This window comes from Salvelinus fontinalis, chromosome 19, assembly GCF_029448725.1.
Source record: "Salvelinus fontinalis isolate EN_2023a chromosome 19, ASM2944872v1, whole genome shotgun sequence".
NCBI lineage: Eukaryota > Metazoa > Chordata > Actinopteri > Salmoniformes > Salmonidae > Salvelinus > Salvelinus fontinalis.
This window is the reverse complement of record NC_074683.1, coordinates 36,630,017-36,690,964: the sequence shown is the minus strand read 5'-3', so window position 1 is coordinate 36,690,964 and position 60,948 is coordinate 36,630,017. Positions and strand designations below refer to the sequence as shown.

The 60,948-nt window shown below is 41.8% G+C and overlaps 1 protein-coding gene across 2 annotated transcripts; it reads right to left on the bottom strand.

The window, feature by feature from the left end:
• Nucleotides 1-932: 932 nt before the first annotated feature.
• Nucleotides 933-51,631, bottom strand: LOC129816673 (glycophorin-C-like). Of its 2 annotated transcripts, none has more exons than XM_055871436.1 (4): nucleotides 51,314-51,631; nucleotides 48,683-48,935; nucleotides 4,131-4,172; nucleotides 933-2,909 (listed from the first exon to the last, which is right to left on the bottom strand). In XM_055871436.1, exons 2-4 carry the CDS (start codon nucleotides 48,762-48,764, stop codon nucleotides 2,713-2,715), a joined length of 321 nt encoding a protein of 106 aa, XP_055727411.1. In that variant the 5' UTR covers nucleotides 48,765-48,935; nucleotides 51,314-51,631; the 3' UTR covers nucleotides 933-2,712. The 2 variants fall into 2 exon arrangements, with proteins under 2 accessions (XP_055727411.1, XP_055727412.1); XM_055871437.1 differs by having other exon boundaries at nucleotides 48,683-48,820.
• Between the last annotated feature and the right edge of the window lie 9,317 nt (nucleotides 51,632-60,948).

Below are 60,948 nucleotides of genomic sequence, written 5' to 3'. Positions count from 1 at the left end.
TTTAAAAAGGAATAATGGGCAAATGTTGCACCATCCAGGTGTGGAAAGCTCTTAGAGACTTACCCAGAAAGACTCACAGCTGTAATCGCTGCCAAAGGTGCTTCTACAAAGTATTGACTCAGGGGTGTGAATACTTATGTAAATTAGATATTTATGTATTTCATTTTCAATAATTGTGCAACATTTTCTAAAAACATGTCTTTACTTTGTCATTTTGGGGTGTGTAGATTGGTAAGAAAAAAACGATTTAATACATTTGAATTCAGCCTGTAACACAACAACATGTGAAATAAGTCAAGGGGCATAAATACGTTCTGATGGCACTGTAGCTGGTTTAGCGCTCTCGTTATCTCTTTGTGTATGTAACTAGTTGATAACCAATGGTAAATGCATTCCCTTGAAATTGGTAATTCACAAATTGACATTCACATTCCAAACAAAGTTATTCAAAAATAATTCAGGGAGCAACGAGTCATATTCAGTATTTTGGTAAGGGCACATTGGTGATTCAATTCGTACAGTCAGAGTTGCTTCCTTAGACAGCGTTTGTTCTATGTTTTCCTCTGTCAGTGCACTTGAGAGCAGAGGAAGAATTTGAGCTTGCTGACAAATTTGACAATTTGTTGAGAAGTTTCTTCATTCCAGAATATCTTTTGTTACAGTAAGTCAATACAGTTTGTTTTGTGAGCTTGCAGAGAACTTCTGTGTCAGTTCACTTCCTTGACTTTCTAAATAGACACTTTTGAGAAGATTCCATCGCTGTTTGTGAATTCCAAGTCTGTATTCCAGGAATACTTTTTCCACAGAAGGCATAGCTATGTTTCCTTAGATCCTCATGAGATGCTTTTTTTCTGACAGGTCCCCAAAGGAAGATGTTCCGCATGACAAATTAAGAGTTTCTTTCAAAAACGATATATATCCATTTTCAGAAATGTTGTAAAATTAGCGTTTATTGTTAAAATAAATGATGAAAGAGTTTTCACAACTCAATATTAGGAAGGTGTTGCTAATGTTTGGTATACTCAGTGTTCTGTTTCAAATGTATCACTTGATGGTTTCATTTCAGAGAAACAAATAATGTATATTTTGTACGTTTTACACAGTCAAATGTAACAAATAGGATTGATTTATAAAGAACTATACAAACGATACATTTGGAACAATATTTATAGTCTATTCACACACCTGTGCGTCAGTCTAATTAACATAAGAAAATCAAAATCAGTCAGCTAGAGATCGGCTGAGTCTCAATCTACTGCATCCACCTATGTCGGCCTTTCGCATCTGCGCTGGAAAGTGGCACAGCTACAGCGCTGTTTGTCAGACCAGGACACATCCCAAAAATCGGTCTTCTCATGAAAACGTTTGTAGTGTCCGAACGGTTTGGCCTACTAACTAATATAACCAAATAGAAAGATGTAAAGATGAGACTCTCACGAACACGATGATGTTCTCCTCTATGACCCACATGGGACTCGTCTGAAGTCGGTACCGCCGATGTGCCAACTTCTGTCTGTAGCGTCCAAACCATTTTGGCTACAAACTAATATGACCCCACTATGGACACACACACGTGCCATGAGACTCATCTGAAGGTCACCAGGTATTGGTTAAAAAATGAATGGAAGTATGGAGGTAGTTTTGTGCCAACAAACAAAAAAGGGGGTAAATATGTGTCCAAAAAACTTACATTTCCTGAGCTTTCTTATATCTCCTAGATTTAGGACAGACTCTTCAAAACCTTATTCCTTATTAAAAAATAAATTGACTGTCTTTTTTGCAATTGATGATGATGTTATTTAATGAGTTTCCATGGGCTGTAGTAGTAAAGATCAAATTCAATATTTTATCATATCTTTTTTAACATATTTTTTGGGGGATACCTACAGGGATCCTAAAAATGAAAATCCAATAGATAAATGATCCATGGTATGACATCTTAAAACAATTCCATATGTTTACATTTTACATTTAAGTAATTTAGCAGATTCTCTTATGCAGAGCAACTTACAGTAAGTGCATTAACCTTAAGATAGCTAGGTGACACAACCACATATCACAGTCAAATAAACAGGATATGAACATTCCATTCCAGCTAAACAATTGATATGTAGTGTTTAGCAAAAAGAAACACATTTTTATACACATCTAAAATCAATGAATAAAAAATCTGAGAACAGTAATATTTTACACACACATGTATAAGTAATCATTTCTGATGAAAAAACACAAATGTGAAAAATTGGTGGATATTACATTTTGGAAATCAACTCTTCAAATATAGCCTCCTAATAGCAAAGTCAATGTTTTGTATCTATGTGTTTGGTGATATGCCAAATATATTAAAGAGGAAAACTGGTAGGGGGGGGAAGAATACTGAATTAATATTATTGTTATTAAGATGCATCTTTGGTAAATTGTTGTCTATTCAGTCACGGATCAGAGTCTCATCAGGAAAAGAGACCTTTAGCCAGTCTCATCAGGAAAAGAGACCTTTAGCCAGTCTCATCAGGAAAAGAGACCTTTAGCCAGTCTCATCAGGAAAAGAGACCTTTAGCTATAGAAGCAGATCATCTTTAACTGATAGGACATTATTCACATAAGTACAGCAAGCTCATTTTCATCCAGTCTCCAGACTTTCTATTCTCCAACCCCAAAATACTTAGAGTCCACAGGCTAAAGTCCATTGGAAACAGCAGGGGACGCCACTGCTCAGATAAAGTACTCCTTCTTGCTCTCGTCCATGGCATCCTGCAGAGCCGGGTCGCCCCGGAGCGCCGCATCCGCTGTTTCGGCAAACTCAGTGCCCTTGGCCTCGTTGGTGTGGTATGTGCCCTTGTGCCGGTACATATAGCGAATTACCACCACCGCCAGGCACACCAACACCAGGACCACAGCAGCAATGACAGCTGCAAATTGAGATGAGAATGTTATAGCAAGGACTTTTGCCTCACAATGACAATGGCAAAATACAATGGGGATGGTTTTCACAATAGCCCATGATTCTGCACAGGTAGGACTTTGACCTTGAAGTGTCATTGATCTTTGACATGGCAAGGTCATTGGAATGTATGTGGATCAGAAGAAGACTGCTTCTTGATTAGTTGGTAAACACCAACCCAAAAGGGATATGCATCTCTAAAATACACATCAAGCTCCAACCTGCCAACAGAGTGCAGTGCAAAACCAGGGTGTACAGGCCTAAACAGGGTGTACAGGCCTAAACAGGGTGTACAGGCCTAACCAGGGTGTACAGGCCTAACCAGGGTGTACAGGCCTAACCAGGGTGTACAGGCCTAACCAGGGTGTACAGGCCTAACCAGGGTGTACAGGCCTAACCAGGGTGTACAGGCCTAACCAGGGTGTACAGGCCTAACCAGAGTGTACAGGCCTAACCAGGGTGTACAGGCCTAACCAGAGTGTACAGGCCTAACCAGGGTGTACAGGCCTAACCAGGGTGTACAGGCCTAACCAGAGTGTACAGGCCTAAACAGCTGTTTCTCTGTTATTTTCAAATAAGAATTGTTCAATCAATGTTTAACGTGATGGTTTGCCAACAGTGAATGGTAGCAGTACTGTGATAGGAGAGACAGTTTGTCCTACAGTGAACCGTTAAGTTTGAAGGAACTGCCTGAGGCAGAAAACCACAACTTGTGAAGATGTTTTGTGACTTAATTGTCTATTTTGTGGAATGCCAGTCTCTTGGTAATAAAAAGGCAGTTTCAGGCTAGATTCTGATTTGAACACATTACTGGCAGAAGAAGAACAATGTCTTTTTAAATGCATATTTCGTGGTCTGTTACAGCTGTTGGCAGACAACGGCAATATTTTGTGCCATAAAAATAACAGTAGCATTACATTTTAAATTTGGCCCGTTGGTTGACTGACTTCAAAAAATGGTTTTATATAGCTCTGTTCCGAAACATTTAGCAGACTCTGCTTGCTATCTGAAAGAAAGAGACAGAGATGTCTTTGTGTTGCGTGCATCACCATCATTAAATGTAGGGGGATGTCTGCCTCCAGCATCAAATCTATCAGCAACATCGATGTGGATGAGGTTTGCAGAGGGAGGCAAGGCATGGAAGGCCTTTGAATGTTCTGAGCATGAGACGGACTCTGTTATAACTCACCACCTAGTATGGCATCCAAGTATCCATCGTCCACGTCATAATCTAAGAAGGCAAAAATAAAGGGATTTCAGATCATGTGCTAATATACATTAGGTTACATACATAAGTTACATACAGTACAGTGTGTAGTTATCATTACCTTCAATTTATGCCATGTATCTTGAACCACATTCATATTTATTTTCCCCCAGACTTCTTTAACATGTGACTCTTTCAGGAGGGTTTTAATAGACAGCTGTTTCCCTGGTGTGTGTGCAGAGAGGTTTTTTGTATCTGTCACCAGGGGACAGACAAAACTCTCATTGGAGAAAGGGATTAAAGATAATCATGAATTATAGCGCATGCAACATCTGCCCGCCTTGACTTGACTTTCTCTGAAGGACAGTGAAAGAGTCAGTCAGCCAGAGACAAAACTATGTCATCTATAAAAACACAACGTGAGATCCAAAATGGAGATCGATCCTCGCAAGCTTGAGAAAGCGCTATAGCTAAAGAAATATATTTTTTCTTCATTACTTCCCCGAAGTGCGCAATTAAAAGTCAGCCTCATTAATGCCTAATCACCCAAAACATCTAGGTGTTCGCCCACTCATTAGATCCTTATCACGATGCAATGTTTACAATGTGGACATATTCTCAGCAAATAAAGGGGCATTACAGAACCTGTTCATTTGGGACGAAGGGAGAGAAACAACAGATCCCAGTGTGTACTGTAGTTACATCCTAAGTGAAGCAGCTATGGTGGGAAAGGGACAACTCTAAATATCCCCATGTGTGTGGCTCTTTCAGTAACTAAATCCCAATAATTTTCTTCAATTCAGTAAAAAACTAAGAGGTTTAGGACAATAGACTTTGACAAATGCTTGCCTGTTCCAGGTGACCTCGATATGCATGTATGAATACCAAAACCGTCATTAACTCTTGATTGGCCATTTTAGATGCAGACTAACAGACCATCTCTGCTCCCTGGAATGCATAACATCATTCAGAATGCGAAAACTCAAAACACATAATGGAAAAATGAACCCAGCAACAGTAGTAATGAAGGCTGCTACTACTGTACACTCAGACCTGTGTATGTACTGGAATAGCAGGCAAGACGTGGTTGTGGAATGCAGAGCAAGACTAAGGAGACAATATTATTTTCACTCAAGAAACGTATAATCATGATAGTCTCCTCACTGTCTTACTTTGTAGTAATAGTTGTCTGAAACAATATTTTTACATAATTACACAACAGGTACAACTGATATACTTCTTACAAAATGTAGGTAGGCAATGTTGCTCAATATTTTGTTACAAAACTGCACTCTTTCAACTTACCCAGAAAAACTGTAACCATTGTAATCGCTGCCAAAGGTGATTCTAACATGTATTGACTCAAGGGTGTGAATACTTACAGTACCAGTCAAAAGTTTGGTCACACCTACTCATTCAGGGTTTTTTCTTTATTTCTACTATTTTCTACATTGCAGAATAATAGTGAAAACATCAAAACTATGAAATAACACATATGGAATCATGTAGTAACCAAAAGTGTTGAACAAATCAAAATATATTTGAGATTCTTCAAAGTAGCCACCCTTTGCCTTGATGACAGCTTTGCACACTCTTGGCATTCTCTCAACCAGATTCATGAGGTAGTCACCTGGAATGCATTTCAATAAACACGTGTGCCTTGTTAAAAGTTAATTTGTGGAATTTCTTTCTTTCTTAATTTTTTTGAGCCAATCAGTTGTGCTGTACCAAGGTAAGGGTGCTATACAGAATTTAGCCCTATTTAGAACAAAGACCAAGTACATATTATGGCAAGAACAGCTCAAATAAGCAATGAGAAACGACAGTCCATCATTACTTTAAGACATGAAGGTCAGTCATTCCGGAAAATTTCAAGAACTTTGAAAGTTTCTTCAAGTGCAGATGCAAAAACCATCAAGTGCTATGATGAAACTGGATCTCACGAGGACCCCCACAGGAAAGGAAGACCCAGAGTTAGCTCTGCTCAAGAGGATAAGTTCATTAGAGTTAACTGCACTTCAGATTGCAGCCCAAATAAATGCTTCACATTGTTCAAGTAAGAGACACATGTCAACATCAACTGTTCAGAGGAGACTGCGTGAATCAGGCCTTCATGGTCGAATTGCTGCAAAGAAACCACTGCTAAAGGACACCAATTAGAAGAAGAGACTTGCCTGGGCCAAGAAACACGAGCAACGGACATTAGACCGGTGAAAATCTGTGCTTTGGTCTGATGAGTCCAAGTATGATATTTTTGGTTCCAACCACCGTGTCTTTATCAAAGTTGCCCAACACTGGTTTAAAGTAACTAGCCAGTGTTTTGAGATTTGTATGAAATCTTACTTATAATTAATTACAATATGAGTGAATGAGTTTTCCTTACGAATGTGTATTTACTAATTATGTTAAAAAGCTGTTTTTCTGTGTTGGAATGGTGTAGGCGTATCCCAACAACAGAATGGTGTGGATGTATACCGGTAATAAAAACATAAAAAATATTCATGCGAGTAGGCTGCTAATTCGCCAGGTCATCCTCCTTTACTGAGGAAATAGCAAGCATTTTTGAAATGGTCTGTTTGAGATACAAGTTTGAGGTGGGGTTTTTGAAGTGTTTTTTCTCAAACTTGTGCTTTGGCCACACATAGGATGAGGCAACAACATCTTCAGGGTATGAGTTAACAGAATATGAACTTTTTTTTTTTTTTTCAATTTAAAGTTTTATTAAGTTTTCAATCAACCAACCAAACACATTCCACATTCACAGATGTGACTTAAAAAAATAAAAATAAAAAAATAAATAATAATAATAATAATAATAATAATAAAAAATTGTTTTATATATGTATATATATATATATATACATACATACATATATATATATACATACACACATACATACATACATACATACACACACAAATAATAATTATAACAAAATTTAAATTATAAAACTTGCAGCAGCACTATCAAGGTTCTTATTAGCTATTTCCAGCCTTAGCTGAGATGACGAGCCAATAATTAGTTTTTAGATTTTACAGCACCTTACACAACACGCATCTGCTCATCTCCCTGATTCCCCTATTCACTCTGTCCAATTTGAAATATAGTTGAGTAGTGGAGACCAGAGTCTATCAAACTTGGGCTGTCTCTTGTGGAGGTCATAAGTGAGCTTTTCAAGAGGGAGAAAGTCAACAATCTGGTCAATCCACATTTTAAATGTAGGAGAAGTATTAGAGGCCCACAATAGAAGAATACATTTCTTAGCAAAGTATGTAATGGTCATGAGCAAATTTTCTCTGTCAGGATCAAGAACAAATTCCTGCTGGGCATTAAGAAGATAGAGACACGGGGTCATATCAAACTGTACATCTAGTATTTTCTGTGCAGCAGTATGTATAGATTGCCAAAATCTGGCAATCTCTCTACAGCTCCAAAATACATGCATATAGGTTCCACTTTCAGAGGTACATCTATTACAGTTAGGAGAAATGTCTGTTTTCATTTTATGGAGTCTCAGGGGAGTGTAATAAAATTTGTACAAAAATTTGTAATTAGATTCTTTCATTTTTACATTAGTAGAGGAGCAGTATACCCTGTCGCAAACCTCCGCCCATAACTCATCACTGATAGTCAGACCAAGGTCCTTTTCCCATATTATTTTCAAAGGAGTAAAGGAGGAGCCTCCTTTCTCAGAAAGGAGTCTATAGATATAGGATATTTTGCCTTTAATGGATTGTGCTGTGACAAGAAGGGTTTCAACTTCATTCAACTGAGTTCTAAACCTCCTCTTGGAAGTAAATGAGGAGATGACATGTCTAATTTGTAGATATTTAAAAAAATGGGATCTTGGCACATTGAATTCATTGCAGAGCTCTTGAAAGGATTTCAGTGTAGTGGTCTTCTGATGAAATAGGTCTGAAAAGGTCCTGATTCCTAGAGTATGCCAAAGATTAAAGTTGGCATCTCTCAGGGCTTTTGGCAAGTCTGGGTTGCCTACTATAGGCGACTGAGAACATATTTGGGAGGAGATGCCCAGGTATTTCTTACAGTCCCTCCACGCTCGTAGGGTACTGTAAATCACAAATGTTTTGGCTATGTTGCCCACTTCACTAAAGTTATCAATGAATATAGTTGAGCTTAGTGGCAATGAACCACAAGATTGGGCTTCTATCTGGATCCACGTTGACTCTTGTCTGTTTGTGATCCATGTTAGCATGTTGCGGATTTGGGCAGACCAGTAGTACAATTGAAGGGAGGGAAGGGCAAGACCACCCTTAGATTCAGGTTTCGATAGAGTGGAGAGCTTGATCCTAGGTTTTTTATTGCCCCATATAAATTTGGTGATGCTTTGGTTAATTGTTTTGAAAAAGGAAGCTGGGAGATAGCATGGGAGCATCTGAAATAAATAGTTCAGTCTAGGGAGGATGTTCATACGGATTACATTAATTCTTCCTACTAAGCTAATTGGGAGGGAGATCCAGGTTTGGAGGTTGTTCTTGATTCGATCCAGGAGTGGAAGATAATTCTCCTTGAAAAGCCTATTCAGATCTGGTGTTATGAATATCCCAAGGTATTGAAACCCCTGTGTCTTCCATTGGAATGGGCATAGTGTCTTCATAGAACTGGTGAGTGTAATATTGAGAGGGCAGACAGTGGATTTGTTAAAATTAATCTTATAACCTGAAAACGTGCCATACTGAGCAATTGTGTCTAAAATGGGAGGAAGGGATTTCTCAGGGTTGGATATGTAGAGCAAGACATCATCCGCGTAAAGCGAAATCTTGTGCTGCCGGTCGCCTGCAGGAACACCCATAATACTTGGATTGCTCCTTATCAACTCTGCCAGAGGCTCCGCCCCCAACAAGTAGAGCAGGGGGGACAGCGAGCACCCTTGTCTTGTGCCCCGTCCCAAAGGGAATCTGTCAGAGTTCAGTCCGTTAGTAGTCACCATGGCATTTGGATGAGAGTATAGTGATTTGATCCATTTAATAAAGTTTGGGCCCATGTTGAACTTCTCTAAGACTGAGAACAGAAAGCTCCACTCCATCCTGTCGAACGCCTTCTCAGCATCCAGTGAAGCCAGCAGGACAGGGGTCTTCTGTGCGTTTACTTGATCAATAATATCAAAAAGACGGCGAATGTTATCAGAAGAGTATCTGTCTCTAATAAATCCCGTCTGGTCCGCTTTTATTATTTTGGGAAGAAGAGTGTTTAGTCTTTTGGCGAGCAATTTGGTAATTATTTTGTAGTCGAAATCCAACAAGCTTATGGGCCGGAAGGAGGAGCAGGATAGGGGGTCCTTGTCTTTTTTGAGCAACACTGTAATGCGAGCTGTGTGCATTGAGTCTGGGAGAACTCCGTTTTTGCAAAAATCCTCCAGCATTGGCATGAAAATAGGGCTAAGCTGGGGCCAAAAAGCTTTGTAGAATTCTCTGGGGAATCCATCTGGGCCTGGGGACTTGTTAGGTGGCATGGAGGTAATTGCCTCCAGGATCTCCTCAGGGGTGAAGGGGGAGTTGAGATCTTCTTGGTCGGTCTCTGATAGTTTAGGTAGCGAGATTCCCTCTAGGAAGGAGTGGAGTTCTGCCTCCGTGTGTTTTCTCTCAGAGGTATATAGTTTGCAGTAAAACTCATGAAAAGTTAAATTGATCTTTTTTGGATCATATGTGACCTCATCCTCTGCTGTTCGGATAGCCATAATTGTACGCTCTGACTGCTCTTTTTTTAATTGATAAGCAAGCAATCTACTAGGCCTATTGCTATACTCATGGTATTTCTGTTTAGTAAAGAAAACTTTTTTTTTAATCTCCCGAGTATAGTCCAAATTCAGTTTGGCTTTGGCTGCTTTAAGTTGACTCCAGGAGGTGCTGTCTGGGGATTGTTTATGTACTTTTTCACAGCGTTCCAGCTCCCTCTCCAGATCTAGCCTGTGTGCTTCCATTGCTTTTTTCTTAGAGGAAGCATATGCAATTAGATGACCTCTTAGTGTGGCTTTAGCAGCGTCCCACATTGTGGCCGGAGAAACAGGAGAATCTTTGTTGTCTTGTGTGTAGTTGTCTATCCATGTAGTTACCAATGTATGGAATGCTTCGTTTGATAGCATGGAGGTGTTGAATTTCCAGCTCTTTGATCTCGGGATGTTTTTGCAGAGGTCAAAGCGGAGGTGGACAAAGGCGTGATCCGAAAGCGCTATGGGTCCGATTGTACACGTGGCTGAATTTATGAAACTCTTTGGGATAAAAATGTAATCTATACGGGAGTAGGTGTTATGGACATTAGAGTAGTATGTATAGTCCATAGCTGAGCTATTAGTCTCTCTCCAGATATCTATCAGTCCCGTCTCTTTAGTAAGAGAGTTCAACATCTTTGCAGATCTAGGATTTGTGGTGGGGACTTGAGATGATTTGTCTAGGGTTGGGTTCAGGGTACAATTAAAATCTCCGGCCAACACTCCAAAGGAAACACAATGCTCATTGAACAGAGTTATCATTTTCGACATAAAAGCAGGAGTATCTGTGTTAGGGGCGTATATGTTTAAGATAGTAATTGGTTGCCCATACAGTGACCCAGTTATCAAAATAAATCTCCCCTCCGGATCAGATATGTTTTTGTCAATTATGAATGGAACATTCTTATGGATAAGTATTGCTGTACCTCTACTGTTGGATTTGAAAGATGAGAAATACACCTGTCCCACCCAAGCTCTGCGGAGTTTGGCATGTTCAGCATCACAGAGGTGTGTCTCTTGCAATAGCGCGATGTCTGCTTTTTCCTTTTTTAGAGCACATAGTATCTTTTTCCGTTTTATTGCATGGCCTAGACCGTGGCAGTTCCATGTCAATAGATTTAAGGTACTAGTCATCGTCATCGAACAGTAATCGAACTTTAGTGCAAGTCATCTCTGGGTAAAGGTGGATAGTAGTTACAGCTGCGTTCACATAAAAGGAAAATAAATGGTTTACATAAAATAACAATCTCTGAACACCCCAGCCGAGTTCCCAAACAACTCGACATATCCCGTTGGATCTATTACCTCCCCGCTCAGTCACAATTCTGTGTTCCAACAACAACAAAAAAAAGACCGGGAACAGTTAGCAACGCACAACGTCTCCCCCTCCCCACCAAAGAAATGCCTCATCCTCTCCGCCCGCATTGAGTAAATGACAACGTAGCCCCCGTCCAGACCACATTAAAAAAGGGAGAAAATAAAATCAATAGCCCAGCCTACATACAGTAGGCCTAGGTTATAATATGGGGCCTATCCCTCTCAGCTAAAGGAACATAAATATAGATTGGACGGCTATAATGAAATTTAGCAGGGCGGTGGGTCTTTGGATATCGGCTATATGTTGTCTTACCTCCTTTAGTAATAACAGTAATCGCATTTAGTCAATGGTCCATTTCTCATTGACCGGGGTTGTCTTTCAAAAAACGTTTTGCCTCTTCGGGAGTTTTGAAGTGTCGCAGGGCTCCTTGGTGAAGAATCCTGAGCTCGTTTGGGTATTTGAATCCCCTAAAGATGCCTCGGTCAATGGAGCATTTCTTCACCTCGTCAAACTCTCGGCGCTTTCGGCGTATTCCAGCTGACAGGTCCTGGAGTAAGGTGAGTTTGGCGTTTCCCACTGTAATGGTGTTGGTTTTCGCCGCCTGTAGGACTCGTTCCTTGTCGGTGAATCTCAGGAAACGTATGGTGATTGGGCGCGGTGGTTGTCTGGCTGCTGGTGGGGGCCTCAGTGCTCGGTGAGCTCTCTCGAGTTCTATGGGCCTGTCGGTGGACAGGTGGAGCCACTCGGGAAGTTTGTCTTGCAGGTAGCGGATCAGTGGCATGTTTCCCTCTTCTTTTTTGCCCAGATTTAATAGAACACAATTATTCCTTCGCCCCCTGTTTTCCAGGTCCTCTGTTTTCTCTTCCAGCTGCTCTATTTTTTTTTTAGCATATGCTATTGTTTCCATGGCGTCTGTCAATAAGTTTTCCGTGGATAGGATTCGCCCCTCTGCCTCGTCCAGGCGCCCCGCGTTTATGGTTATCTTGTTGTTTATGTCAGGCAAAGCATTTTCCAGGATTGTCACCTTGCCCCCTATCGCACTGAGCTGAGCGTTAATGGCATCTAGTTTAGTGTTGAGTTCTGTACGTTGGGATCTCAGCTCAGAAAAGATGTCTTCGACAGAGTGCGAGGTTGGCATTCGTTGGGCCTCGGGGGGGAACGGGTCCTCTTTCTCCTGGCTAATGGCGCTAGCTTTTTCTGAAGCTAGCTGCTTCTTGGAGGCTTTTTCCGTCGCTAGTACTCGAGTCCGGGTAAAAATGTCACCTGTAGTGTTGCCTTTTGAAGCCGCCATGACTTTTTGACTAAAGCTAAATGAGTTTAAGTTTGAAGTGGAGGTAAGATTAGGAATTGGAAACTACTTGTGCGGAGCTCCTAGTTCATGCGGCCATCTCGTTCAAGGGTCACGTGATCCCCCCGAATATGAACTTTTAAAAGTAAGATTTTCACTGGACAGTTACTTCAAGTTGCTACTAAGATGCTTGGTGAAATTCAGAGGCAGGCAGGCAGGCAGCCTATCCTATTTTAAAAGCAAAAATATCTCCATCTATAATTCAGGGTAGGGGAACTGGTTATCGGGTTAACTCTCCATAGCCGATGTGAGTAAGACCTTTAAACAGGATAACATTCGAAGGCCCGTGGGGCCAGACGGAATATCAGGACGAATGCTCAGAGCATGCGCTGACCAGCTTGCAAGTGTCATTTTCAAACTCTCCCTGACCCGGTCTGTAATACCTACGTGTTTCAAGCAGACCACCATAGCCCGTACCTAAAAATGCCAAGGTAACCTGTCTAAGTGATTATCGCCCCGTAGCACTCGCATCTACAGCCATGAAATGCTTTGAAAGGCTGGTCATGGCTTACATCAACACCATCATCCCAGACACCCTGGACCTACTACAATTCGCATACCGCCTCCTCAGATGACGCAATCTCTATTGTATTCCACACTGCCCTCACCCACCTGGATAAAATGAATACATATGTAAGAGTGTTGTTCATTGATTACAGCTCAGGATTCAACACCATAGTGCCCTTCAAGCTCATCATCAAGCTCAGGACCCTGGGACTAAACACCTCCCTCTGCAATTGGATCCTGGAATTCCTGACGGGCCGCCCCCCCCAAGCAGTGAGGGTAGGTAACAACACATCCGTCATGCTGCCCATCAACATTGGGGCCCCTCAGGGGTGCGTGCTTAGTCCGCTCCTATACTTCCTGTTCACCCACGGCTGCGTGGCCACACATGACCATGACACCATCATCAAGTGCTGACGAAACGACGGTGGTAGGACTGATCACTAGAGATTAACCCCCGGGATTGTCCTGGGACCACAATTCACATTTCCTGAAAATATTAAATGACAAGACCCAGAAAATTATATAGCCCGAGCCCAGGCCTAGTCCAACATCACAGAAATGAAATGAGCCTGAACACGAAAAAAAGCCACATTTCTAGAAAACAGTAGGCTATAGGTATTTAAACTGGTGCCACCTCGGCTGGCAGCGGAGTGAGGAGATGAGGAAAAAGCTCAGAGAGAGGAAAACTCACTTTAGTTATGATCAACTGAATGATTAAGATATTGAATAACGGGGGGCGGGGGCTTTACTTGGCTCATCACGCTCTAGCGACTCCTTGTGGCGGGCCGAGCTCCTGCAGGCTGACTTCGGTAGTCAATTTCCTCCGACATGTTGTTGTAGCTGGCTTCCGAGTTAAGCGGGCGAGTGTTAAGGAACGCGGTTTAGCGGGTCATGTTTCGGAGGGCGCATGATTCAACCTTCGCCTCTCCCGAACCCGTTGGGGAGTTGCAGCGATGAAACAAGATCGTAATTGAAATTGGGGTAAAATATAAAAATAAAATATTGTAATAAAGTAGGCTAATGCAATTGAAGTCATGTATAACATTTTTGATTATACCTAAACTTACTGTCATATAAAACCACTATACTAATTTAAAGTTGTGTGTGGTCACCCTAGATGATCATTTCAGTACCATTTTGATTGAGACAGCGCCATCACACTGCTTTCGGACAACTGTGTGTGTGTGGCGGGGGGGTTGATAAATCAATAAATCGATAAATAAATCAATGCCAGATTTTTGTTTTCACTGAATCTCTGTTTTGATATCTGGTAACAGTTAAGCTGAGGAAATGTTAGATACATTCAGGTGAGTGCTAATGGTCATTTATTCTAGTTTGCTTATGTATTAGCTGATCAGAACATTTTGCTAGCATGTTATACAAGTGGATTTTTCTCTTCAGCCTGTTCTACTCCCTACCAAAAGCCTGTGTCTGATAATCAATCAATGTGATTTTGTTTCACTTAATCTCTTTGTATATGTGACATTCTGACCTTAGTTCCTTTTTTATGTCTTTATTTTAGTTTGGTCAGGGCGTGAGTTGGGGTGGGCATTCTATGTTGTTTTTCTATGTTTTGTTCTGTTGTTAGATTTCTATGCGTTGGGCCTAGTATGGTTCTCAATCAGAGGCAGGTGTCAGTCGTTGTCTCTGATTGGGAGCCATATTTAGGTAGCCTGTTTGTCATTGTGTGTTGTGGGTGATTATTTTCTGTTCTGTGTTTTGCTTCACCGTACAGGACTGTTCGTTTGTCGTTTTATTGTTTTTGTTCAGTGTTCAGTATTCGTATTAAAAACAATATGGACACTTACCACGTTGCGCATTGGTCCTCCTCTTCTTCCACCCACGACGAGCGTTACAGTATATTTGGTTAATTAACCTTTGGCTGGACAAGTGGAAGTGGTAGCTAATTTATTTGTTTGTACATCTATCACTGATCAGAAACATATAGCATACAACAATGTAGCCTAAATCAAGTGTATTTTGTATCTATTGAGTCACGTGGTAGCCTTACTGTATATAGCCTTATATAGAGCCTAGGCTATTTTCCTATTGTCCCAATCCCACTAAAACTCCAAATCCTAACTCCTGTGTTGCATGAAAATTCCTAACTTTATTCTGTAATCCATACGTTGCATACTATGCATGTCCACATACCACTGTAACATGTCCCCTGCTTCGTATTGCTGCCCATAATATGAGAGCTTCGGTAGAGAATGTGTGATCAGAAAACGATATGAGACTAGATGTGCATATTTTTTGAACAGAGTTGGTCCCTGATACTTTGATATTTTAACTATTTCCACTTTTCATCTTCCCGTTATCTGTATAATCATCAACTTGATTTTGCCAAGTGGGAGATATTCTGTCATTCGTTGGAGGTTATCTAGCAAGCATAGCAACTTTATTCGTTTGACTTTTGTTTGACTGCCATTAGAAAGTTTGAATGAGTCGGCAACGCTATCGCCTACTCAGGGTGCGCTCTGTGTGTGTGTCGAGATAGCCTCGGCCTACAGCTGAAATGTGCTGAATGAATTGAGTAACATAATAATGCTCGGAATGAATGGCCTGTTTCGCAATTCACAACATTGTCATTGGCGACCAAATGTACACTTATTACTAAATATTACTTTCACTTGCTGTGAAATCTTTACATAGTGGCGCAGCCGGCAATGTGGTGCAGCGACAATCTTTTTGGGGAGAAGCCTGGCATAGTGCCCATATCTTGGTTTTAGACGCTTTAAATGACTCTGTGCACACACACTGGTCTCTATCCACACGCTGTCACGATCGTCAAAGGGACTGAGAGAGGACCAAGGCGCAGCGCGTGGAAAGTACATCTTCTCTTTATTAGAAGAAGGAAAAACCGAAACAAAAAACAACAAACAGAGGAACGTGAAGCTAATCAAGAACTAAGTGCATACATGCAACATAGAACATCGACATAGACAATTCCCCACAAACAGCTAAAGCCTATGGTTGCCTTAAATATGGCTCCTAATCAGAGACAACAATAACCAGCTGTCTCTAATTGAGACCCAATTCAGGCAACCATAGACTTTCCTAGATACCTACACTCAACCATAGACACAGCTAGACTTCTATACTAAACATAAACCCAACTACTCTAATAAACCCCCTAAACCTTACAACACCCTAGACACTACAAAAAACACATACATTCCCCATGTCACACCCTGACCTAACTAAAATAATTAAGAAAACAAAGAATACTAAGGCCAGGGCGTGACACACGCCTACAAATACATAACATGCACACACATGCATAATGACGCCACACACACACACACCCACTCACCACATGCGCTGATGCTACTGCTCCAATGTGGAAGACACATTTCAGTTGATTGTATTCAGCTGTACAGTGTATTCGGAAATTATTCAGACCACATTTTGATACATTACAGTCTTATTCTAAAATGGATTAAATAAATGTTTTTCCTCGTCAATCCACATACAATACCCCATAATGATTTACTCCCTGTATATAGCCGTGTTATTACCTGGTACTTCCTGTATATAGCCATGTTATTACCTGGTACTCCCTGTATATAGCCGTGTTATTACCTGGTACTTCCTGTATATAGCCGTGTTATTACCTGGTACTTCCTGTATATAGCCGTGTTATTACCTGGTACTTCCTGTATATAGCCATGTTATTACCTATTACTTCCTGTATATAGCCATGTTATTACCTGGTACTCCCTATATATAGCCATGCTATTACCTGGTACTCGCTGTATATAGCAATGTTATGACCTGGTACTTACCGTATATAGCCATGTTATTACCTGGTACTCCCTGTATATAGCAATGTTATTACCTATTACTTCCTGTATATAGCCATGTTATTACCTGGTACTCCCTATATATAGCCATGTTATTACCTGGTACTCCCTATATATAGCCATGCTATTACCTGGTACTCGCTGTATATAGCCATGTTATTACCTGGTACTCCCTATATATAGCAATGTTATTACCTGGTACTTCCTATATATAGCCATGTTATTACCTGGTACTCCCTGTATATAGCAATGTTATTACCTATTACTTCCTGTATATAGCCATGTTATTACCTGGTACTCCCTATATATAGCCATGCTATTACCTGGTACTCGCTGTATATAGCAATGTTATGACCTGGTACTTACCGTATATAGCCATGTTATTACCTGGTACTCCCTGTATATAGCAATGTTATTACCTGGTATTTCCTGTATATAGCCATGTTATTACCTGCTACTCCCTGCATAACCATGTTATTACCTGGTACTCCCGGTGTATGTCCTTGTTATTACCTGGTACTTTCCGTATATAGCCATGTTATTTCCTGGTACTCCCTGTACATAGCCATGTTATTACCTGCTACTCCCTGTATATAGCCATGTTATTACCTGTTACTCCCTGTATATAGCTATGTTATTACCTGGTACTCCCTGCATATAGCCATGTTATTACCTGGTACTTCCTGTATATAACCATGTTATTACCTGGTACTTCCTGTATATAGCCATGTTATTACCTGGTACTTCCTGTATATAACCATGTTATTACCTGGTACTCCCTGCATATAGCCATGTTATTACCTGTTACTCCCTGTATATAGCTATGTTATTACCTGGTACTCCCTGCATATAGCCATGTTATTACCTGGTACTTCCTGTATATAACCATGTTATTACCTGGTACTTCCTGTATATAGCCATGTTATGACCTGGTACTTCCTGTATATAGCAATGTTGTTTTTGACTCATAATTGTTATTTGTTATTCACTGTGTATTTCATTCCTTATGTCACTATTTCTATTTCTATCTTTAACTCTGCGTTGTTGGAACTGAGCATGTCACTGTTAGTCTACACCTGTTGTTTACCAAGCATGTGACAAATTACGTTTGACTTTATTTTATTCGTAGATCTGGGAGCCGAGGAGAGAGTTGAAATCCCTCATAAATTTGCCAAATTTGCCCTGAGTTGACTCCTCATTAGCCTCAGATCCAAGATCCGCTTGCCGCCGCAACATGGAGAGTGGCACCGCCCGATGGGGACAGCTGAGCCACACCCAAGGGCAGATTTCTCTTCCCATCACCAGTACCCAAAGGGGCTGACAGGCAGGCCAAGGCGTGTTGGAGGGTGTTGGAGGGTGGTGGTGGGTATCGGGTGCCACAGAGCATGAGAGCACCATCATTCATCCCCTCCTCCTTTCACTTTTTTCACACATTTCGCCAACACATCCGCAGAAAACCTTGCCCCGGGAGCGAGATACACTGCTTTCATCGCATTCCCAGAAGTGGCGTTAATCTTGCCGAAAGCCGACTGTGAAGCAGGGCTGGTAAGTGTCTCCCTGTAGGAAGGAAGGGGGAACTGGAAGCCAAATTAATTCCACCCTGCAGGTCTATGGCTGACACCGGGCTGATATGGTATTCCCAGGAAATAAATAAAGCCTGGCTGCAATCTAGCTCCAGTGGCTCTTCGTCCCTAAATGGTGGTCCAATTTCAAGTTTCAAGTTTTCAAGTTTTATTCGTCACATGCGCAAGTACAGTGAAATGCTTAACTTGCAAGACCTTCCTAATAGTGCAGTATAAAAACAACAACAAGAGAAATAAGGAATAAAAAAGGAGAATGTAAGCTGTATACCAATTTAGTGGCCGATGTAAGGGAAAGTAAATCATATTAATTTAAATGTTAGATACTGTGAGAAGCAAGATGGAAGCCTATCACACTGCATGAACCAATCTTAACTAATCTGTATCGCGTAGTGCAGTTGTTTCTCCAATGTAGTTTCTAGCATGGGAGTATGGCAGTGGGACAGTCCATTTCCTGGTTCCCTCTCTGGGCCAGCTCGCACAGGGCATGTCAATAGACTAGGCAATAGACTTGTGATAAGTCTTGAGAGGTAACCATGACAATAACAACACTTGGTTTTCTGTCAGGAGTCACTTGAGGCCATCTGTGCTGTGGCAACACAATAATGTTTCGAAATCAAATCTACAGTCGTCACGTTGTTGGTAAGTTGTACTTGTTGGGTGAGTCGAGATGTTCATTTTGTTAGTTTATTGGCCCCAATAAAGTGGCAGAAGGAGTTTGGGAATAATCTTCAGCTCAGTCTGAGAAGTAGGGCCTATCAAATAACACGAGTTTGGGAGACTAACATCAGAAGTGTTAAACATGTAGGCAATAGATATGAATTCTGCTAAAACTGCAAGGGGAATAGAAATAAAAAAAACACCAACTCTTCAATACTTATTTCAAATTTCAAGGATGGACAGACAGCGTTCAAAGACAACATTCATAGTTTCACCATCTCGGTGGATTAAAAATAAATAATTGAAAGGGCATTTCTTTCTACTGTATTTCCCACCTGTTGTTGTCTGGTGGATATGACGGACTCCTGATTTCCTTCAGCAAACAGCTCAGCCGTGGCCCGCTGCCTGTGCCTAACTTAGGTTGAATCATCTACTAAATGCCGGGCTAAACACCACTCTCTCCACATCTCTCTCGGCTCTTCCTCTTTGGGTGACGTTCCACAGAGATGGATGCTCGTCTTGTAATATTTAACACACGGAGGGCAGCTGTCTAAAAATAAAAATACTAAGTGTCCTTTAAAATGAAATGCACACCTTTGGAGGTCTGGAGCAGGTGGAGAGGCTGTACCTTTGTTAAACATAATCGTATTGCAGTTCCTCTGGCGCTAAGAGTTATTTCTTTATGTATTTCTTTATTATACTGTGTACTTCATTTTCAGAATATATAAATACTGCATGACGAGAAAGCCTACTGCATGTTCAATATACAGCATTTGTGCTTGTGATTGAGCTAAGCACCAACCATTATTAACACCGCTATTCTTAGTTATATGTTACACAAGTAACCATGAACAAAGATAACCACTCACACCAAATACTCCTCTGGTATTGAGACTGCAAGTATTACATAAAAACAGTGAACTTCTTCCCAGCATCAGGGTCGTAGAAAGCATTAAGATAATATTAATATTAAGCTCCTGAGGAAAATGTTCAATGTTTAAATTTGCCGGCCAAAGGAACTTCATCCGCGCAGATAAGTTTTAATATGCAAAGTTCGCATCGTCTCTCCCCCTCAGACTCCTTTCCTGGGCTCCAAAACGTATTTGACTTTTGAAAAACTTGAATCTATAATTAATGTACATGTGATCTGAACCCTGCCTCTCCTGCACACTGCAGGTACTAAAAAAATCACTTTGACTTGCTCATTAATTTTCCTCGTCACATCACATGACACATTTCTTATTTATCCCCTGCAGTAAGAACACGATCAGAGTAAGACTGGTATGGTACTGTACAACTAAAATAATATCGTAATGCCTAACTTAGGTTGAAAACATCCACTAAGTGCTGGGCTAAACACCACTCTCTGTTCCAACCATTCAATGAATAGGTAATAAATTGCTGACTGAAAAATGTCATTTAATTTCATCACCAGAGTCAGCAGTTCAAAGCTCTTTTTGAGGAACTGAAAGGCTGAGCTTACTGCTTCCATTCCATTAAGTCCAACAGTGGAACTTCCGGATAGACTACACAAAGGGCAGAATGGACAGGTATGTATGAGTGTGTACAATGGACTGTAATCCAGTCTTACTCCATTTTCTTGGTTACATGAACTTTGTTGTCAGAGAAAAAAATCGTGCCCTATTAATCAAAATGACTACTTTGTTTGAGCTGACCAAAGCATCCTTTTCTCTGTCACGTTCCAGACACATTTTTCCCCCTCAAATATTCTATTCATGCACTGACCTCCAAGTCACCTTGTGATAAGGATACGGAGGAAATGAAGGGTAGGGGTGGGAGGGAGGCATCTTATCAGCTCTAAAACCATGCACACATGCAATTTTAAAGGGGATTCATATGAGAGGTTTGATTTGCCTCTGTGAGTTCATTAGCTAAATACAGATCCCTAATGGGAACCGCCATTTCACATTTTCTTTATACCGCCAATTAACAATGTGAATGCTAGTTACTCTGCTTTAGTACATGCGCATGACAGCACTGACAGTGGACGGTATCTTCGCTGATGAACTGACCACTGCGCCTCCCGGGTGGTGCAGTGGTCTAGGGCACTGCATCGCAGTGCTAGCTGCGCCACCAGAGTCTCTGGGTTCGCGCCCAGAATGGGCTGGGTTCGCGCCCAGGCTCTGTCGCAGCCGGCCGCAACTGGGAGGTCCGTGGGGCGACGCACAATTGGCATAGCGTCGTCCGGGTTAGGGAGGGTTTGGCCGGTAGGGATATCCTTGTCTCAGTATGTGAAATGGAATGTAATGAAATGTAAAAAAAATAAAAAAATAAAAAATGTAAAAAATGTAATAAAATGTATGCACTCTACTGTAAGTCGCTCTTGATAAGAGCGTCTGCTAAATGACTAAAATGTGAATGTAAATGTACATGTTCAGTATTACCAGAAAGTATTGTGTTGAGAGATCTCATGCAAAACACAGTTGAAGCTGCATGGCAGGCATTTAGGCTAGATATAGTCTCGCGTTGCTATACCTCCAAAATCACCTCCCAAGCCTGGTTCTCGACGAGGCTAAGCTAGATATTGGTGTTCTAGTGCGTTCTGTATCAGTGATGCAGGTTGATCATATTTAAAATGTAAAAAATTTAATTTAACTTTTATTTAACTGGGCAAGTCAGTTAAGAACAAATTATTATTTACAATGACGGCCTACCCCGGCCAAACCCAGACAACGCTGGGCCAATTGTGCGCCGCCCTATGGGATTCCCAATCACGGCCAGATGTGATATAGCCTGGATTTGAACGAGGGACTGTAGTGACGCCTCTTGCACTAAGTGCCTTAGACCGCTGCGCCACTCGGGTCTTGGTAATAGAGGTTAATGACCGCCTGAGGGACGAAGCAGCAGAACGACTTCACATTTGAATAAAGTTATCTCTCTGAAAATGGCCTGCCAGGCATAACTAATCAACACATTCTAATGACTTTCTTTCTTCTGCTGCTTTAGACTGGGTTGATTGGGAGGAGCAATAGTGCAATCTCTTTTCAATAGCAGTAGATTCTTTGATGAAAGGCAAGCAATGCCAGTAAAGGACGTCACGCTGCTTGCTTAGCGAGTACGACTTCCTCCTGATTCGGCTCACACCGAAGCTTGAACCCAGGAAGCTTGAACCCTCCGGAAGCATCTTAACACCAGCTGATGTCACGGGGAAAGAAAGCTATTCACTGGTGCAAGTGGGGACACTTCAGGATGAGAAGTACCTTTCACTCATCCCCATGTGTTACACCAGTGCAATCTAGCAATATGGGAACATCGTTAATGAACTTGCAATGAGGTCTTTACAAACTACCGCAAAGCAATTATCAGAATAGTTCTGTCTACATGGGCAGAGAGAGAGAGGGTGGTAGTTTAAAGAAAACAGCTTCAAGGTTTCAATACAGAGTGTACAAAACAACTCATCTTCTTTTACTCCATCCATTTTGCAGATACATCAGGGCATTTTATATATGTGGGATCAAAACAGCCAGCTGTTATCAGTGAATTAGGGTCCACTGAACAAACACAATTATCAGTAACCTTAGTCTAGAAACAGTAGATAATGCACTGTCTGCGTTTAAGGTAAATTGGGATGTCGTCTGAGGTCTTGTAATTGTGCCAAGGTTACTAAGTGAAGCTAATTTGTGGAGTGAAAGGATGTATACAGAGGAAGGCCAGGTCTCATTGTAGCCTTGAGGGGAGTGGAGTAAAAGCCACATTTATCATCCAGTTAGTGGGTGAAGTGTTGAGTTGGAGTTTATTGCTTGTCAGACACCTTTTTGTGTTAAACTGCACAGACTTCACAAACCTGTATTTTCAGTGTTGAAAACTTTTTATTATCAGGCCTCCGATCAACCTGGGGCGAAAAGCATATTTCTTCTGGCTGTAGGCGTGATTGTAAGAGAGATCCTATCAGAAAATGAGTCCTTGAGGGAGCGTTTCTTGGGACCTGAGGTTGGGACCTGACCATGTTATGTGTTGTAACAAGTTAACTTTGCTCAATGTTGGTTTCTGGAAAACTACCCATGTGCCATGATCATCCAACATGCACCTTTTCCTTCCACGGCTATTTCCTTACTCATTGCTACCCTGACAAGCCTTATCCGTTTTAAGACAGAGGATCAAATGCTGATTAGAACCAGAATTCTCAATGAAAACGTTTCAATAACAGCTCTGTAAGGAAGCAAGTGAGTGAGTAGGCCAACAGCTGACAGTGTGAGGGATAGAAGGCTGACAGTGTGAGGGAAATAAAGCTGACAGTGTGAGGGATAGAAAGCTGACAGTGTGAGGGATAGAAGGCTGGCAGTGTGAGGGATAGAAGGCTGGCAGTGTGAGGGATAGAAGGCTGACAGTGTGAGGGATAGAAAGCTGACAGTGTGAGGGATAGAAGGCTGACAGTGTGAGGGATAGAAGGCTGACAGTGTGAGGGATAGAAGGCTGGCAGTGTGAGGGATAGAAAGTGGAAGAAATGGAGAGAAATATAGGAAGAGGAGGACAAAGAGATGAGCTTGTAAGTATATACAAAGACAGGGAGAGGAAGAGTGAAAGGTAGAGAGGAAATAGAGGGGTGGGGCTTTCGTGCTGAGGCTAAAGGGAATTGGCAGAACCGCTTGTTTGTCATCTAGTGGGCTGTACTGGGCCCCTTCACTCCCCTCCACCCACTCCACATAACCATTACACTGAACCGTTACACTGTGTCTCAAATATTTGGCATTTCTCTCCCTTTTCATTTATCTTGCTTCTCCCCCACATCCTCTCTGTGCTTTCCTCTGTCTGTATCCGCCTGTGTTCAGGCTTTCCTCTCGCTATCTCTCTCTTAGACTCCCTAGGCTCCATCTGCTAGTTCTGTTGCAAGATCAAAGTTCTCCTCCTACAATGATCGATGACAAAGTTATCATCGGACTGCCATGGAATACTCTAAAAGTAATTAACCCGGTGAGGAAGCCTCTAGATTGGCGTCTGATCATTTACGATGCCACCATGAGGACGGCTCTCAATATAACATTGGATCCAACATCCCAGCGCTGACTAAGATAAAACAAATGATCTTTCTTCCCCTTGTAGCTTCACTTATTTGTCAGAAGGCATGGACCAAAGCGCAGTGTGAAAAGTGTTCATGATTTTTTTATTTATCAAAACACTCAAACAAAATAACAAGTAGAAAAATCGAAAGTGCACAGTTCTGTCAGGCAACAAAAACAGCTAAACAGAAAATAACTACCCACAAAACACAGGTGGGGAAAAGGCTGCCTAAGTATGATTCCCAATCAGAGACAACGATAGACAGCTGCCTCTGATTGGGAACCACACTCGGCCAAAAACAAAGAAATAGAAAACATAGAAACAAAGAAACTAGAATGCCCACTCTAGTCACACCCTGGCCTAACCAAAATAGAGAATAAAAGCCTCTCTATGGCCAGGGTGTGACACGCAGATCCCCTCTCCGAGATCACCAGAAGCCATACAACCTATCCAATAACCTTACATTTTAGGTCAAAACCTCCTGGGAAGCACTTCATATAGTTGTGAGAAGGATAATAACAAAATGGACAATTTCATGATAATTATCCTGTATATTCCAAACATTGTAATATATATAAAAGTGTAATATAATCTACTTGTTGTCAGAAAACGACTTATCAAAATTCATGGGCGTGTAATAAAGAAAATAATAACACTAATAATAGTCAGTGGCCTGAGTGACCAGTTAAAGAATGATATATAACACTGTGGACACACATATTTCCTGAGTGAATGGGTGAAGCAGGGCTGTCCCTTTGCCCATCCTGTTTGATGACAATGTCCAATATCACACTTCAAAACAAAGACCGAAAATGATAACAAATCCAACTGGAATTTATAAGTCGTTGGAAAAAAAAGGAAATAAGACGAACGTGTTTACCAAGAATAAGGTCAGTTTAAAATAGTGTTTACCAAGCACAAGGTCAGTTTAAAATAGTGTTGACCAAGAATAAGATCAGTTAAAATAGTGTTGACCAAGTACAAGATCTGTTAAAATAGTGTTGACCATGCACAAGGCCAGTTAAAATAGTGTTTACCAAGAATAAGGTCAGTTTAAAATATTGTTTACCAAGTACAAGATCAGTTAAAATAGTGTGTACCAAGCACAAGGCTAGTTAAAATAGTGTTTACCAAGCATAAGGCCAGTTTAAAATAGTGTTGACCAAGAATAAGGTCAGTTTAAAATAGTGTTTACCAAGAATAAGGTCAGTTTAAAATAGTGTTTACCAAGAATAAGGTTAGTTTAAAATAGTGTTTACCAAGCAGAAGACCAGTTTAAAATATTGTTTACCATGCACGAGGTCAGTTTAAAATAGTGTTTGCCAAGTACACTGTCTGTTTAAAGTGTTTACCAAGCACAAGGCCAATGTAAAATAGTGTTTACCAAGCAGAAGGCCAGTTTAAAATAGTGTTTACCAAGCACAAGGCCAGATTACAATAGTGTTTAATAAGCACAAGGCCAGTTTAAAATAATGTTTACCAAGCGCAAGGTCAGTTTAAAATAGTGTTTACCAAGCAATAGGTCAGTTTAAAATAGTGTTTACCAAGCAATAGGTCAGTTTAAAATAGTGTTTACCAAGCAATAGGTCAGTTTAAAATAGTGTTTACCAAGCAATAGGTCAGTTTAAAATAGTGTTTACCAAGCAATAGGTCAGTTTAAAATAGTGTTTACCAAGCACAAGGCCAGTTTAAAATAGTGTTTACCAAGCACAAGACCAGTTTAACCTGTTAAGGCTAGGGGGTGCTGTTGTCACTATTTATGGAAATCGTGTAATTTTTTAAACGGCTTCCTACAAAATTCTTGATCGTACAATATGCATATTATTATTATTATTGGATAGGAAACAGTCTATAGTTTCTATAGCCGTTGAAATGTTGTCTCTGAGTGGAACAGAACTCATTCTACAGCAATTTCCCTGACATGGAGTCAGATTTCACACATTTTGGCCCCTGTTCTGGAGTCAGTTTTAAGGCCACTGTTATTGCTATGAGTATACGGACACTGCTTACGTCTTCCCCTGGATGCCTTTACGTGATGACGCTTTGAATGGTATCGATTGCCCAATCACAGCCACTATAAATGAAAAAAATCCTGTAGGTAGGAACTCTTTTCTAGGTGCGTCAGGCGCGCGGAGGACACCGACCTACTGTTTTTCCAAGCATTAGTGTAGCCAGTTAAATTTCTCCGGTCATATTTTTACTCGTTATAGGAGTTAAAAACATCATAAGGTAGTTAATTTAAAGCGTTTTATAGCAATTTATATCCGTTTAGTGCGATTTTGGGACATTTATTTCTGAGCCACTGTGAATCTCTGGGCACCTTTCCAGTTCATGCCGAACGCAATGTGCATTTCTACATGGCAAGAGGACAGCTTTCGACCAAAAGACGATTAGACCCAAGAAAGGATTCTTTGACCAAGATTCTGATGGAAGAACAGCTCAAAGTAGGAACAATTTATTATGATAAATCGTGTTTCTGTCGAAAGATGTTAGTGGCTTAGGACGCCATCTTTTTTGACGTAGCTTCGCTTGGCGCAAACTGTATTGAAAAGTAAGGATAATTAAAAAAATGTAATTCCGCGATTGTATTAAGAATTAAATTGTCTATCAATCGCTGTCCACCCTATATTTTTTAGTCACGTTTATGAGTATTTATGTATACGACTAGATCACTGTCTAATATGGCGCACAACATTTTCTGACCAGCTGGGCTACTTTTCTCATTGTCTAAACATGATTTTGATGGCTAAATATGCACATTTTCGAACAAACTGTATATGTATGTTGTAATGTGATGTTACAGGAGTGTCATCTGAAAAATTCTGAGAAGGTTAGTGAAAAAAGTAATATATATTGGCGATGTTTACGTTATCGCTCTCTTTGGCTAGAATCAATGCTGGGGTAATGTTTGCACATGTGCTATGCTAATATAACGATTTATTGTGTTTTCGCTGTAAGACACTTAGAAAATCTGAAATATTGTCTGTATTCACAGGATCTGTGTCTTTCGATTAGTGTATGCTGTGTATTTTTACGAAATGTTTGATGATTAGTAGTTAGGTAAACACGTTGCTCATTGTATTTATTCTAGTCCATTTGTGACGGTGGGTGCAATTGTAAACTATGACATCTACCTGAAATATGCACATTTTTCTAACAAAACCTATCCTATACCATAAATATGTTATCAGACTGTCATCTGATGAGCTTTTTTCTTGGTTAGTGGCTATCAATATCTCAGTTTAGCCGAATTGGTGATAGCTACTGGTGTTGGTGGACAAAGAAAAGATGGTGGATTATGCTAACATCTTTACATATTGTGTCTTCCCTGTAAAACATTTTAAAAATCGGACATGTTGGCTGGATTCACAAGATCTGTGTCTTTCATTAGCTGTATTGGACTTTAATGTGTGAAAGTTAAATATTTTAAACAAATATTTTTTTTGAATTTCGCGGCTCAGTTTAAAATAGCATTTACCAAGCACAAGGTCAGTTTAAAGTGTTTAACTTCTACTTGCACACAATCCCGGATCCGGGAGCACCGCCATCAGTAAAAAAGCTGACTAGCATAGCCTAGCATCGCGTCACAAGTAAATACTAGCATCTAAATATCATTAAATCACAAGTCCAAGACACCAGATGAAAGATACACATCTTGTGAATCCAGCCATCATTTCTGATTTTTAAAATGTTTTACAGGGAAGACACAATATGTATTTCTATTAGCTAACCACGATAGCAAAAGACACAACTTTTTTCCCCCACCATTTTTTCATGCATCGGTAGCTATCACAATTTCGACCAAATATAGATATAAATAGTCACTAACCAAGAAACAACTTCATCAGATGACAGTCTGATAACATATTTATTGTATAGCATATGTTTGTTAGAAAAATGTGCATATTTCAGGTATAAATCATAGTTTTTCATTTTGCAGCCACCATCACAACTCTCACCAAAGCAACTAGAATAACTACAGAGACCAACGTGAATTACCTAAATAGTCATCATAAAACATTTATGAAAAATACACAGCGTACAGCAAATGAAAGACAAAGATCTTGTGAATCCAGACAATATTTCAGATTTTTTAAGTGTTTTACAGCGAAAACACAATATAGCATTATATTAGCTTACTACAATAGCCAACCACACAACAGCATTGATTCAAGCCAACAATAGCGATAACGAATAAACCAGCAAAAGATATAAATCTTTTAACTAACCTTCTCAAACTTCTTCAGATGACAGTCCTATAACATCATATTACACAATACATATAGAGTTTGTTCGAAAATGTGCATATTTAGCGGCACAAATCGTGGTTATACAATGAGAATAGCAGCCAAGCTGCCAACAAAATGTTGGGAGAAATCTTGGGAGAGGCACCTAATCTAATCAGTAACTAATCATAAACTTGACTAAAAAATACAGGTTGGACAGCAAATGAAAGATACATTAGTTCTCAATGCAACCGCTGTGTTAGATTTTTTAAATTAACGTTACTACGACATACAGCGTGCGTTAAAGCGAGACCGCACCGAAATTAATGGCGGAATATGAGTTTTACATTTTTAGACGACTTGCCAATAGACGACTTGCAAATTAATAAACTGACCTCAGAACAGCCTGCCTTATTTCAGATTTCCCACTACCTCATAGGAAAATTGCTCCAACTTCAGTTCTGTTTTACTTACAGATATAATTCAAACGGTTTAGAAACTAGAGAGTGTTTTCTATCCAATAGTAATAATAATATGCATATTGTACGAGCAAGAATTAAGTACGAGGCAGTTTAATTTGGGAACGACATTTTTCCAAAGTGAAAACAGCACCCCCTATTGAGAAAAGGTTTTAACAATGTCACGCCCTGACCATAGAGAGCTTTTTATTCTCTATGTTGGTTAGGTCGGGGTGTGACTAGGGTGGGTCATCTAGGTGATTATGTGTCTATGTTGGCCAGGTATAGTTCCCAATCAGAAGCAGCTGTTTGTCATTGTCTCTGATTGGGGATCATATTTAGGCAGCCATTTCCCCTTTGTGGGCTCTTGACTGTGTATAGTTGCATGTTAGCACTATTGTTAGCGTTACGTTTCAGTTTGAGATGTATTGTTTTTGGTTTTGCTGTGAGTTTAACTTCAAAATAAAAAGATGTGGAACCCAGATCATGCTGCGCTTTGGTCCACTTATTCTAACGTGACAAACAAGCACAAGGTCAGTTAAAATAGTGTTTACCAAGAAGACCATTTTAAAACATTGTTTACCATGCACAAGGCCAGTTTAAAATAGTGTTTACCAAGTACAAGGTCAGTTGGAATAGTGTTTACCAAGCATAAGGTCAGATTAAAATACTGTTTACCATTTACGAGGTCCGTTAAAATAGTGTTTACCAAGCTCAAGGTCAGTTCAAAAGTGTTTACCAAGCAATAGTTCAGTTTAAAATAGTGTTTACCAAGCACAAGGCCAGTTTAAAATAGTGTTTACCAAGTACAAGGTCAGTTGGAATAGTGTTTACCAAGCATAAGGTCAGATTAAAATACTGTTTACCATTTACGAGGTCAGTTAAAATAGTGTTTACCAAGCCCAAGGTCAGTTCAAAATAGTGTTTACCAAGCAATAGTTCAGTTTAAAATAGTGTTTACCAAGCACAAGGCCAGTTTAAAATAGTGTTTACTAAGCACAAGGTCAGTTTAAAATGGTGTTTACCAAGCAATAGTTCAGTTTAAAATAGCGTTTACCAAGAAAAAGGTCAGATAAAAATAGTGCTTACCAAGCACAAGGTCAGTTTAAAGTGTTTACAAAGCACAAGGTCAAATAAAATAGTTTTTACCAAGCACAAGGTCCGTTTAAAATAGTGTTTATCAAGCAACAGGTCATTTAAAATAGTGTTTACCATTTACAAGGTCAGTTTAAAATAGTGTATACCAAGCACATGGTCAGTTCAAAATAGTGTTTACCAAGCACAAGGCCAGTTTAAAATAGTGTTTACCAAGTACAAGGTCAGTTGGAATAGTGTTAACCAAGCATAAAGTCAGATTAAAATACTGTTTACCATTTACGAGGTCCGTTAAAATAGTGTTTACCAAGCTCAAGGTCAGTTCAAAATAGTGTTTACCAAGCAATAGTTCAGTTTAAAATAGTGTTTACCAAGCACAAGGCCAGTTTAAAATAGTGTTTACTAAGCACAAGGTCAGTTTAAAATGGTGTTTACCAAGCAATAGTTCAGTTTAAAATAGCGTTTACCAAGAAAAAGGTCAGATAAAAATAGTGCTTACCAAGCACAAGGTCAGTTTAAAGTGTTTACAAAGCACAAGGTCAAATAAAATAGTTTTTACCAAGCACAAGGTCCGTTTAAAATAGTGTTTATCAAGCAACAGGTCATTTAAAATAGTGTTTACCATTTACAAGGTCAGTTTAAAATAGTGTATACCAAGCACAAGGCCAGTTTAAAATAGTGTTTACTAAGCACAAGGTCAGTTTAAAATGGTGTTTACCAAGCACAAGGCCAGTTTAAAATAGTGTTTACTAAGCACAAGGTCAGTTTAAAATGGTGTTTACCAAGCAATAGTTCAGTTTAAAATAGCGTTTACCAAGAAAAAGGTCAGATAAAAATAGTGCTTACCAAGCACAAGGTCAGTTTAAAGTGTTTACAAAGCACAAGGTCAAATAAAATAGTTTTTACCAAGCACAAGGTCCGTTTAAAATAGTGTTTATCAAGCAACAGGTCATTTAAAATAGTGTTTACCATTTACAAGGTCCGTTTAAAATAGTGTTTATCAAGCAACAGGTCATTTAAAATAGTGTTTACCATTTACAAGGTCAGTTTAAAATAGTGTATACCAAGCACATGGTCAGTTCAAAATAGTGTTTACCAAGCACAAGGCCAGTTTAAAATAGTGTTTACCAAGTACAAGGTCAGTTGGAATAGTGTTTACCAAGCATAAGGTCAGATTAAAATACTGTTTACCATTTACGAGGTCAGTTAAAATAGTGTTTACCAAGCTCAAGGTCAGTTCAAAATAGTGTTTACCAAGCAATAGTTCAGTTTAAAATAGTGTTTACCAAGCACAAGGCCAGTTTAAAATAGTGTTTACTAAGCACAAGGTCAGTTTAAAATGGTGTTTACCAAGCAATAGTTCAGTTTAAAATAGCGTTTACCAAGAAAAAGGTCAGATAAAAATAGTGCTTACCAAGCACAAGGTCAGTTTAAAGTGTTTACAAAGCACAAGGTCAAATAAAATAGTTTTTACCAAGCACAAGGTCCGTTTAAAATAGTGTTTATCAAGCAACAAGTAATTTAAAATAGTGTTTACCATTTACAAGGTCAGTTTAAAATAGTGTACACCAAGCACATGGTCAGTTCAAAATAGTGTTTATTAAGCACAAGGTCAATTTAAAATAGTGTTTACCAATCACAAGGTCAGTTTAAAATAGTATTTTCCAAGCACAAGGCCAGTTTAAAATATTGTTTACCAAGCACAAGGCCAGTTTAAAATATTGTTTACCAAGCACAAGGTCAGTTTGAAATAGTGTTTACCATAGTATTACCAAGTACCAAGCACAATGTTAGTTTACAAGTGCGTGACGGAAAATGTTTTATCTTTTAGAGAGGTAGGAATAGAGGGAATGTATTGTTAATTACTGTGAGAGTTGACATGTGGAAGATTGTGAAAGACTCATTGGTCACCAGGCTACATATATAGTTTTTAGCAACTGGGAAATAATATTTTGTTTCAGGGAGATCATATTGGAAAATGATGCTAGAAGGGAAGCGAGGGCTTGATAGCCCACGGGCTTACGGCCAAAACAGTTTGATGACCTAGGATCTAATGAATGTTTAGGATGATATTGTGTTGGACACATACAGTAGTGGCAGCCTTGTTCTCCTGTTCCCTCATCCTTTCCCTTTCTCCTTTACTTTGTTACAACACGGAAGGAGGAATAGTGACAGAATAGATTTAGAAAGTCACACAACTTAAGAGAAAAAGGTGGTGCCCTGAATACTTGCCAATCATCAACCTCAAACAAATAGACACCCACAATAAACATGAATTAACCAGGCAGACCAGATTACAATTCCACTATGTTCTGAAATCCTTACTTGACCTAACTGACCAAAGTGAACCAATCCCCCAGCTATGCCAACAGCTTTGCCCAGCCCCCACAATTGTTTACTGAAATTTAGGCTATTAATACCCAACATAACACATGTCCCTCGGCTGAGACACGTATTAGCTTTAAATCAGACACTGTCACCTGGAGACTTTGCCTCAGATATTTTCTAAAGGATTGATATTTGACAAATGATATCACTCCAGATCCTTTCAATTGCCTCAGTGCTCTCTGCAGGTTCAAAAGCAGAGCCACACTACATCATTATGAAATCACACAGAGGGGAAATAAATGTAGGCAATGGGTTACTGGCAGCAGTAAGGAAGAACTCTCCCCTTGTGAATTATAGGAACGCAAGTAGTTGCATTATGTTTAGAGACTTGGCTTATGAACAATAACAAGGATCTGTTTCATTTTGGAGAACAGCCACTGACTGCACCATGCACTGTACAATCTAAAATAGGCTAATATACACAATAAAGAAAAGTTACGGTTCATGAACTTTAAAATTTTACATTGTTTGAGACCATGGCGACCCAAAACGTTATGTAAACCTGTCTGGCAGTAAATACTCTATCCTGTTGAATTGTTCTAGTCTGGGAACTGTTGTTAATGAAAGTTGAACAGTGGTATCAGTGTTTCATTGACTTCTTCTCAAGAGGGGGATATTTGCCCATTTTTTTTTACAATATTACTTTAGTGCCTTGTTGCAAACAGGATGCATGTTTTGGAATATTTTGTATTCTGTACAGGCTTCCTTCTTTAAACTCTGTACATTTGGGTTAGTATTGTGGAGTAACTACAATGTTGTAGATCCATCCTCAGTTTTCTGCTATCACAGCCATTAAACTCTGTAACTGTTTTGAAGTCACCATTGGCCTAATGGCGAAATCCCTGAGCAGTTTCCTTCCTCTCCGACAACTGAGTTAGGAAGGATGCCTGTATATTTGTAGTGACTGGGTGTATTGATACACCATCCAAAGTGTCATTAATACCTTCACCATGCTAAAAGGGATATTCAATGTCTGCTTTTTTATTTGCCCTTCTTTGTGAGGCATTAGAAAATCTCTCTGGTCTTTGTGGTTGAATCTGTGTTTGAAATTCACTGCCCGACTGAAGGACCGTACAGATAATTGTATTTGTGGGGTAAAGAGATGAGGTAGTCATTCAAAGTAATGTAAAACACTATTATTGCACACAGAGTGAGAGTCCAGGCAACTTAATAGCCGTACCCTTATCCTACTCCTCCTCTGTTCCACTGGTGATGTAGAGGTTAACCCAGACCCTGCAGCCCCTAACTCAACTCCCATTCCTCCAGGCGTTCTCATTTGTTGACTTCTGTAACCGTAAAAGCCTTGGTTTCATGTTAACCTTATAAGTCTCTTCCTTAAGTTTGTTTTATTCACTGCTTTAGCACACTCCGCAATCCCAGATGTCCTAGCCGTGTCTGAATCCTGGCTGAAGAAGGCCACCAGGAATCCGGATATTTCCATCCCTAACTATGACATTTTCCGACAAGATAGAACTGCCAAAAGGGGAGGAGTTGCAATCTACTGCAGAGATAGCCTGCAGAGTTCTGTCATACTATCCAGGTCTGTACCCAAACAATTCAAGCTTCTACTTTAAAAAATCCACCTTTTCAGAAACAAGTCTCTCACCGTTGTCGCCTGAAATAGACCACCTTTAATGGTCACCGTGGGTACCACATCACCGATGCACTTGCTAATAAACTCCCTCACCGAATCAGCGTAACCAGCGTTGAACAGACCTGAGCACGGGTGTTTCCTGTTTAAGTTTCTTATTATAGGCTGGGAGCAACAAAATGGAGTCGTGGTCAGATTTGCTGAAAGGAGGGAGACGGAGGGCTTTGTATGCATTGCGGAAATTACAGTAGCAATGATCCAGGGTGTTGCCAGCCCGGGTCGCGCATTCAATATGCTGATAAAATTTAGGGAGCCTTGTTTTCAGATTAGCCTTCTTAAATTCCCCAGCTACAATAAGCCATCGAGGTGTCTGCTTGGGAGGGGATTATACACGGCTGTGATTATAATCGAAGAGAATTCTCTTGGTAGATAATGCGGTCGACATTTGATCGTAAGGAATTCTAGGTCAGGCGAACAAAAGGACTTGAGTTGCTAAAAGTTTTTATGATCACACCATGACTCGTTAATCATGAGGCATACACCCCTGCCCTTCTTCTTACCAGAAAGATGTTTGTTTCTGGCGGCGCAATGTGTGAAGAAACCGGTTGGCTGTACCGACTCTGATAACGTATCCCGAGTGAGCCATGTTTCCGTGAAACAAAGAATGTTACAATCTCTGATGTCTCTCTGGAAGGCAACCCTTGCTCGATTTTCGTCTACCTTGCTGTCAGAGACTGGATATATGGGCGAGTAGTATACTCGGTATAGAGTTCAGTGTGTCAAATTGGAAGGCCTGTTGTTCGGACCTCTGGCAGTCTCTATGGGGGTGCCACAAGGGTTCAATTCTCAGGCCGACTCTTTTCTCTGTATATATCAACGATGTCGCTCTTGCTCCTGGTGATTCTCTGATCCACCTCTACGCAGACGACACCCTTCTGTATAAATCTGGCTCTTCTTTGGACACTGTGCTAACAAACCTCCAAACAAGCTTCAATGCCATAAAACAATCCTTCCGTGGCCTCCAACTGCTTTTAAATGCAAGCATCACTACTCGGGACAGTTCTGATTTAGAATATGTGGACAACTACAAATACCTTGGTGTCTGGTTAGACTCACATAAAGCATCCCCAATCCAAAATTAAATCTAGCCTACAAACAAAGCCTGGCCTGCAAACAAAGCCTACTTCATTCATGCTGCCAAACATACCCTCGTAAAAATGACTATCTTACCGATCCTCGACTTCGGCGATGTCATTTACAAAATAGCCTCCAACACTCTACTCAGCAAACTGGATGCAGTCTATTACAGTGCCATCCGTTTTGTCACCAAAGCCCCATAAACTACCCAACACCGCGACCTGTATGCTCTCGTTGGCTGGTCCTCACAACAAAATCGTCGCCAAACCCACTGGCTCCAGGTCATCTATAAGTCTTTGCTAGGTAAAGCCCCGCCTTATCTCAGCTTACTGGTCACCATAGCAACACCCACCTGTAGCACGTGCTCCAGAAGGTATATTTCACTGGTCACCCCCAAAGCCAATACTTACTTTGGCCGCCTTTCCTTCCAGTTCTCTGCTGCCAATGACTGGAACGAATTGCAAAAATCACTGAAGCTGGAGTCTTATATCTCCCTCTCTAACTTTAAGCATCAGCTGTCAGAGCAGCTTACCGATCACTGTACCTGTACACAGCCAATCGTAAATAGCACACTCGACTACCTCATCCCAATATTGTTACTTATCCTCTTGCTCTTTTGCACCCCATTATCTCTACTTGCACATCATCATCTGCACATCTATCACTCCAGTGTTAATGTTAAATTGTAATTATTTCGCCTCCATGGCCTATTTATTGCCTTACCTCCCTACTCTTCTACATTTTCACACACTGTACATATATTTTTCTATTGTGTTATTGACTGTACGTTTGTTTCTGTGTAACTCTGTGTTGTTGTTTTTGTCCCACTGCTTTGCTTTATCTTGGCCAGGTTTCAGTTGTAAATTAGAACGTGTTCTCAACTGGCCTACCTGGTTAAATAAAGGTGAAATAAATATAAAATAAAAAATAAAATAATGTGACTTGTTAAGAAAATATTTACTCCTGAACTTATTTAGGCTTGCCATAACAATGTGGTTGAATACTTATTGAATCAAGACATTTAAGCATTTAATTAGTAGTTAATTTGTAACGTTTTGAAAAAGATAATTCCACTTAGGCATTATGGGGTATTGTGTGTTGGCCAGTGACCAAAAATCTAAATGTAATCCATTTTAAATCCATTTTAAATTCAGGCTGTAACACAACAAAATGTGGCAAAAGTCAAGGCACGTGAATACTTTCTGAAAGCGCTGTACGTCCACACCCTTTCCTGTGTCTTTCTCCTCTTTCTTCTTGGTTTGCAGAGAACTCATCCCTCTCTTTACTGGCTGCCTTGGGGGGGTCATATCTGGCTGGGAATATAAAATGGAGACTCAATCGCTTCCAACCATATGGCACTGGCAACTGTAGAACACTGCTTTCCCTTTTCCCGTTCCTTGTTCTTCCTTGCCTTGTCGTGTAAAGGCAGCAGTTGTACCATTGCGGACCAGGTAAAGGGGAAATGGGAAGGGTCCGCGCCAGTTTTTTAATGGCTATGAAATCTTATGACAGGATCAGATGACTTGCTTCAGGCATGGTTGAAGCTGATTAGGGACAGATGGTGCCTTGTCCCGTGCTCCACGTTGCCTTACCGCCTATGGGGATGTGTAAAGAGGTTTGTTCTCTGCCGGGCTAACTATTGTAGACACAAACAGACAGAGCAGTGAATCAGGGAGAGGGACTGAGACAGATAAACAGAACTGTCTAGACCGTGGCAGATAGGTTCAGTGCCTGGCAAAGGCTTTGCTATTTCAGAGAAAAGCCTTAAAAGTTTGCTGCCATGGTTTAGACCTATTTATCTGTTTCTCAACTCTGCACCCGTGGGGAAATCTTTTCATTTGATTAATTGAAATATACTGTATATATATATATATGTGTTAGTAACTAAAATCTGAACCAACTTTTAGATATTACTAATACCATTTAGTTTGTGTTTAGATAGTGATGTGTGTGACACGTCGCACTGGGATTTACACTACATGGGAGTGCTATAAACATCTCAGAGTTGTCTCTCTTTACCCTGGCTGGAATCAATTAAACACCTCTCCTGTCTCCAGTAACTGGCAGACGGACACTCCAGGGGAATTGGAAACTTAGTGGACAGCTATCCTCCAGGACCAGCATCCAGCCTCCCTGCCAGGCCCCTGATTGGCTCTCCCTGGTGTGAAGCTAGCAGCAGCGTGAGGCAGAGAGGGAGAGTGTGAGGTAGTTGGTGCTGCTGGGGGCAGCACATCTGTCCTGTTATCTCAGGAGCATTGAGCTGATGGGATTGGGGGGATGGGGGAGGAGACTCTGGGGGGGCTAAGATAAACAGACACTACAGAGATGCCTCTCTGGGATTGTTGTTGGCTCTCTCCCGTCTCGCGACACTGGGTTAGAACTCCCCCATCTCTCCTCAATTCCCTTTTGGACAAATACCTCCAACCCCTGCGGTTCTAAAGCCAACATCCTGCTCCAAGAAGATAGGAAGGGTTATTTCCTGTTTACTTTTACTCCAGTTTTCTTAATTTATTATGTGATTGATTTCTCCAACTACCCCATACATCCCAGCCTCAATCTACAGCTAACTGCTAAATAAAATGAACTCCAAAATACAGTAGTGTCTTAATAGGGTGTTGGGCCATCACCGGCCACCAGAACAGCTTCAATGCACCTTGCCATAGATTCTACAAGTGTCTGGAACTCTATCGGAGGGATGGGACACCGCTGTGTATCCCAAATGTACTCACATTTCCTTTATTTTGGCAGTTACCTACAGTTGAAGTCGGAAGTTTACATATACCTCAGCCAAATAAATTTAAACTCAGTTCTTCACAATTCATGACATCTAATCCAATTGAAAATTCCCTGTCTTAGGTCAGTTAGGATCACAACTTTATTTTAAGAATGTGAAATGTCAGAATAATAGTAGAGAGAATGATTTATTTTAGCATCACATTCGCAGTGGGTCAGAAGTTTACATACACTGTCACGATCGTCTTCTTGTGAGAGATTGGACCAAGGCGCAGCGTGTGCAAAATACATCTTCTTTATTTTAAGAAGAGAGAACAACAAACAAGAAACAAACAACTAATCACGAACTAACAAAAATAATGAAACTGACGACCGTGAAGCTAATAATACAGATAGTGCTGACACAAACACTACACATAGACAATTACCCACAAACAGCTAAAGCCTATGGCTGCCTTAAATATGGCTCCCAATCAGAGACAACAATAACCAGCTGTCTCTGATTGAGAACCAATTCAGGCAACCATAGACTTTCCTAGACACCTACACTGAACACTAACCCATCTACTCTACTTAACCCCCTAAACCATACAACACCCTAGACAATACAAAAACACACAAAGACAACCCACCCCAACTCACGCCCTGACCAACTAAATAAATAAAAGAAAAAGGAACAATAGGTCAGGAACGTGACATACACTCAATTAGTATGTGGTAGCATTGCCTTTAAAATTGTTTAACTTGGGTCAAACGTTTCGGGTAACCTTTCACAAGCATCCCAAAATAAGTTGGGTGAATTTTAGCCCATTCCTCCTGGTGTAACTGAGTCAGGTTTGTAGGCCTCCTTGCTCGCACATGCTTTTTCAGTTCTGCCCACACATTTTCTATAGGATTGAGGTCAGGACTTTGTGATAGCCACTCCAATACCTTGACTTTGTTGTCTTTAAGCCATTTTTCCACAACTTTTGAAGTATGCTTGGGGTCACTGTCCATTTGGAAGACCCATTTGCAACCAAGCTTTAACTTCCTGACTGATGTCTTGAGATGTTGCTTCAATATATCCACATAATTTTCCCTTCTCATGATGCCATCTATTTTGTGAAGTGCACCAGTCCCTCCTGCAGCAAAGCACCCCCACAACATGATGCTGCCACCCCTGTACTTCACGGTTGGGATGGTGTTCTTCGGCTTGCAAGCCTCCCCCTTTTGGTCATTATGGCCAAACAGTTCTAATTTGTTTCATGAGACCAGAGGACATTTCTCCAAAAAGTATGATATTTGTCCCCATGTGCAGTTGCAAACCGTAGTCTGGCTATTTTATGGTGGTTTTGGAGCAGTAGCTTCTTCCTTGCTTAGCGGCCTTTCAGGTTATGTTGATATTGGACTTCTTTTACTGTGGATATAGATACTTTTGTATCTGTTTCCTCCAGCATCTTCACAAGGTCCTTTGTTATTGTTTTGGGATTGATTTGCACTTTTCGCACCAAAGTACGTTCATCTCTAGCATATTAGGGTACCTGAGGATTTATTAGTAACATTATTTGACTTGTTCAGACGAAGTTTATTGGTAGCTTTTGGTATTCCTTTGTCTGTATGTTAAAAGAGTGGAACGGGTGGATTACTGAATCAAACTCTCCAACTAAACTGACTTTTTTGGGATATAATGAAGGACTTTATCGAACAAAACAACCATTTGTTGTGTAGCTGGGATCCTTGGGATTGCAAACAGAAGAAGATCTTCAAAGATAAGTTATTTATTTTATCGCTATTTCAGATTTTTGTGACGCCTCTGCTGGTTTGGAAAATGTTTTTAATGCTGGTGTATGCGGGGCGCTGTCCTCAGACAATCGCATGGTATGCTTTTGCCATAAAGCCTTTCTGAAATCCGACAAAGCGGTTGGATTAACACGAAGTTCAGCTTTTAACCTGTTGAGGATGGGGGCGCTGTTGTGACTATTTATGCTAATCGTGTAATTTTTGAAACGGCTTCCCACAAAATCCTTGATCGTACAATATGCATATTATTATTATTATTGGATAGAAAACAGTCTATAGTTTCTATAGGAGTTGACATTTTGTCTCTAAGTGGAACAGAGCCCATTCTACAGCAATTTCCCTGACATGGAGTCAGATTTCAGAAATTTTGGCCCCTGATCTGGAGTCAGTTAAAAGGGCACTGTTATTGCTATGAGTATACGGACACTGCTTACGTCTTCCCCTGGATGCCTTTACGTGATGACGATTTGAATGGGGTCGATTGCGCGTTCACAGGCACTACAAATTAAAAAACCCTGACGCTAGTCACTCTTTTGGAGCTGCGTCATGCGCCTAGAGGACACCGACCCGCACCTGTTCCAAGCATTAGTGGAGGGAGTAATATTACTCGGGTCATGTTTCTACTCGTTATGGGAGTTAAAAACATCATAAGGTAGTTAATTTAAAGCGTTTTATAGCAATTTATATCCGTTTAGTGCGATTTTGGGACATTTATTTCTGAAACGCTGTGAATTGCTGGGCACGCTTCCAGTTCATCCCGAACGCAGTTGGCATTTCCACATGGCAAGAGGACAGCTTTCCACCAAAAGACGATTGGACCCAAGAAAGGATCCTTTGTCCAAGATACTGATGGAAGAACAGCTCAAAGTAGGACATTTTTATTATGATAAATCGTGTTTCTGTCGAAAAATGTTAGTGGCTTAGGACGCCATGTTTTTTGACGTAGCTTCGCTTGGCGCAAACTGTATTGAAAAGTAAGGATAATTTAAAAAATGTAATTCCGCGATTGTATTAAGAATTAAATTGTCTATCAATCCCTGTCCACCCTATATTTTTTTGTCACGTTTATGAGTATTTATGTATAAGAGTAGATCACTGTCTAAGTGGCGCACGGACATTTTCTCACCACCTGGGCTACATTTCACATTGTCTAACCATGATTTTGGTGGCTAAATATAAACATTTTCGATCAAACTCTATATGGATTGTGTAATATGATGTTACAGGAGTGTCATCTGAAGAATTCTGAGAAGGTTAGTGAAAAAATTAATATATTTTGGCGATGTTGACTTTTATCGCTCACTTTGGCTAGAATCAATGCTGGGCTGCTATGTGCTATGTGCTATGCTAATATAACGATTTATTGTGTTTTCGCTGTAAGACACTTAGAAAATCTGAAATATTGTCTGTATTCACAGGATCTGTGTCTTTCGATTCGTGTATGCTGTGTATTTTTACGAAATGTTTGATGATTAGTAAGTAGGTAAACACGTTGCTCAATGTAGTTTTTCTAGTCCATTTGTGACGGTGGGTGCAATTGTAACCTATGCCATCTACCTGAAATATGCACTTTTTTCTAACAAAACCTATCCCATACCATAAATATGTTATCAGACTGTCATCTGATGAGTTTTTTTCTTGGTTAGGGGCTATAAATATCTTAGTTTAGCCGAATTGGTGATAGCTACTGGTGTTGGTGGACAAATAAAAGATGGTGGATTATGCTAATGTGTTTTTAGGTAATAGATGTACATCTTTACATATTGTGTCTTCCCTGTAAAACATTTTAAAAATCGGACATGTTGGCTGGATTCACAAGATCTGTGTCTTTCATTAGCTGTATTGGACTTTATTGTGTGAAAGTTAAATATTTAAAAAAAATATTTTTTTTGAATTTCGCGGCACTGGTTTTTCAGTGGGGGTGGGGGGGGAGTGCCGCTAGCGGCACCCTCATCCTAGACAGGTTAAACGATGTTAGACACTTGTATTTTCATGAATGTTTAATATTACGATTTTTGTATGTTGTCGAGGTGGGGACGCTAGTGGCACGCCTAGCCCAAAGAGGTTTTAACAAGACATTTGTGGAGTGGTTGAAAGAATGACTCCAACCTAAGTGTATGTAAACTTCCGACTTCAACTATATATCTCTGCAGCACTCTCTCAGTGGTGGAAAAAGTACCAAATTGTGATACCTGAGTAAAAATATTGATACCTTAATAGAAAGTTAAAATACTACTTGAGTAAAAGTCTAAAAGTATTTGGTTCTAAATATATTCAAGTATCAGAAGTGAATGTAATTGCTATAATATACTCAAAAGAAAAAGCAAAATTAAAAGTTTAAATCACAAAAAATTCCTTAAATGAAGCAACGTAGACAGCACCATTTTGTTTAAAACATGTACGGATAGCCAGGGGCACACTCCAACACTCAGACATAATTTACAAATTATGCATTTGAGCTTAATGAGTCGGCCAGATCAGAGGCAGTAGGGATGACCACGTGTTCTCTTCATAAGTGCGTAAACTGAACATTTTTCCTGTCTTAATAAGTTTTCAAAATGAGTACTTTTGGGTGTCAGGGAAATGTGTTGAGTAAAAAGTAGATTATTTTCTCTTGGAATGTAGTGAAGTAAAAGTAAAAGTAGTCAAAAATATAAATAGTAAATTAAAGTACAGATACTCCCTTAAGTACTTTACAACACTGCTTTCTCTCAGCCTCGACTGCACTGTTCCCCTCTGTTACTCTGTTACTCTCTGATTCTCTGTCGTTGTCTGTCTAATTCTCTCACTCTCACTCTCCCTTTCCTCTCTCTCACACTCTCACTCTCTCTCTCCCTCTCATCTCTCTCACACTCCCTCTCTCTCACTCTCTCTCTCTCCCTCTTTTCACCTGTCTTCTTACTTTTGAAAGTAGAGTATTTGTATTTGTATTTATTTGCTTCGTATTTGTTTATTTTTATCAGACTTATTTGCCATACCTTTTGTCTCATCCCTCTCTACCATAAAATGTTTCAATTCCTCATCAATCCAAGGAGATTTAACCGTTTTTACAGTCATTTTCTTAATTAGTGCATGCTGTGGCAGACAGCAGGGAGAGGTGAGGGGAGTGGTAATTGAGAAGCGATATCTTGCAGGTAGCTGGCTCTGCCCCCGTGCCTTATATGGACTTCCTCCCTCAACGAGGAAAGGCTGTCGGTCGTTAAGCCAGGGAGTGCTTGGGGATAAAGGAGGAAGCAGCCTGCATGAAGGGGCAGAGGATGTGAGAGAAAGGAGAGAGGTGTGAAAAGTGAGAGAAAGGAGAGAGGTGTGAAAAGTGAGAGAAAGGAGAGAGGTGTGAAAAGTGAGAGAAAGGAGAGAGGTGTGAAGAGTGAGAGAAAGGAGAGAGGTGTGAAGAGTGAGAGAAAGGAGAGAGGTGTGAAGAGTGAGAGAAAGGAGAGAGGTGTGAAGAGTGAGAGAAAGGAGAGAGGTGTGAAGAGTGAGAGAAAGGAGAGAGGTGTGAAGAGTGAGAGAAAGGAGAGTGAAATCTGTGTGATTGCCCGTTGTGACCTGGACTGTTGGACCCGAGTGTGAAGATAACCCCTGGAAAACGGAATGGACAAAGAGAACGGCTTGTAATTGGTGAAACCCCCTTCTTTCCCCATGTACGAACATCCCTAATAAACTTCACCTTTGCATTCTATTTGTGCTACTGGTGCCTATTTTGTTATTGAACTTGGTGACGTGGTAACCCCACACCCTTGATCTTGCTACAATGCATATTAGTAACTAGAATAAGCAATTTCATAAATGTGTCAAGTGCAGCGTCTGGTTGCTCCTCATTACAGACCAGCAAATATTCTTTACGTCATCAACATATGATTCACTACAAAACTTATATGACTTCTTAAACTATATTAGGCCCAGCTTTTGGAACTTAGGTTTTTCTACAGTAAAAACCCTGAAGGTCAAAGTAGAGGAAGGGGAAAATCTCCCTCGCTGCCTCCTCACAAGCAGCGCCTCGGCTGAATGCACTGCTCCAGCAGCCCAAACAATTCAAGGTCCGCTCTGCTGTCATCTCTCAGCTCCTCTCAGGACGTGTACTCAGAGCACAAACCAACTGGTAAGTATATTCACTGACATTTTCAACCTCTGACCGAGTCAGTAAAACCTACATGTTTCAAGCAGACCACCATAGTCCCTGTGCCAAAGAAAACAAAGGTAACTTGCCTAAATGACTTCCACCTCGTAGCACTCACGTTGGTAGCCATTGAAAGTCTGGTCATGGCTCACATTAACACCATCCCAGAAACCCTAGACCCACTCCCATTTGCATAGCGCCCCAAGAGATCCACAGATGACGCAATCTCAATCGCACTCCACACTGCCCTTTTCCACCTGAACAAAAGGGACACCTATGTGAGAATGCTTTTCATTGACTACAGCTCAGCGTTTAACACAAAAATCATCACTAAGCTAAGGATCCTGGGACTAAACACCTCCCTCTGCAACTGGATCCTGGACTTCCTGACGGACCACCCCCAGGTGGTAAGTGTAGGTAACAACACATCTGCCACACTGATCCTGAACAAGGGGACCCTCAGGGGTGCGTGCTTAGTCCCCTCCTGTACTCCCTGTTAACTTACGACTGCGTGGCCAAGCACAACTCCAACACCCTCTTTAAGTTTGTTAATGACACAAGTGGTAGGCCTGATCACAGACAACTATGAGACAGCCTATAGGGAGGTCAGAGACCTGGCAGTGTGGTGCCAGGACATCAACCTCTCCCTCAACGCGAGCAAGACAAAGGAGATGATCGTAGACTACAGGAGAAGGAGGGCCGAACATGCCCCCATTCACATCGACGGGGCTGTAGTGGAGCGGGTCGAGAGTTTCAAGTTCCTTGTTGTCCACATCACCAACAATCTATCATGGTTCAAACACACCAAGACAGTCGTGAAGAGGGCATGACAACATCTTTCCCCCCTCAGGAGACTGAAAAGATTTGGCATGGGTCCCCAGATCCTAGAGCTGCACCGTCGAGAGCATCCTGACCGGTTGCCTTATGGCTTGGTAAGGCAACTGCTCGGCGTCTGACCGTAAGGCACTACAGAGGGTAATGCGTATGGCCCAGTACATCACTGGGTCCAAGCTTCCTGCCATCCAGGACCTATATACTAGGCGGTGTCAGAGGAAGGCCCAGAAAATTCTCAAAGACGCCAAAGTCATAGACTGTTCTCTCTACTACTGCACACCAAGCAGAACTGGAGCGCCAGCCAAGTTTAGGTCCAAAAGGCTCCTTGACAGCTTCTACCCACAAGCCACAAGACTGCTGAACAATTAATCAAATGGCCACCCGGACTATTTACACTGACATGAATATTCACTTTACTATGCACAGTCACTTTACCCCTACCTACATATACAAATTACCTTCTTTAACCTCTACACCCGCACATTGACTCTGTACCGGTACCCCCTGTATATAGCCTCCACATTGACTCTGTACCGGTACCCCCTGTATATAGCCTCTGTATTATTTTACTGTGTTACTTTTTTTTACACTTTATTTATCACTGTAGTTTATTTCGATTTTTTTAAAAACTCTAATTCTTGAATTCTTGAACTGCATTGTTGGTTAAGGGCTTGTAAGTATGTATTCCCTCTAGTGGTGTGATATCCCTCTAGTGGTGTGGGGGCTGTGCCTTGGCAAAGTGGGTGGGGTTATATCCTTCCTGTTTGGCCCTGTCTGGGGGTATCATCGGATGGGGCCACAGTGTCTCCTGACCCCTCCTGTCTCAGCCTCCAGTATTTATGCTGCATTAGTTTGTGTCGGGGGGCTAGGGTCAGTCTGTTATATCTGGAGTACTTCTGTCTTATCCGGTGTCCTGTGTGAATTTAAGTATGCTCTCTCTAATTCTCTATTTTTTTCTCTCTCTCGGAGGACCTGAGCCCTAGAACCATGCCGCAGGACTACCTGGCATGACGACTCCTTGCTGTTCCCAGTCCACCTGGCCGTGCTGCTGCTCCAGTTTCAACTGTTCAGCCTGCGGCTATGGAATCCTGACCTGTTCACAGGACGTGCTACCTGTCCCAGACCTGCTGTTTTCAACTCTCTAGAGACCGCAGGAGCGGTAGAGATACTCTGAATGATCGGCTATGAAAGCCAACTGACATTTACTCCTGAGGTGCTGCACCCTCGACAACTACTGTGATTATTATTATTTGACCATGCTGGTCATTTATGAACATTTGAACATCTTGGCCATGTTCTGTATAATCTCCACCCGGCACAGCCAGAAGAGGACTGGCCACCCCTCATAGCCTGGTTCCTCTCTAGGATTCTTCTGAGGTTTTGGCCTTTCTAGGTAGTTTTTCCTAGCCACCGTGCTTCTACACCTGCATTGCTTGCTGTTTGGGGTTTTAGGCTGGGTTTCTGTAAAGCACTTTGAGATATCAGCTGATGTACGAAGGGCTTTATAAATACATTTGATTTGATTTTGATTATTCGGCGCATGTGACAAATAACATTTTATTTGATTTAATGTTTCCGTGTCTGTTCTTTGTTGCAAAAAGTTAGCATGGTACAGTACCTACGTGCACTAATAACACACATGGAGGGCCTCTTTTCTATAGTAGGCTAATGAGAACTGACAGCCACCGGACCAGATGAATGTCAGCCACCGGACCAGCAGCCACCGGACCAGCTGACTGACAGCCACCGGACCAGCTGACTGACAGCCACCAGACCAGCTGACTGACAGCCAGCTGAGCTGTTTATGCAAACAAACAACATCAGGCACTGGCTGCTTCACAGACACTGCTTTTGTACAGCTACTACCAGCTGGTTGCTAAACAGATCCTTATTCTTCAACACCTATTCAATGTGTCCTGGCCCACAATTGGTGCTTGTTGAGCAAATGGATTGTTAATAACAGACCTGCATACATATAGACGATCAAATGTACATACACCTTAGTGTGTGGTTAAATCAATCTTGTATTCAGGGTTGTGTGTCATGGGTCAAAGCCATACATAAAAAAACCTCCAGAATGCTTCACTCTGCTAGTTGTTTATTTGACCTCAGCAACAAGATGTCCCCTACACGGTCATGTTGCAGTCGTACGGTGAATGATACATCACATCACTACACAAGGATGACTCCAATGCAATGTTATGACTGCCACACACATGTACTTCATTTGAGGTTCACAAACGTGGCCCTGTGCTATAGGTAGGGAATGATTCAAGCTGTAGGCATGGTGGCATGTGATTGTCAATTAACATTAAAATTTGCCCTATAGCACTTTAGGAACATCAGCAGCATGATGGCACATTTTATACTCACTTAATCATGATCATTTCACAGAGGGAGTTACTGGAGCTCATCCTCACTCAAAAGTGACAAGTCAGTCTCTAAAGTTGGGTCTTTTTCCCGTGGATTTTGAAATAACCGGACCTCTTTTTTTGCTTCAACCCAATTCCTGTCAGTTACTGCACAATATCAAATTAAATCTTAAAGCCCTCAATTATTATTTGATCGTTTTTATTTTTAGGTGTGCTGAGTCAAATGAATCTCTTACGAGGAGAAATAATAAGTTGTGCACAGGTAAATAACGTAACGTTACCCTCCCTTCATTAAGCTCATATGCTTCATGAGGTGGAGAGCCAGTACCTGGCTTCAGTAGCGGAGGACCGTTATATTTGCTGCTGTCGCTCCTCTGTTACCAAAATGAAGTTTAAAAAAATGCATCAACAGAAAACAGGAACAGTCATGTCCTGAAAGACCGCTTTATGAATTCTGAAGGCGCTTGCTTCCCTCTCTCCTTGGCCTATAGCTGCCTCTGTCATTGTGTAGCCCCCAGGTGTATTGTGTGATAAGACTTGCATTTATTACCTTAAATGTTTGAGAGTACGATGTATGGAGAGAAAACGGGATCTACAGACTGGAGAGACACTAACTAAGCCAATGGTCAGCGTGGTAGTGTTCTTCACATTCCAATCACAGCCTCTCTTTGTGGTTCCACCATTTATCCTGAAACCCACAGAGATGGATATATACGGTAACTTACTATTACATTTTCAGCCAGGATGCCAGGGTACAAGCCTGATAAATTTGCCTTGCTTCTCATATCCAGCCAGATGAACTGTTTGTTTGTCATTGCATCACTAATGAGAGTGTACATTTTTCTGATGATGCGATTGCACCTTGTTACATCAGAGATAAAAGTCCCATTAAACAGCAGTGTTAAAGTGCCTGGTTGTGAGAGCGGTTTTTCTCCTGCAGGTTTCCAGTTGCCTCTCTGGCAATGGGTCCCTTGCTGTCAGGCCAGGGCCCGGGGATCTGAGAAGGTCTATATTCACACCTGTCATATCGCCTGGCTGCTCCCTCTCCCCGACACCCGAGGAGACAACAGTAGCATGCACAAGGGACAGCATAGCTGGAGTCTCCTCTGACTTTGAAAAGTGAAGTCATTTCTAACAGACAAGCATCTACCTCCTTTTCCCCCATATTTGTGTGCCTCAGGTATTTTTCTATACATAACCATACACTTCCAGCATCTATTTGGTCTGAGAGCAGGTGGCAAACTGTCTGTCAAAGCATATTCAATGATTAATTCAGTTTAACAATTGTATCATTCTTCTTCCTGCTCTGTCAATGTTTGGCCACTTTACAAGGCAGCTCTTTACAGGAAACACATGGGTGGAGTAAAAAAATGAACAAAAAACCCCTGTCAAATTCAACTGAACAATGCAAGACGGAGTCAAATAAAACAGCTGCTTGCTGTCGTTCATTTTGTTTTGTTTTCTTGATTGCAACACTCCTGACCTCCCAGTTATATGAGCAGCACTCAACATGCCTCTTTGACCACCAGGTGTTTGATACATGTTATGCTTCAGGGGTTTTCTCTCTAAGGTCAGCGGTCATGTGCTTTCCATTGTGGAGTACGGGAGTTGTCAGGAGTTACAGTACAGTGAGTCTGTTTCAGTACTTCTACTCCAAACTATTCTGTTTTACAGTGCAGCAGCAGAAGATGACACAGCAGTCATTTTGGAATGCCACGCATGCTTAGGGATTGTTCTGATCTGCAAGACCCAGACCACAGGCAGCTCAGACAGGTAAAGAATGGTGTGGTGTGTGGTGGTTAAACGGTACCAGACCTGACCGTGGGAGAATACTCACTGGTTGGCATGAGTTGTGTCATGGCTTCTGGTTTCGCTTGGTCCGGGGTCGCGTTAAAGGCCACAGCCGTGGAGTTCTCCATGTCGAGCAGAGCGGGTGTCAGGCAGGAAGTCAGGAGAGGGGGATTGAGCGGGACAGCTGACAGGGAGAGGAAGAGAAGGAGAAAGAGAGCAATAGAGACGGAATTTGGAGGGTAAAGGTGGATCCTGAAGGAGGAGTGTAGGGGTGTTACTCGGCTCTCTGTATCAAATCTCTATGAAAGGAAGTCAAAGGAAATAGTATATTAATCTCTCAATCCCTCTTAGCCTGTTTGGTATAGGTGAAATAAACTTCTACTGTACATATTCACATGCATACATACAAACACACACACATGCATACATGTACGTACACCATGGACTGTTGCGCTGTTGCACTCACTAGATTGTGCTGTTCTGTCCCAGATTTAGGTATATGAATAACAGATCACACCTCTCATTTCTACACAGACAATATCTAAGAAGTTTTGCAAGTATCTCACTCAACTGTCAATCAAATCACAGTCGGTCGTGGCTCACCAAGAATCTGAGGCTACCTATCCTATCCCATTCCCTTGGACGTGGTCCATAATCCCTCCTCCCTCCCTCTGCTTCCCTGTATCTGCAGCCTGCTGCTGACCCAACACCTTTCTAACAAACAGAGGAAGTGCAGCTTTGAGGAAGCATGGAGCCCAGCCTTATCACAGTCAAACAGTCAGATATACAGTTTACTCTTGAGAGCTGAATAACTCCACTCACCCCCCCCTCCCCGCCCTCCTCACACCAACCCTGTCTGTCCTGTCCTGTCTGCCGTCTCCCCTGTCTGTCTTGTCTGTCCTGTGTGCCATCTCCCCTGTCTGCCATCTATCCTGTCTGCCGTCTCCCCTGTCTGCCATCTGTCCTGTCTGCTGTCTCCCCTGTCTCCCCTGTTGTCCCTTCTGCCGTCTCCCCTGTTTGTCTTGTCTCCTCTGTCTGCTGTCTCCCCTGTCTGTCTGCTGTCTGTCCTGTCTCCCCTGTCTCTCCTGTCTGCCGTCTCCCCTGTCTGTCTTGTCTCCTCTGTCTGCTGTCTCCCCTGTCTGTCTGCTGTCTGTCCTGTCTCCCCTGTCTCTCCTGTCTGCCGTCTCCCCTGTCTGTCTTGTCTCCTCTGTCTGCTGTCTCCCCTGTCTGTCTGCTGTCTGTCCTGTCTCCCCTGTCTCTCCTGTCTGCCGTCTCCCCTGTCTGTCTGCTGTCTGTCTGGTCTGCCGTCTTCCCTGTCTGTCCTGTCTGCCGTTTCTCCTGTCTGTCCTGTCTGCCGTCCCCCCTGTCTGCCGTTTCTCCTGTCTGCTGTCTCCCCTGTTTCTCCTGTCTGCCGTCTCCCCTGTTTGTCCTCTCTGTCATCTCCCCTGTTTCTCCTGTCTGCCCTGTTTCTCCTGTCTGCCGTCTCCCCTGTTTCTCCTGTCTGCCGTCTCCCCTGTTTCTCCTGTCTGCCGTCTCCCCTGTTTCTCCTGTCTGCCGTCTCCCCTGTTTGTCCTGTCTGCCCTGTTTCTCCTGTCTGCCGTCTCCCCTGTTTCTCCTGTCTGCCGTCTCCCCTGTCTGCCGTCTCTCCTGTCTGCCGTCTCTCCTGTCTGCCTTGTCTGTTCTGTCTACTGCTCTTCCTATGGTACTCAGTCAGCCTCTCTTATGTCACAATAGATGATCTTCTGTGTGATCAAGCTTCCTCTGTTCAAAGGAATAATTAATGTGTCTAACGGTCTAATATTTTGGCCTTTGTACTTTGTGCCTTTGTTATATTTTGAAAGTTAGAGCGTATGCGACTCCAGAACATTAGGTTCAGCACGCACGGCAGGTGTGATGCTCTGACATCACCATGGTTGCACAGAAAATGTCAGTAACTGTAATTTACTTGACTGGGACCGAATGTCCTGGATCATTTTATCTTAGAACTTCTGTGTCTTGGAGAGTCTTGCAGTACCCAACCAATTTTAGTAAACAACCAAAATGTTTTGACTCCAGGGTCTCTTGTAGAATTCGAGCATTGATTTTGAACTTAATTTACCACAGAAGTAATTTTGAACAACGTTTTCAGTGTCTGGTGTCTAATGGCTGACTGGGTGCCACGACGAGGACCAGATGTCAAACCCAGCTGCACTGTCACATGAGCTGAAAGGGCAGTTTGACTTTCGTTTTCATAAAAACGCAGACTACTGCATCATAGATACATAAACCTACGTAGGTTATTGTACATACCACTGTCTGTCTCCATTATAACTTAAAACAGAAGTGTCTTATGTGAGGAGACACAGGCACACTTTGACCAATGTTGAGGTGAGAAAAGAGCCTTGTGGTTGTAACAAACCTCCAAACGGAAATGGCAGCTTGTGTGAGTAAACAACCAATCAACACGTTGCCTCGTCATTTCCTCCTTCAATAATAGCTACGATGTCACCGTATAGTACATCTCTTCCTTCACCGGCTCTTTTATCACGACAACTGGTCTTCTGTCAAGAGCTGTCTCAGACCCTTCTCACTCAGCCCCTGTCCAAATGATCCTCTAACAGCATTAAGAGAATGCTGAGAAGAAAACATACTTTAGAAGTAGTTTTCACAAAGGACCTTAAAAGGAGCATGCACTCACCAAATTTCCAGAGCTGCACAGCAAAACTTTTCCAAGAATTCCTGCCTACACTCTCTAACGCCACTCTCCAAGAAGAAACTGTTATTTAGAACAGAGCAACAGAATATTTAAAGTCAGTCAGTCCTCCCTCTTCACCAATCTTTCACCTTATACCGTTCACTCAAATACTGTCTGTAGACAACACTTTTTTTAATCTCGCCCTGAAAACCGGGTGTGCTATGCAGCTACTTTTTTCCCCCCAGTGCCTGTAAACTCAAACCCCTAACTAATGATCTCTTCTGCTCAACCAATGGACCAAGAGGCCCCTCCCAGCAACAAGCGAATGATTCCCAAGTTTCACTTGAAGCCAGGGTAGGCTAGAGGGAGGAGACAGGAAGAGGGAGGAGAAGAGGGGTAGGGCATTGACTATCCAAAATGTAGTCTGGGAAGGACTGCCGTTGACTGTTAAGACTGTGGACCGAGCAGAAAAACATTCATCATGGGAGTTATGTAGTCCAAAACCCTGGGATCGATTCGTGCAAGGTTTGCTCAAACTGGCTTAAAGGAGCAATAACAAAGGGTCACCCCACTTGTTTTGGTAAACAGCTGAGGGATGTGGCTGTAACATTTTAACCACTCTCAAATTCATTAAACAGAGCTATGGATCCAAGGACTGACAATACATGATGTCAAAATTATAGTTTTAACCATGTTTTGAGGGTTTACAGTTTCTTTACAATTACATTTTTTGACAAACAAAGAAAAGCAAGCTCATATTTGGGTTCCTATGTGGTACAACTGTTGAACTAAGCTCTTGAGGAATTCATAAGTTGTATTTGTTAAGAATCAATGGGTATATCATTTATTTAAAAGTACAAAAATGGATGTACCATTAGCAGATTGCCCCTTTAACAGAGAGGGTTTTGAGCCTATAGGGAATTAAATCCATGGCTCTAGAGTTACAGTTGCGTGGAATGAGGGAGAGCGATGAGAGAACGGGACAGGAATTTGAACAGCTGCACAATACTTAGGGAGTGCTCATCCAAATGCCATCTCCAGTTGCACTACACAGTACATGTAGCAAGAACAATGCAAACCATGTCTGCCTCTGTTACCATTTTGTAAAAGATTCTAAAGAATTCTCGAGGAGTTCTAAGACTAACGAGGGATATTATCCAACCAGATAATTAAGACTTAATGCACACTCCCTACAGCAGATATCGACTTTCATTTGGTCTGATGTATCAAGTCTGTTGTCAATATGGCAATTTAAACATACTATTCACTCAGTGTAACAATCGTTGAAAAGTATATTCATGTACACATAATACGTTAGCTCCAAGTCGAAGCCAGAATCCTTTTTAATGGCCATGCTTGGCTCATTATGCGCGGTCAACTTTCACCTCAACAAGACTCGATTGTGAACATAACCAATCCATGACTGAATGACAAAGAGGTGGGAGATATGTATCTGATCTTCGTGTGTCAGTTCATTCTCATTATCCCTGACTTCTGCAGAGATCCTCTGCCAAGCTTGAAGCTAATCTTGTCCTTCTCTATTCATGTTCCACGTTCCACAGACTGCATAGAACCTAGGTGTCTTTCATCTCTGCACAAGGACCCAACTATACGATTCTGAGATTACTGAATTATGCATAGAAAATTGGCATGATTACACAACAATACCCTCAACACAGCAAAACATGTTTTGAAAGGATGACGTCATCTTTTCATGATCAAAGTAGGAAGGTAGGCTACTGACTGTCAATGAGGCAATAGACTGAATATATAATTTTAGATTGAGCCAAGAATGCTACACCCATGAAAGCATCAATGATGGCTTTGTTACATCTACTCGATAAACACTAACTGACAATTCATGTTTAATTTTGTTTTGTTAAACCACCATTTCAAACATTTATTTTATTGTCCTTTGCTTATATTTAGAAAATATTTCCTCTGGCGCATTCATCTGGTTAGTGGCAGAGAGAAACTTTGAGGTATCAAAAAAGGCAGGTGTTTGGTGCTGTTTGGTTCAGGAGCCCTGAACATGTGGGATCTGTGTCTTTGAACCTAGTGGCACTACCACTAGGTGTAGATGGGGACGACTTCAATAGGTTTCCTGTTTCATGCCACATTTAGTTTACATCTTCCGTTCCAAGCCTAAGATAATAAGATATGTTAACATTGTTTTAACATGTTTGTACTAAAATAAGAATTGACAATGCACCACCACCACATCTTTTTCAGGGGATGTCTGAACTCATTGTCTCGGTTTACAGTTGACACACATCTTTGTTCCTCCCTGTCTGACTTTCCAGGGTGTTTGTTTTCTGAGAGAGTGTCACGCCCTGGCCTTAGTTATCTTTGTTTTCTTTATTATTTTAGTTAGGTCAGGGTGTGACATGGGGGATGTTTATGTTTTTTTTCTAGTCTTGGGTGGTTGTATTGTCTAGGGAGTTTTTGTAGAGTTCATGGGGTTGTGTTCAGTGTAGGTGTTTAGGTAAGTCTATGGTTGCCTGGAATGGTTCTCAATCAGAGACAGCTGTCTATCGTTGTCTCTGATTGGGAGCCATATTTAAGGCAGCCATAGGCATTAGGTAGGTTGTGGGTAATTGTCTATGTTTGACGTTAGTAGCTTGTGTCTGCACTTTCGTTTTGTAGCTTCACGGTCGTTTGTTTTTTTGTCTAGTTTGTATTAGTGTTCGTTTTCATCTTCAAAATAAAAGAAGATGTATTCATATCACGCTGCGCTTTGGTCCTCTCATTCACCTAAAGACGATCTTGACAGAATTACCCACCATACCAGGACCAAGCAGCGTGATATAAGCAGCAGCAGGAGCAGCAAACACAGGATTCATGGACTTGGGAAGAAATAGTGGACGGTAAGGGACCTTGGGCACAACCGGGAGAATATCGCCACCCTCGTGAAGAGCTGGAGGCAGCTAAAGCCGAGAGGAGGCGATATGAGGAGGCAGCACGGAGGCGAGGCTGGGAGCCTGAGAGTCAAACCCAAAAATTTCTTGGGAGGGGGCTACAAGGGAGTGTGGCGAAGTCAGGTAGGAGACCTGCACCAACTCCCCGTGCTTACCGTGGGACGCGAGAGTACGGGCAGACACCGTGTTATGCGGTAGAGCGCACGGTGTCTCCTGTACGTATGCATAGCCCGGTGCGGTACATTCCAGCTCATCGTATCGGCCGGGCTAGATTGGGCATTGATCCAGGTGCCATGAAGCCGGCTCAATGCGTCTGGTCTCCAGTACGTCTCCTCGGGCCGGCATACATGGCACCAGCCTTACGCATGGTGTCCCCGGTTCGCCAACACAGCCCATTGCAGGTTATTCCACCTCCCCGCACTGGTCGGGCTACGGGGAGCATTCAACCAGGTAAGGTTGGGCAGGCTCGGTGCTCAAGGGAGCTAGTACACCTGCACGGTCCGGTATATCCGGCGCCACCTCCCCGCCCCCTCCCCGCCCCAGCCCAGTACCACCAGTGCCAACACCACGCACCAGGCTTCCAGTGTGTCTCCAGAGCCTTGTTCCTCCTCCACGCACTCGCCCTGTGGTGCGTGTCTCCAGCCTAGTACCACCAGTTCCGGCACCACGCACCAAGCCTCCTGTGCATCTCCAGAGTCCTGTGCGCCCTGTTGCTGCTCCCCGCCCTAGCCTTGAGGTGCGTGTCCTTAGCCCGGTACCTCTAGTTCCGGCACCACGCACCAGGCCTACTGTGCGCCTCAGCTGGCCAGAGTCTGCCGTCTGCCCAGCGCCGTTTGCGCTGTCCGTCTGCCCAGCATCGCCTGCACTGCCCGTCTGCCCAACGCCGTCTGAGCTGTCCGTCTGCCAAGCGCCGCCGTCTGCCCAGCACCGTCTGAGCTGCCCGTCTGTCCTGAGCCTTCAGAGCCGTCCGCCAGTCAGGAGCAGCCAGAGCCGCCCGCCAGTCAGGAGCAGCCAGAGCCGCCCGCCAGTCAGGAGCAGCCAGAGCCGCCCCCCAGTCAGGAGCAGCCAGAGCCGCCCGCCAGTCAGGAGCAGCCAGAGCCGCCCGCCAGTCAGGAGCAGCCAGAGAGGCCCGCCAGTCAGGAGCAGCCAGAGCGGCCCGCCAGTCAGGAGCAGCCAGAGCGGCCCGCCAGTCAGGAGCAGCCAGAGCGGCCCGCCAGTCAGGAGCAGCCAGAGCGGCCCGCCAGCCAGGATCTGCCAGAGCGGCCCGCCAGCCAGGATCTGCCAGAGCGGCCCGTCAGTCCGGAGCCGCCCGTCAGTCCGGAGCCGCCCGTCAGTCCGGAGCCGCCCCTCAGTCCGGAGCCGCCCCTCAGTCCAGTGGCGCCCTCTGGGATGGTCTTCAGTCCGGGACTCGCTGCAAGGGTCGCCGTTCCAGAGGCGCCACCAAAGCGGGTATTGACTATGGTGGAGTGGGTGCCACGTCCCGCTCCCGAGCCGCCGCCGTAGGAAGGCCCACCCGGACCCTCCCCTTCTGTGTCAGGTTTTGCGGCCGGAGTCCGCACCTTTGGGGGGGGGGGGGGGGGGGGTACTGTCACGCCCTGGCCTTAGTTATCTTTGTTTTCTTTATTATTTTAGGTCAGGGTGTGACATGGGGGATGTTTGTGTGTTTTTTGTCTAGTCTTGGGTGGTTGTATTGTCTAGGGAGTTTTTGTAGAGTTCATGGGGTTGTGTTCAGTGTAGGTGTTTAGGTAAGTCTATGGTTGCCTGGAATGGTTCTCAGTTAGAGACAGCTGTCATTAGTTGTCTCTGATTGGGAGCCATATTTAAGGCAGCCATAGGCATTAGGTAGGTTGTGGGTAATTGTCTATGTTTGACGTTAGTAGCTTGTGTCTGCACTTTCGTTTTGTAACTTCACGGTCGTTTGTTTTTTTGTCTAGTTTGTATTAGTGTTCGTTTTCATCTTCAAAATAAAAGAAGATGTATTCATATCACGCTGCGCCTTGGTCCTCTCATTCACCTAAAGACGATCGTGACAGAGAGATAATATTGCTTATTCACAGCATTATATTCATTTTGACATATACATGCAGTGGGATTGCTCATCATCTGGCCATTTATCTAAGATGTCTTGCACTCTATAAAGTACTTCTCTCCGGCTCTACTTTCACACTGACACACACGGTTTGACTAAACCCCTTCTGGCAAAGTCTTAAATCATCATGACCCAATCTTACAGTCTAGGTTTGCTCAACTGCCTCTTGATTGCCACAACACAACTTCATGTCTGTCTTCCTGAAGCATTGTTGTCAACTTCACCTCTGCCTTCCTGAAGCATTGTTGTCAACTTCACCTCTGCCTTCCTGAAGCATTGTTGTCAACTTCACCTCTTCCTTACCTCAAGCATTGTTGTCAACTTCACGTCTGTCTTCCTTCTTGAAGCATTGTTGTCAACTTCACCTCTGTCTTCCTTCTTGAAGCATTGTTGTCAACTTCACCTCTGTCTTCCTTCTTGAAGCATTGTTGTCAACTTCACCTCTGCCTTCCTTCTTGAAGCATTGTTGTCAACTTCACCTCTGTCTTCCTTCTTGAAGCATTGTTGTGAACTTCACCTCTGTCTTCCTTCTTGAAGCATTGTTGTCAACTTCACGTCTGTCTTCCTTCTTGAAGCATTGTTGTCAACTTCACCTCTGTCTTCCTTCTTGAAGCATTGTTGTCAACTTCACCTCTGTCTTCCTTCTTGAAGCATTGTTGTCAACTTCACCTCTGTCTTCCTTCTTGAAGCATTGTTCTCAACTTCACCTCTGCCTTCCTGAAGCATTGTTGTCAACTTCACCTCTTCCTTACCTCAAGCATTGTTGTCAACTTCACGTCTGTCTTCCTTCTTGAAGCATTGTTGTCAACTTCACCTCTGTCTTCCTTCTTGAAGCATTGTTGTCAACTTCACCTCTGTCTTCCTTCTTGAAGCATTGTTGTCAACTTTACGTCTGTCTTCCTTCTTGAAGCATTGTTGTCAACTTCACGTCTGTCTTCCTTCTTGAAGCATTGTTGTCAACTTCACCTCTGTCTTCCTTCTTGAAGCATTGTTGTCAACTTCACCTCTGTCTTCCTTCTTGAAGCATTGTTGTCAACTTCACCTCTGTCTTCCTGAAGCATTGCTGTCAACCCAACCTGGTAAATTGTAAACAATTGTTCTTTATTTACATGCATTTTTATTTATTTTTATTTGATCGGGTAGACCTAAGTTGACTGAGAATACATTATCATTTGCAGCAACGACTTGGGAAATTGTTGCAGGAAAAAAGACAATTGGAAACTGGGTGTATTGACCTAAAACGTGATTTATTACCTGTAATATATTTAATGTTTTGTTTTTAATTAGATAAAGACCATCGGGAAACACAATGGAACAGAACTGGGAAGTAAAAATGAGTAACTAACAGAGAAGGAAAGATAACCCCCTGTTTTTTAATAACATACTGTTCCTTTGAATAACTGTTTTATTTTCTCTGTAGCTGAGGAATAATATCTCAGAAACGAGCCTCAGACTCATCGATAGACAGGAAAATATCTAATACTACAGGAGTTCACAACCTGCTTACATTCAAAATAATAGTAATAAACAGAAATACAGGTCAAATGTAATTTATCCTGAAATAAGTGAATCGAGGCTGTTTGGAGATAAAAGTGAGTTATATTGTACACATCACCCATTGAGCGGAGAGTGTTGCGGGGGTCCTCGACACATTGATGGACTGCAATTTAAATAAAGCTTGGCTAGCTGGAACTGAATAGCTTTTTAATTGCAGCCATTTTCTTTAAAAAATGGGGGTGACTGGTGACTGTCAGGGACTACAGATGCCAGGCAAACAGTTTTTATACCCGTCTCGGTGGCACCAGATGTTTGTCTGTCATTTTAGCTATTACATTAATTACCTAGAAAACTCATTGTTTCACTGCATGCATTGAGTTACTGAAGTGGTGATACTAAACATGAGCAATAAAGCTCATTTATTTGCATCACCAACCCTGGTGAATTTATGCAGTCACAGAGCATGGCATACCAAGTGATAAGAATAACACATATCAGTCCTATCATATGCAGTGATGAAGTGTTTGCATACTGTAGGTTCCTGTAGTAGTCTGATATTTACAGTAGCTAACACCATATAACCCCATATAATAGCTTGATCTATACCTAACCCCATATAATACCATGATTATTACCTAACCCCATATAATAGCTTGATCTATACCTAACCCCATATAATACCATGATTTTTACCTAACCCTGTATAATAGCCTGATCTATACCTAACCCATATAATAGCCTGATCTATACCATCACTGGGACCAAGCTTCCTGCCAACCAGGACCTCGAAACCTCTATAAAAAGGTGTCGGAGGAAGGCCCTAAAAATTGCCAAAGACTCCGGCCACCCTAGTCAAAGACTGTTCTCTCTGCTAACGCACGGCAAGCGGTACTGGAGCACCAAGTCTAGGTCCAAAAGGCTTCTAAACAGCTTCCACCCCCAAGCCATAAGACTTGCTGAACAGATAATCAAATGGCTACCCAGACTATTTGCATTGAACTCCCTTTTTTACACTGCTGCTACTCGCTGTTTATTATCTATGCATAGTTACTTTACCCCTACCTACATGTACATATTACCTCAATTACCTTGACTAACCTGTACCCCCGCACATTGACTCGGTACCGGTACCCCTGTATATAGCCTCGCTGTTGTTATTTTATTGTTGCTCTTTTATTTTTTACTTTAGTTATGTAGTAATTATGTTTCTTAACACTTATTTTTCTTAAAACTGCATTGTTGGTTAAGGGCTTGTAAGTAAGCATTTCACAGTAAGGTTTACACCTGATGTATTCGGCGCATGTGACAATGTCATGGATCTCTCTGGACCTGTGTCATCACACACACCTGGTCCCCATTTCCCTGATTGTAATTGTATAAATGTGCCCTTTGTTTCATCATTGGGCTGTCGATTATTGTTCCCATGTCCGTTGGTCGTGTGAGTACCTGTGCTGTGTTGTTTTGGCTTTCGTGCTGCATGTATTGAAAAGATGATTACGGATCTCGTCCCGTGTAAAATCATTGTGCGCGCGTGTGCTATGGGTCTCGCCCCGGTGTATTTATTTGAGGAACTCCTCACTCTTTTGTTTGGGTTTCTACCCTGTGTTTTGTATATGTGTTTGTTTGTCTTCGTCCTAGTGCATTTACACGGCACGCTGTAATTTGGGTAAATAAAAAACCCTATTACGCATTCCTGCGCCTGTCTCCCAATCCCTTTATTTTTCCTTTATTTAACTAGGCAAGTCAGTTTTGAACAAATTCTTATTTTCAATGACAGCCTAGGAACAGTGGGTTAACCTGTTGGGGATGGGGGCGCTGTTTAGACTATTTATGCTAATGTGGCTAATTTTTTAAACGGCTTCCCACAAAATCCTTGATCGTACAATATGCATATTATTATTATTATTGGATAGAAAACAGTCTATAGTTTCTATAGGAGTTGAAATTTTGTCTCTAAGTGGAACAGAGCCCATTCTACAGCAATTTCCCTGACATGGAGTCAGATTTGAGAAACGTTGGCCACTTTTCTGAAGTCATTTAAAAGGGCTCTGTCGTTGCTATGACTATACGGACACTTCTTACGTCTTCCCCTGGATGCCTTTACGTGATGACGATTCCAACGGGCTCGATTGCTCGTTCACAGGCCCTACAAATGAAAAAAACCTTTAGCTAGCAAGTCTTTTCTTGCTGCGTAACGCGCGTGGAAGACACCGACCCTCTCCTGTTCCAAGCGTTAGTTTAGCCTGTTATATTTCTCCGGTCATCTTTTCACTCGTTATAGGAGTTACAAACATCACAAAGTAGTTAATTTAAAGCGTTTTATAGCAATTTATATCCGTTTAGTGCGATTTTGGGACATTTATTTTTGCAACGATGTGAAAAGTTGGGCACGCTTTTCAGTTCATCCCGAACGTAGTTGACATTTCCACATGGCAAGAGGACAGCTTTCCACCAAAAGACGATTTCTCCCAAGAAAGGATCCTTTGCCCAAGATACTGATGGAAGAACAGCTCAAGGTAGGACATTTTTATTATGATAAATCGTGTTTCTGTCGAAACATTTTAGTGGCTTAGGACGCCATGTTTTTTGACGTAGCTTCGCTTGGCGCAAACTGTATTGAAAAGTAAGGATAAATTAAAAAATGTAATAACGCAATTGTATTAAGAATTAAATTGTCTATCAATCCCTGTCCACCCTATATTTTTTAGTCACGTTTATGAGTATTTATGTATAAGAGTAGATCACTGTCTAAGTGGCGCAAGGACGTTTTCTTTACCAGCTTGTCTACATTTCACATTGTCTAACCATGATTTTGGTGGCTAAATATAAACATTTTCGATCAAACTGTATATGCATGTTGTAATGTGATGTTACAGGAGTGTCATCGGAAGAATTCTGAGAAGGTTAGTGAAAAAATTAATATCTTTTGGCGATGTTGACTTTTATCGCTCACTTTGGCTAGAATCAATGCTGGGCTGCTAATTGCTATGTGCTAAGCTAATATAACGATTTATTGTGTTTTCGCTGTAAGACACTTAGAAAATCTGAAATATTGTCTGTATTCACAGGATCTGTGTCTTTCGATTCGTGTATGCTGTGTATTTTTACGAAATGTTTGATGATTAGTAGTTAGG

Bases quoted from the DNA above. Each gene is read 5' to 3' on its own strand.
- LOC129816673 (XM_055871436.1), bottom strand. From the start codon at position 48,764: ATGGAGAACTCCACGGCTGTGGCCTTTAACGCGACCCCGGACCAAGCG. The intron at 4,173-48,682 runs GTGAGTATTCTC...TTGCCTTCTTAG, and splicing joins GACACAACTCATGCCAACCA to ATTATGACGTGGACGATGGA. The intron at 2,910-4,130 runs GTGAGTTATAAC...CTCAATTTGCAG, and splicing joins CTTGGATGCCATACTAGGTG to CTGTCATTGCTGCTGTGGTC.